This window comes from Eleutherodactylus coqui, unplaced genomic scaffold, assembly GCF_035609145.1.
Source record: "Eleutherodactylus coqui strain aEleCoq1 unplaced genomic scaffold, aEleCoq1.hap1 HAP1_SCAFFOLD_109, whole genome shotgun sequence".
Taxonomy (NCBI): Eukaryota; Metazoa; Chordata; class Amphibia; order Anura; family Eleutherodactylidae; genus Eleutherodactylus; species Eleutherodactylus coqui.
Window position 1 is genome coordinate 196,638 of NW_027102028.1, and position 72,089 is coordinate 268,726.

General features: G+C 45.5%; 1 long non-coding RNA gene across 2 annotated transcripts; it reads right to left on the reverse strand.

Annotated features, from left to right (window-relative positions):
* Window positions 1–8,615: 8,615 nt before the first annotated feature.
* Window positions 8,616–47,895, reverse strand: LOC136594893 (uncharacterized). 2 transcript variants are annotated; one of them, XR_010788623.1, is made up of 3 exons: window positions 47,760–47,895; window positions 8,831–8,913; window positions 8,616–8,729 (listed from the first exon to the last, which is right to left on the reverse strand). It is a non-coding gene; the product is annotated as an uncharacterized lncRNA (long non-coding RNA). The 2 variants fall into 2 exon arrangements; XR_010788625.1 differs by lacking the exon at window positions 47,760–47,895 and adding an exon at window positions 10,525–10,808.
* Between the last annotated feature and the right edge of the window lie 24,194 nt (window positions 47,896–72,089).

The following is a 72,089-nucleotide window of genomic DNA, read 5'->3' on the forward strand; positions in this document are numbered from 1 at the left end:
TATGGAGAAAAACCTGCAAGATATGCAATATCTACAGAACAAAGTAGACGACCTAGAAAATAGGTCAAGAAGGAACAACGTGCGGATTGTGGGCCTCCCAGAAAAAGCGGAAGGAAGAAACCCAGCAGAATTCATGGAAACATGGCTGACTGAACTATTCGGAAGAAACATCCTCACCGCGATGTTCGCAATTGAAAGAGCCCATCGTGTCCCCACACGGCCCCTCCCCCCAGGGGCTCCCCCAAGACCAATGATTATGAAAATATTACACTACAGAGATCGTGACATCATACTCCAAAAAGCCCGCGAGAAGGGCGAAATCCAATTTAATGGCGCAAAAGTCTCCTTCTTCCCGGATTTTCTATGGAGATTCAAAAGAAACGCGCAACATTTATAGAAATAAAACGCCGACTGCGAAATCTACAAGTGCCATACGCGATGTTATACCCCGCCAAATTGAGGGTGGCGGCACTGGGCGCAACACACTTCTTCGAAAGCCCAAAGGAAGCCGGCACCTGGATAGATCACAACGAAATGGAAATCCGAAGGGGACAAACACAGCGCAAATCACCGCGAAGAGATAATACTTAAAGAAATGTTTAATTTAAGGGACCCCAACATTTTTGAGAGGAGCTTCTGGGAAGACAGGACACATCGTTCGGAAGAATGAAGGACTGGTACCCCGATCCGAGTGGAAGACAACGGATCAGTGAGTTATATGTTGGGGATGTTCGTTGTTTGGTCTCTCTCTCGTATGTTGGGGAAATGTTAAATAATATACAGGTAGAAGAGGTAATGATAGGCGGTAGAAACATAGGACAGGGGGGGGTAAGGGGAAAGAATGCTAGCATAAATGTACAGATGATAAGAATACTGGAAATAACAGAAATATGTAAGGTAAAAGAAGATACATGCAAATGCTGGAGGCGGAGACGGAGAATGGGTAAAACTGTATGCATATATGTGGGGAGGGATACGGGCGTAATGTTGATACAGAGATATGGATCCTCCCAGTGCGGCTCACTCACAGACATAATAAAGAACAGCAAACACCAGAAAATAAAAACCCTGAGGAAGGTAAAGAGCAAGAACAATGAGTAGGAAAGTCAGGATTGTTTCGTGGAATGTGCGGGGCATGAGTGACCAGACGAAACGCTCGGCAATATTACAGGTAATTAAGGAGCAGAGTCCGGCTATTATATGCCTGCAGGAAACGCACTTGTCTAAAGAAACCATAGATACACTCAAAGTGGGGGGAATGGGACAAAACTTCCACTCTACACATACAAGATACTCCAGGGGGGTCAGCATAGTAGTGCACAAAAACATACCGTTTAAATGCCTCGCGCGAAAAATAGACCCAGAGGGCCGATTCATATGCCTACACTGTAGGATATACAATTACACATGTATCCTGGCCTCGGTATACATCCCGCCCCCATATAACAACACAGTAATGCGGCAAATAGTAGGATTTACAAATGACATACCAGATGCCCCAATCCTAATAATAGGCGACTTTAACTCGGTAATTAACCCCGCACAGGATAGACTAAGGACAGAAAATATAAATGAGGAAAGGAACCTAACATCACTGGGCCGATTGTTAAACGAAATATCACTAATAGACATATGGCGAACACGACACCCCACAAATAAACAATATTCATGTTATTCGTCCACACATCAATCCCTATCCAGGATAGACCTAGCAATAGGGAACACTAGGCTATACAGTGACATAACCGCAATAGAATACCTGCCGAGGGTTGTTTCTGATCACTCCATGCTACGCTTAGATCTACAACATAGCAACGCCGCCAACTACACCCAGAGACGGTGGAAATTAAACCCGCACTGGCTAAATCTATTAAATAAAGAAAATGGGAAAATAGCCCTAACGGAATATTTTGAACTAAATAAAGGCACTACAAGTGTGACGGTCAGCTGGGAGGCCATGAAAGCATACATGAGGGGGGTCTATATACAGCAGATCACACAGGCAAAAAAGGGACACAGAGAGAGAGGGCAGAAACTACAGGTAAAAATGAAGGAAACGGAAGAAAATCACATAAAAGAGAATACCATAACAACACTTAACATATGGAAAGAAGCCCAGGAGGCACTTCATAAATATACACTAGAAGCAGCAGCCACCAAAAATGGGTTCAGGAAGCAGGCATACTATGAGGAAGGAGAAAGAACAGGGCACATGCTGGCAGTCATAGCCCGAGCACAAACTAGCCCCACATACATTATTGAATTGAAAAACGTACAAGGCGAAATTGTTAGGGACACAGCATCCATAAGAGAGACTGCGCGGGAATATTACTCCTCCTTATACTCCTCAAAGCTGGATAAACCAACAGAACAAATTGAGGAATATCTGGAGGGGATAGCAACACGGAGGCTGACGGAAGAACAGAGAGAATTCTTAGATGCACCAATAGACTTAGAGGAACTACAAGAGGCAGTGAAAGATATGCAAAACAACAAGGCCCCAGGGGAGGACGGCTTCCCCATAGAATTCTATAAACAATACGCAGATATTCTATTGCCACACCTGTTAGAGACAATGGAGGAGGCAGAACAGAAAGGAGAACTACCAAAAACAATGAGAAAGGCCAAAATAACAATTATATTAAAACCAGAAAAGGACCCCCTGTTGATGGACTCATATAGGCCAATATCGCTGCTGAACGCAGACGTTAAAATAATAGCTAAAGTCCTAGCTAATAGACTATCTAGAGTGGCCCCCGCCCTGGTGCACCCGGATCAGAGCGGGTTTATACCAGCAAGATCAACAGCAACAAACATCCGCAGAGTATTCCTAAACTTACAAATACCAGTAGACAACACCGGAGATAGAATCCTATGTTCATTAGACGCAGCTAAGGCGTTTGATAGCGTCGAATGGCAATACTTATGGAAAGTCTTAGAAAAAATGGGATGCGGCACAACATTTGTGAGACGGGTAAAACTCCTATACACTGGAGTGGAGGCGGATGTACTCGTTAACGGGGGGTCCTCAGAGACATTTCCATTATACAGAGGGACAAGACAGGGGTGCCCATTGTCACCTCTCTTGTTCGCACTAGCAATAGAGCCCCTAGCGTGCAAAATAAGAACACACCAGGGAATAACGGGGTTTCAAAGAGAAAACACAGAGGAGAAAATTGCCCTGTACGCAGATGATATGCTGCTGTTCCTGGGGGATAGTGGAGAGTCCCTAGAAACAACTATGCAAACAATAAAAGAATTTGGGTCTTTCTCGGGACTATCCATCAACTGGAATAAATCGGAAATACTCCCAATAGATAACCCCGAGATGCAAATCACTAACAGAGAAATAACCCTGAAATGTACACCAACAATTAAATACCTGGGAGTTAAAATCACCAGAAAAGTCAGCGAATACGCAAAAATAAATTTAGAACCACTCATGGAAAAGTGGAAACAAAAGTTACACATATGGCGCAAACTGCCTATGACAATTATAGGAAGAGCGAATTTAATAAAAATGATATGGATGCCGCAACTGCTATATCTAATACACAATGCCCCCCACGGGATAACACAAAAATTCTTTTATAAAGTCAGGGGACTATTCAGGGAACTTATATGGGGGGGGGGGAGACGCCTAGGATTAAACTGGAATTGCTATATAATTCCAAAGAAAAAGGCGGACTGGCCCTACCCAATCCGTTTGCGTATCTCATGGCCTCCCAGCTACAACACCTTAGGGCAGACCTGGGCAAAGCACGGCCCGCGGGCCACATCCGGCCCGCTGAATAGCTCGGACCGGCCCGCAAAGAGTGTCCTGGTGACTCACCAATGAGTCCGGTGTCAGCAACGGGAAGCAGCGAAACTATGCACTCCGAAGCCTTGTCCATTTTGTTCACTTCTGTGCTGTGCTAATAGTTATTCAGGCCTTACTTATTCAAGCACCTCTACCAATGACGTAGGCTTGAATAACTTTATTAAACAGCACATAAGTTAACAAAATGGACAAGGCTTCGGAGTTTGTAGTTTCACTGCTTCCCGATGCTGAGTAAGTGATGCCACTGTAACTTCTGAGTGCCAGGATGCTCGTTGCGGACCTTGGGGAGTGCCAGGACAATCGTTCCACGCTCGTCATTGGTAAGTGTCAGGACTTTTCCCTTTGCATTGTAATTAGAATAATAATACTAATAATATTCACTTTTTAATCTCTCTTCTTGGGGCAGCTCTCTGTGCCCTCTCCTAGGAGCATACTACTGTGTATTAAAAAAATCTATTTTCCGAGGTTAGCTGTTAACCCTTAAATATGGCGGCTAACATTGGAAAAAGAAAAATTGATGCAGAATGCCGAGTTTTTAACAAAGAATGGACTTCTAAATATCTATTTACTGAAACCAAAGGTAAAGCTGTGTGTTTAGTTTGTGGAGAGCAGATAGCTGTATTTAAAGATTACAATTTGCATCGCCATTATGAGACTAAACACGGAGAGAAATACAAGAACTTGACGGAGGCAGAGCGGGCACGGGTATCTGAAGATTTGCTAGATATTACAGCGCCATTCATTTTCAATGGCGGCCGTATTCTGGCCGCAAATCGGGCGGCTGGAATACGGCCCCATTAAGGCAATGTGCATGGAGCCTTCGTATGTTGGTCTGGCCCTCTAAAACCATTCCAATTTCTCATGTGGCCCCATGGGAAAATTAATTGCCCACCCCTGCCTTAGGGGGTGGGAGACGGAAGAGGTACAGGAAGCCAGTTTCGGGATCCTTAAAGACTTCTTTGATGGGTCACATTTGTTTGAAACTCTGGAATGTGGAACATTTAAAAGAGATGGCCAGAACGCCCCCACACTATTACTTATACACAAAGTATGGTGGAAGGCCAGAGATATGCTTGGTATAACAGGCTGTACACAACACACCCCCATATGGAACAATCCACATCTACCAGAGATTAACAAGCTACAAGGCTTCCAGGGATGGAAAAACAGGGGAGTCAGAAGGATGGGACAGATACTGGAGGGGGGAGAGCTGAAAACACTTGAACAGCTAAGACAGAACTACGACATTTCTAATAGGGACTTTTACAAATATTTACAGCTTAGGCATGCTATACAAGCAGAGAAGAGCACGGCAGAGATAACAGTGTCAACAAATGCAGTGGCGGACATAATAGGGAAGGCTACCACCACAGCCGGGAAAATATCTATATTATATTCCTATATACAGGATACGGTTAATGCACACAACCCGATACTAACAAAAGCAAAATGGGAAGCAGACATAGGTCCCATTGAGGAGTCGCACTGGGAGGAGATCCTGCAAATGACACCCAAACTATCTTTAAGTGAAGCGCACAGAATATCACAAATATTCCTAATACATAGAGTTTACCGTACTCCGGCCTTTCTGCATAACATAGGTATAAGAACCTCCCCAATATGTGTAAGGTGCAGGGCCCACACGGCGGACCTAATCCACATGCTATGGAGATGCCCGAAACTGCACAGATACTGGGCGGAAGTACGGGATGCAATAAACGCAGCATTCGGCATAGACATGGATTTCACACCATACGTGTGTATCCTAGGATATACGCATGACCTCGTGTTAGATGATAATGAAAAACTGGCGGTATCCAGACTATTATATATAGCTAGAAAGACAATAGCTCAACACTGGCTAGATGTAGAGCCGCCTACGCTAGGGGAATTCAAAAATAAGGTCAATCAAATTTTACCATGGGAAAAAAGTATATATACTAAACGCAAGACCAGCCAAAAATACTATGATATATGGCTGAGATGGATACACGCCCAGAGCCAGACGAGGAATGATGGAACCAATATATGAGAAGTGGGGGGGTGAGCCGTGTGGGTTGGCACCAACGGGTTGGGGATCTGACCGGGGAGAGGAGAAGAGGTAAATAAGACACAGTAAAACAGGCATATGCCATATATAACGTTTATTGAACAAAATAGAGCTGCTCACAAGACTAGTATACTGGAAAAACAAACTAGAAAGAATTGGGAGGACAGGATAAGATAATATAAAGGGGAGAAGGAGAGACCAGACAACGGGCAATGATATACTGCTACCCCTTGTAAGTAGCAAAAACAATCACCGAACCAATAGGATGACAAGAAAAAGAAGACAAAAGAAGATAAGCGGCACGGAGAATGAAGAACAAACAACGAAGAATGAAGAACAAACGACGACACTAGAAACTGCTAATACCACCTAAGATAGACTGAGGAGATACAGACCCCTGTCATTTAAAGGACTAAATGTCGAGAGAGAGACTTTAGGGGCGGGGGTGGGAGGGGGGGGGACAGGGGAAACAGTTATAAGTACAAAAATGCTACAAAGACATGTAAAAGATGAAAAGTTGAATAAAAATATTTTCAATCAAAAAAAAAAAAACATATTCTTTTACTTATCAATGCTGTACAAACAACAACAGTACAAGTTTTAACTCTCAGGATGGCTAAATAGCTAAGAGATATACACACCCCGCTGGAACGCACCGTTTGGAGTTCATGACGCTCCAGGGACGCCACTCAATGTTCAGTGGAATGCACGCTGGAACGCAGCATCATTCCATGGCGCCGTGTGACGTGAACTAAGAGCTCCCACTCGGGATAATGTTCCATATGTCTGATATCAATAGTTACATCACAACTACATGCAGCGACAGCACCCACGCGAGCGAGCTCGGGGAGACACCTCGTTTATATAAGGCTAGCAGTAACGGACGCCAGCGTCACCATGTTATGATGCGTGGCATCATCAATGTGGGACGTACCGCGAGAACAGCGCCAGTACACCACTCCCCTATGAAGGAAATACCAACTAGTATAACAGTAAGTCCTGTTACCCTCTTTAGTATGCTTGATAAAGGGGCACATACCGCCCTGAACCACGTTGCATCGTCTGTTTTATTACCTGTACCCAGTGATTTGTCTACCTACCTGTATTTATTGCTATTTGGTCAATTAAAATCCCCCTTTCTGGATGACAATTGTTTTGGATAAACTTACCTGGCCTGCAGTCCATTTGGGGAGGTCTCAAGGACATGAGAGCTCCCATCTAAGTAAGTTTTCCATTTATCGGACCGTTTTTACGTTATCCTTATGAGCTCCGGACAACCAAACTAAACTAAATTATAGAGCTTACAGGGCAGGTTCTGAGGAGTCCGGGGGTGTCGTTTTTAAACTCACCCGGCTTGTTTCTGCGCCATCATATGTGGAAGTGGCACAAGTAGACTCATGTCTGCAGACTGTGCAAGGAAATACATATTGCTCTCTATGGAAGTGGACACACAGCTGTAGAGATGAGTCCGCTGGTGCCGACTTCCATGGGGAACAGCAGGGGAACAGGGAGCTAGGTAATTATATCATTCTTGGGCCCCTCGGAACCTACCCTACGAGTAGTAGAACTTAGTTTATGGTGCTTTTAGGTGGTGACAGATTCCCTTTAAAATGTTCCCATACATATTATGTGAAGGTCAATTTTAGCAGGACCAGACTACTATTTCATGTGTACGGGGATGTCCCAACTCTACCCTGACAAGGGTAAGTGCGATCAGGCATGATGGATCTCAACATAGCACTTCCTACGTGTGTGTCAGAAGGAATAGCTGTCACCCAGGCAACCATTTGGTCAACTACTGTCTAAGGTGTGAGACCAGCGATAGCCTTCATCATAAACACATGCAATACGTAATTGAATTGCAGACATGAAAAATATGCAAACTTTCCACAAGAAATAAAAGAACTCACCAAGCCATAGAAATCCGGGGATCCAGATAGTTCAGCTTGGAGGACGAGGCCATCTGTTTCTTGTCTTCTCTGTCAGTCTCCTGTACCTCCAAGTTCAGCAGCTGCTCTTCCATTCTCACGACAACTTTCTTCTTGCTTTCCAGAAGTCTAAGATGAAAGGAAGTCATCAGGTGCCGCATCCATAGAAAGATTTCTCCAAGTGACTGTTAGGGTAAAGCCGTACATTACGGATCTGACACTGATTTTCCGCAGTGGCAAAATCTGCACTAAGTAGTGCCAAGATTTTGTGAAGTCCCATCTACATTGCTTGTACTGTGACACACCGCAGATTTACCGCACACAATTCAGCAGCAGTAAATGCGTATTCTACATCTGACCTTACGCTGAGGGTGGTTTGCCAACAGCTTTTTGGAATAACTCAACTGCAGTTCTTTGAGGCCAACCCAGTAATGGATTCCAGTAGAAAGGAGGAATCTAAGTCCTTCGTTTAAAGGAATTGTATCAAGACCTAAAGTTATCCCGCGTCTCCTGGATAGGGAATAACCTTATAACTGCAGTGGTGGTCCAACCGCTTGGACTCCCACCCAGCCCGAAAATAGAGTTTCTGAAAATCCCTACATGAATGGAGAGGAGATTGCGCATGTGCAGCACCATTCTATTCATTCAATGACAATGCTGAAATTGTATAAACGCCGAGCAATCTCCAGTGCTGTCATTTAAATGAATTGGTAGTAGACATGCAAGATCTCTGCTGTGGTGGGACCATAAGGACCCCAGTTCTTGAGATCAGTGGAGGTCCCAGTGGTTGGATCCCCACAGTCAAAGTTTTCACCTGCACCAGTTTTGATGAATTTTCCTCCCAGCATCACATGTCGTCATTACAGCTCGTATGAACTGATCATAATGGTAGCTGATATACGGAATCCTAAGGATTAATACACAGGGGGATCTGGAAGGAAAAATTCCATTAGAAATAGCTGCACGCTCATTTACATGGTGCACACCACAATCGTAACCCTATTATGATGACAATTAGGGCATCCTACATACTACACCAGCTTCTCCAGGTCATTTCCCGCAGCTTCTTTCAGCGCCTTCTTTGTTTATGAAATTTGTTCTTTTCTGGCCTCAATCTGTAGAAATAGAAGAGAAGACAAAGGGGTTGTCCAGTTGTAAACCACTGATGACCTGTCCTTAAGATAGACAATCAATAGTAGATTAGTGGCGTCTGCTGCCCGGACCCCCACCAATCTGCTGTTTGCTGGGACGATATGCTTGTACACTAGCTAATCTCTACAAGAAGCAGACAGCTCTGTTTCCACAGCAGTGGCCCGGCCTCATATTGCAGGCTAAGTTCCCATTGAAATGAATAGCCTTAAATACCAAACCTCCCCACTGCAGTGGGAACAGAGCTGTCTGCTTCCTGCAGAAGTCATATGAGAGCAGGTGAGCATCGGCCGCTGAATAGCTGATCAGTTGGAGCCCCATCAATCTACTACTGGTGGCCTAGCTCAAGGATAGGACAGCAATAGTTTACACATGGACAACCCCTTTAAGTAAATTGCACTACGTTATTGGTATAAATGATTGGAAACCAGAGGCTGAAACCCGTGCAAACGCAACATTTCCTACAGTTGAGGCTTTGCTACAGTTAAATTCAGTCTATACAATCCTCTGCAATCCAAGTCTGGGCCCCAAGATGATACATTGTAGCAAACTGTCAGCACAGAAGATAGATTGATACTGACATTTAGGACACAGAGGATTGAGTAGACTGGATACACAGCTGTGGAAAGTATTACGTTTGTACATGCTTTTAGTCTTTGGATGTAAAGAAGAAAGATGAAACAATACCTCTGCAGCGCCACCTATTGGATGGCAGCATTCTTTTAAATGAATGCTTGACCCGTAATATATAGTTATATAAAGGGTTAAGCATTGATTTGAAGGAATGCTGCCATCCAATAGGTGACGCTGCAGAGGTATTGTTCCATCTTCCTTATGTACATATTGCCCAGAGGAGCATGGATGGCCTTATGCATCTCCTCACTCACCTTTTTGGTGCTCTCTACCTAAGGAGTGATGTTACCCCTTCCGAACTGGATGTAAAGAAGAATGTTCCCCTTTACTGACAGCAAAACGATGATCTGACACAATGAGTTAGTAAACAAATTGTAGAACTTTCGTTACACAATGGTGGATCAGCCATCTGCAGCCGGCGGCTCTCCCGCTGTTCTGTAACCGCAGGGTGATGGGAGTTACATATCACAGACCACTTTATGTAGTAGTACAAGTATATTGTTAGGGTTTTATATAAATTAAGCTTCAATGATATAAAACCCTAACAATGTACTTGTACTACTACATAAAGTGGACTGTGATATGTAACTCCCATCACACTGCGGTTAAAGAACAGCAGGAGAGCCGCCGGCTGCAGATGGCTGATCCACCATGTTATTGGTGACTGCGAGTGACATTATATTTCCTGCCCACCTCTGATCTCTTTCCTTTGGGTTTCTTCGCATTTTTGATGTTTTGTAGCATGCGACATTGCGAGTCAAGAACCTTGCGGGCTTCGCGAAATGCCCGCAACTTGTGATGTTTTGCAGCCCATGTTTTCCTAAGGAGCCTTCCTCTCTGTTGCATCGTATGAAAATGTGCGGTGTGATGAACCTTTTACAGTAGGAAATCCTATTGGAAGAGCCCTAAACTAAGCCCTAGCTGCAGAAAACAAAAACACTTACATCACCTAAGAAGCGCTGTCAGCTCCACTGCATCTTCTCCCCGATCCCCGACACTTGTCTTCAGGCAAGTCTTCTGGCTGGGGATTGGAAATTCCCCGCCTCCAGGAAACGCTGGCTCTGATTGGCTGAGCACCACACAGCAAATTATCTTCCTATGTATAATATGACCAAACGGACTGGGACAGAAGACCTCTTGGGAGCGGTGGGTTTGCGTGGAAGATGACCACTTTGCTGTCTCTGTACGTTGGTCTGCAGGGATTCTGTAGACTTGTTGCATCAATGATGATCTCTGATGAAAACAAGTGTAAGATTGACTCCAACAACCATCAGAATAAAGGATTCAAGGAGGCAGTCATCACAAAAAAGCAGAGATTCGGGACAATGTGCCAGCACGCTGCTGTCAGGAGCTGCACACCAACTGTGGACAATATAAGGACCATTATCTGCTTTGCAACCAGTGATTACGACTGCGGAGAAGATAAATACATTGAAGGAGCAGAGCTGAATTCACTGAACACACCAACGTGTTGTGCGATTAAGGCTAGGGCCACGTGGCGGCACGGGTGGCAAGTTGCTGCGAGCCGCAGATCGACAAAAGTTCCAGTCTTGGTGTCTATTGTTTTGCGAGCTGCAGGTGGCAAGAATTTGTGACATGTGCTGCAACCGCATTGGCACTAATGAGAGACTGAAGTGGAAGGGTTACACAAAGATCTTTGGTCATGTGACCCATGCTGCCGTGTAACCATAGCCTTAATATTGATAACTCGCTTGGCTCTACTACATCTCTACACAATAATCATGTTTTGAAACCTTGGAGACCATGACGACTTATTCCCTAAGAGGAAAATCCCTTAGTAGGCAGCCATATGTGTTTTCACGACCCCCAATACTATATCTGTATGCAGCCCACCGTGTGTGTATAAAGCCTAGGGCTCCAGTGGCCATCTATATCGTTAACTGCTGAGCATGCAGCAAGACGTGACAGCTCTCACCTCCCAAGTAAAGAACTTTTACACGGCTTGTCCCACAATTGGGGAGTGTAAGAAGTACAACCATCAGCCAACAAACAAGTCAACGCTCATTTGTCCGCTGATCCTTGACTTTCAACAAGCATAAAATTGCTGACTGGTCATCTGTATGTCTCCCTGTGTGAGTGGGTTTGGTACACAAAATGGCCCTGGAATAAAACTATAAAGTGGGCCCATATTGTAGCTGGGGCCAAATTAGCAGCAAGTGGGATGAACACAAGTAGGCAGGCGTCAGCAAACCGCCAGCTGCAGCACTGCTGACTGTAGGAGGGGAGAAATCTATGCGGCGTGGATAGCTCACTGCAGCAGATCTTCTACGAAGCACAGAACATGTTAGAGCTGCAGGTATATATTAAGGTGCCGCCTATTTCTACCCTTTAGGCCTCCACCACATCAATGATCATCATCGGCTGGCTTCTCTTAACCCCTTATTGTTTTCATGTCCTGGGTGTTTGGGCTTCATTCTGCAGGGCCGTGAAAACACACTGGCCCTGTAGAGCAAAGCCCCGGGGTTGGGATTGTGACAGCTCCCGCCTCTAAGCTACCGGAGGTACTGAATAAAACCACTACAAGGATTAATATAACTAATAACAATATATGACAGCCAAAAAATACCTACAGACTGTGACCACATAATACCCCTAAAGTGTTACTGAAAAAAAGTATACAAGGACCAATGTTACACCCATACTGTGGCCATAGAGAGGTAGATACCAGTTCACAGCACCAGTATAATGGATCTCGACAGGCTGTGTAAGTGATTATAGTATATTAGCTCCATTAATCACTGGTGATGTCCCCTTTAATTGGGGTGTTTCACTTTTCCTTTTCTTCTCCATCCCGCTCAGACCACAATCATGATTTCTCCTTCACACATATTTGTCTCTGCAGAATTTGACAGACAACTTTAACTCTAATTTTACCTTTCCATATCTCTACACAATGCCACCATTCATGTTGCTCCAGACAGTAATAATGCCATATCTGCCACTTAGTAATTTAAGCTCCTTTTTGTGCTCATTGTAATCCCCACATAGTAGTGCCAATATTAATGCTCCCCACACAGAATTTGTTCCCCCTGTTATGCCACCACTCAGTAATAATGCCCCTCCTGGTGTCCGTTTAGTAATAATGACTCTCCCGGCCCCCTTTCAAAGGGTTTGTCTGCCCATTTTTTCACTGATGGCCTATGCTCTGTATAGATCAGTAGCAGTTGATGGACGGGGTCTGCCGCTAGGGAACCCCGTCCATCAGCCCTCTGCTCAGTATAGCAGGCCGGATGCTGTAATAAGAGCACAGGGAGGTAGTACTGGCAGAAGAGAAGCAGGAAGTGAAGCCTCAGTGTGGCTCTCACATTGATTTCAATAAATAAAGCCAGCGTTCGCACTTTCTTCCCCATCATCTTATGACAACATTTGGCCCGCTGCACTGGACAACAGGCGGGATGAATAGCTGATGGACAGCAGTAGACCCTATCTATCTACTATGGATGACTTGTCCAGAGCAAACTTCAATAGTAAAAAAATGGGCAAATAATCCCTATAAGTAATAATGCCCCTGGCCCGTATTTATTAATAATACTCCTCCTGGTGTTGTTATAGTAATAATGTCGTTTGTGTCCCTTTTGTGGTAATAAGAATGCCTATTAGCCCCCTTGCAGTGCTGCCCGTTATATACATTAAAAAAAACAACACAATTACTTACCTGCGTCCCCCTCCTCCGGCCTCTGCTGTCTGCATCTGTCTGCAAATCTCACAGTTTGGCCGCACCGAAAAACTGCAAGATTTCTGTGGGAGAGCCGCAGCTCCAATGCCTGCGGCATTTTGCCCTGGCTGCTGGCATTCCGCTGCGGCTTTTTCTCCCCATAGAGAGGAGTGAGGCTGCAGTGGGGGAAAAAAAAAAAAGAATTGAGATGCTGCGGCTGTCAATTTTGCCCCGCATCTCCAGTTCGGCCCGGTTTTGCCGCAACGGATTGGCTGCCCCATGTGGACGAGATTTTTGCACAATCTCGTACAGATGGCTGGCTAATCCTGGGATTAGGTGCCGCAGGCGGACTTGTCGCACAGAATTTCCGCATGGAATTTCTATGGCAAATCCGTCTCTTGTGAACCCAGTCTTACAGCACAATTACCTCCAGGGATCACAGGTGATGTCATATCTGATTAGTGTTGTTCACTTTTGGTTTTCATCTGTAGTCGGCCCAGAACAATTTGACAATTTCTTCCAGCCATCATTTGTTTCTGCAGAATTTGCAACAGACCTCTTTAGCTCCACGCTTCCCCAGCACATGCGCAACATATGCGCAAACCCCAAATTCTGCTGCCCCCTTTTAACAGTGCCAACCAGCGGCTAACCCTAATAAATAATCTCACACACTGTTCACCAGCCTCTCCTACCACAGACCACTGCATGTACCACGCTTTCTCACAGACTGCTGAAACCCCTTAGGGTTCTGTCCCCTCCACATCACACAGCACTCTCATGGTACCCCACTTATCACATAATGCAGAAAGGAACAGAACAAAAAAGGGTCTCGGCGCTCCAGCAGGAAAGACCCGATGTAATCCTCCGAATCAGCAGTAATGGTCCTTATTCCATAATAACACAGCACAACGTGTTTCGTTGCAAGAACCGCGACTTTCTCAAGTACAATGAACTTACACTTCTTTCATCTATTTAAACAACATTTAGAAACTCATATATCCATAAATATTGTTTGTGGCAAATAATAAGGATCTTGAAGGAATCTATGTGACATCTATCCTCCATGTGTTTGAGGGCGATTTAGGATGGACTATTGAAACTTCTGGCTCATCCTTACCCAAGGAAGCCTATTCTCTGAAAGGCTCTGTATATGATACATGGAGGCATACATTGGATTGGATATTTCTTAAGGTTTATAGAGAGAATCATTTGACCCCTAGAGGCTTGAGAGTGCCTATAGGGTCAGATTTCCCAGGGATGAAGAATTCTCTGGTGAATGGAGTCTAATGTTGGGCACTTTTTCATCATTAATGTTAGATAAGTCGATTGCAAAAAGAACAGACTTGTCTATTTCTGGTTTTAAATCAGTCCTAGATTTTGGGATGCACAGCAGTAGAGAAGAAATACTGTATGCTATTAACCATATGTATAGAACTGAAAAGAATAAATGTATGTGTAAGATGAAAAAACTAATCCGTGATTTGAGAGATTTCAATACCAAATCTGGACTCTCTAAGGATTTTACAAAGAAAAAAGTACAAAGTAGCCGACCTCAGAGGTCACATAGATCCAGAGATATGATTATTGAAGATCCTAATGAAAGGAGAACTTCTGCATTCTTTCCCCTGCATTTGGTTAGGGTAAACTCGGGTATATACTAATTATAATCACTCCAATAGGAATCCATACTGGAAAAGGAAAGACAAAAGGTATGATCATGTAGGAAGGACTGAGAATAATAGAGAGAATGAAAGAGAAGTAGATTATGGTAAAGATAAAAATCTAAATTTTTCCATAGAGAACAAGGTAGTAGATTTAGATTAAGACAAATAGATAAATTACCCAAAGGTAACAATAGGACAAATAGAGATAATATGACACAAACGGGGTGGAGTAACTTTAGAATATCAGAAGAACCTATAGCTAAACGTAACTTATCACAAACTGTGGACAATTCTTTATGCAATCCAGAGGTTAATTTCCATTCTATGGTTACCATTGACACCATTGTGTGTAGTACTATTATTAATGAGAGCCCTATCCCTATGCCTGAAACTATAAGAAGTCCTTTAAGAACCCCCCAAAGACAAAATAGTGATTATATATATTCTACTCTGGAACTTATATCTTACCCGATAGAAAGAGCTCTTCTAAAGGGCGGCCGATATGGGAGTCTCTAAATTTTGTATAAATAGATGAAAGAAGTGTAAGTTCATTGTACTTGAGAAAGTCGCGGTTCTTGTGACGAAACGCTTTGTACTGTGTTATTATGGAATAAAGACCATTACTGCTGATTCGGAGGATTACATCGGGTCTTTCCTGCTGGAGCGCCGAGCTCCTTTTTTGTTCTGTTCCTTTCTGCATTATCCCACAGGTTGACCTTCTCGAGGAGGAGGGACGACTGGCCAGGCGGCTCTCCTGTTTTTTCAGGATATAAGGAAAGGATTTGTGGATCTTTTTGTGCATTTTTCATATGCTATAAAGGACGTGGAGGGGTCAGTGGGGGACCTAGTGTATGGTCATCACACTGACACCGGGTAAGTCCTGTTCCCTTTTCTATACATTTGGTGTGGAGATTGTTGGAGCGCTGTCCCTCATATATGGTTTCCTTCCACTTATCACATAGGATGCCCCTTCATGGCCTTCCCCCTCGTGACAAAGAACGCCACTTATGGTTTTCCTCCCTCTCATAACACATGATGGCCCTTATGGTTCTGCACTCCCCTATTTGTCTCACAGAATGCCCCTCACGGTTCGTTCTCACATAGCAGAAATAATGCAAATTTTAAACAGGGAAAAATCTGTGTTAAAAACCACATCACAAGTGGCGTGGCCAAACCACCATACTGCGTAGACGCACAGAGAGCGAGCTCCGCAGGAAACGGCACAAACCAGAGAATTTAGCACGCTTCCCTACACAATTACAGTTAACTTGTCCCTTACAAGCTCTCTCAGCAGAACCATCACCAGCCGGAAGCAGGCACTGCCGGCCGGAGGGAGCAAGAGGAGAGCTGGTGCAGTAACAGCTGCGGGAACCAGGCGGTGGAGTCTGATCCTGCTAACAACATGGAGACTTCTGTCTAACTGCCAGCGCAGACCGCAAACAGCGCCCCATGCTAAACAAAGAGCATCAGATACACTCCGGGGCTGAATACCTCCACACATCGCAGTCGAGCGTTCTCACCTAGGGAGAAAGAAAATACAACCATAATGAGTAAAAATCCTATCAAAGACAAGAGAACAGAAGTCGGAGGCACCAATATCAGGATCGAGGGTCCACCTGAGTCTCATGCTCCAGACGGGTGCTCATGCTCCTTTCCTTAAATGATACACAAGCAATATTACTGGAGACAAAGACCCATTAAACTACCAAGGATCGACTATCCAGCTGTATCAAGACTTAGTCCCTTTTACATTAGCTAAAAGAAGGCAAATGAGACCGCTTCTGAAAGCCCTCAGGGCCAAAAATCTACAACATGCATGGATGTTCCCATTTGGGCTAACATTTCACAAAGATGGCAAAAGCATCATCATACACACCCCGGCCGATCTGGAAAGGGCTTGGCCTATCCCGGGCCTAACACCGATCCACATTGCCTCCTGGATGTCGCTGAGAGAAAAGGAAGCCTGCCCAAAAACAGTAATGGAGACGCCTTGGAAGGAGATATCTTGCTCCAAATCTCCCAAAAAATAGGAGATCAGCCTGTCTTGTATTCGTCACCACATGCCACTTGAAGCTCCTCAACCTTCCACCCATACTGGCGACGGGGCATCATTACCATCTTTACTGCAGGACCTGATCTTTAACAAGACTTCCCAAGGATAGCAACGTTGCTGTCAACTTTTATTGTCATGGGGGAATAAAGAACATTTTCTACTTTGCTAAACTTGGATGCTGCCGCCTCTTCTTGCTCTTTGGAATACGTCTTGGGAATAAGTTCAGATCCCTAGCGGCTCTTGCAATCAGTAAGTCCTACCACTGATGTGGACAAAAGTGACGCTGTTGATACTCTGTTACTATTGATTATATATAACAGTCCTCATCATAATATTTCTTGTTTACGTTTTATATTTGAATGACCACTGCTATGTCATACTGGAGTTTATCTTATGTACTTTGCTGTCTGCTTTGATCTCAACTAATTGAAGGGATGTTGCCTGGATCTGGCCTCCCCCTTATACGCATTATAGGTCAATGGATCAATCTGCTAGTACTATTCTAGTAGTTATGTTCATAGTTTGTTTATGGTTGGCAGACACACGACCCTTGCGCGTATGATTGCCATAGATGGTTTAAGCGTGCGGAGGTGGGGCTGAATACCACCCCCCCTGCACTCCCCAGCCCTTGCTGGTATGCCCTGCCCCTGTGGCCGAGATGCACCTAGTCTCTCTTCCCTCAATATCAATCGTTAAACTTCTAAGTACACTTGACCTGCTTAATACAATAGATTAGAATAAATGCAGCATTACTAACAATAAAATACAATAAAAGTGTCTTAAGTTAGGGTAGTGGCTGGTTGCATCAAGCTGGTGCGCACCACCATGGTTCCAACTTTAACCCATCGTTCTGACTGTGTTACTGTGAGTAAACGTTGCAGTCCGTCAGACTTTTAAAATTGTCTCGAGTTTATAACGGTTTTACCCTTCTTCCCCGTTTAACCCCCAACTAAACCCCTGATTTCCTGAAGAGAGGTAAGCAGGCTGGGCTGTCCCGGCCCGACATACTCATCCGACTCATCCTACGCCGGCGCTAGTCTTCACCTGAAAACTAAAATGATAAATGGACTTACCGTCACAGCCATAAACACTAAAGGTCTAAATACCCCACAAAAACGAAGCCGAGTAATATGCCTCCTAAAGAAGCTAAAAACGTCTATTGTGTTTCTCCAGGAAACCCTCTGGAATGCAACGGCCCTTTGTTAGGTGGTATTTTAGCAACCACCCTACCAGCGCAGCTAAAGGGGGTGGCTGTAGCGCTGCACTCCTCCGTCCCATCTGTATTAGATGGCCATCTGTCTGATAAAGGGGATAAAGGCTTTTCTTAAAAGGCAAAATTTTAACAGAAACTGTCACATTGGTAAACCTAGATGTCCCGAACAAAAATCAGGTGGCCCGGCTTACAGACGCCCTGAAGAAACTTTCACTCTTTGCAGAAGGCAAAATAGTAGCAGGTTCAGACCTTAATCTCACCCTAAACCTCATATTGGACTCTTCCTTGGAGAAGTCTCAGAACTTACAAGAAGCATGTAGAAAACTCCATAAAATGCTGCAGAACCTACAGCTCTCTGATGGTTGGAGACAGAGGCGTAACTTAAAGCTCCTGGGCCCCAATGCAAAATGTGTAGCAGGGCCCCTAATTATAATGTTTTATTAATAGTACTGGGCTACCTATATGGAGAACAGAGGCCTTATGGGCCCCCTAAGGCTCCTGGGCTCGGGTGCAACCGCATCCCCTGCACCCACTATAGTTACGCCCCTGGTTGGAGAACATCAAACCCTTTAGATAGGGACTTCTCTTTATATTCCCCCCCGTACACGATACATACCACAGAATAGACTACATTCTTATTTCCTCCTCATTGATTTAGCAAATTAAAAAATCTACTATGGGAAACTTAACGGTCCCTGACCATGTCCGGTTACAGTCCACAAGGCCTGGAGCTGGAGGCTGAACAAGTCTCTTCTAGACAATCAAAAAGCAATTAAAAACATAACCAACCAACTAAAAAACTTTTAAGGAAAACACACAGACTCCAGATAAACACCCATTAGTGTGGGGAACGCACAATGCATGTATCAGGGGCATATTCATAGCTATAGGAGCCGCACAGAAAAAACAAAAAAACAAGCAGAAAGAAGTCATTCTGACTGAAATCTCTCATTTAGAACAGCTGTCGAAACAAAAAAAGGTGAAATTAACTGAATTAAGAGAAAAGCTTAAAGATATTTTAAACAGTAGATTTACAAAATCTCTTCTGTACTACAAACACCAACTTCATGTACGCGGTAACAAAGGAGGTCGGCTTATGTCCTCCTTAATAAAGGAAGCTAGAGGAAAAACACATATCCCAGAAAATAAATGACCCGATGGGAAAGACCCACAAGGAAACAACAATGATAGCTCAAATCTTCAAAGCTGAACAACTTGACCTCACCAGACACTTGGAAGAAATGAAAGACAAAAAACTGGAGTATGTTGGCTTTGCTTGATCTCCCTTTGAGTCACGATGAGGCGGCCTCTCTGGCCTCTCCAATCTCCCTGGAAAAGTCAACATCCATACTAAATAGCTTCCCACTACACAAGAGTCCGGGACCGGAGGGACTTCCCTTAGCACATTACTAAAAATTCCAGGAAACAATCCTTCCATATCTGGCTCTGTCACTTAATGCTTTGCTGCAATGTGCGCAGCTACCCAGACAGGGGTCAGAAACGCTATCTTTTCTCCTTAGGGAGAGCACCCAGACAGAGAGTGAGGAGACTCAAAAGGCCATTCATGCTCCTCTGGGTAATATGCAAATAAGGGAGATGGAATAATACCTCCACAGATTCCTACCGTACACTGATGAAGGGCAGACACCCTGAAACAGCTCTATGTACATCGAGTCTGGCTTTGTTTTGAATTCCCAGTCATTGTTACAAGGCTTGTATAAAGAGTCTAACTTTGGCTTGAAGGAATGCTGGCTACCCAGACAAACACAGGAAGCCTTCATCACCCTCATACACAAAGAAGGGAAAGATTCGCTCCTATGTGGAAGTTATAGACCCATTTCCCTCTTAAATTTAGGCATCAAAATATGAGCGAAACTCCTCTCAAGGCGGATTAACATCTTCATACCCAAATGGATTAACGATGAACAATTGGGTTTCCTCACTGGTAGAAAGGAAAAAAGATAACTCTGCACAGCTCCTTCATGTAATAAGATACGCACAAAACAACAAAATCCCACTAATCTTACTGAAATTGATGCTGAAAAAGCGTTCAATAGAGTAGATTGGAACTTCATGCGGTCAGTCCTGGAAAAATTCAGATTCCCACCATCTCTAATTAAAGCCATTTTTACATTATACTCCAACCCCTACGCTAAAATGAACGACTCCTTTTCACCTCCCTTCTCCATCACTAAAGGAACACGTCAACGATGCCCTCTTTCCCCGACCCGATTCATCCTCTCATTAGAAATTCTTCTCCAACTACTACGGCGGAGTAGGGGTATTGAGGGAATTAGTCTAAATCACCTTTCGCTTAACTCTGAGGCCTTTGTGGATGACACTTTATTCTAACTAACTCAGAACAAGGCCTTCTGAATCTCAATAGCATTCTACAAACCTATGGCTCTGTGTCACATTTCAAAGTAAATATCTCAAAGTCAACTGCGCTCAACATAACTCTACCCCCAGATACTGCAAAAAAAAACGTCAAACATCAACTTAATACACCTGGGGTGAAACTTGCATTGACTACTTGGGGATCAAGATTGCTAAAAATCTAGCACACCTTTATGACAAAAATTTTCCACCCCTCCTCAAAGAAATAGCCTCACTTTTACAAATTTATAATCTACCGATGCTCTTCTGGTTTGAGAAGATCCTTCTACAAACCTACATGGTCCCCAAAATTCTTCATAAATTACAAATGCTCCCGATATATCTCCCAGAATCCCAAGTCAAGCTTTTCTAGGTTCACATGGAAGCATAAAAGACCGTGTATAGCTCACCGTCTCCTGACAGAGTGGGAGAATAAACTTACCCGATGTGTCCCAATATTATAAGTCAATCCAGCCAATCACATTGATGGAATTAACTATTTCTTCGCAAAATTGAATCGTAAGTCATTTAGCTCAAGCCTCTTATGGAACATCCCTGCTCAGGGACCTATGGCTCTCATCACAAAAAAAAAATTCAGAAAGTCATCCTTTGATCTCCTTTGGGAGGAGCATGCGAGGTCTGGGATGCCCTTCGAGGGGAGTTTGCCCCACATCCGTCACCTGCTGCCCCTCTGATCTTAATACTGGACTACTTAGGATTAAAACTGGACGATCATTCAAAACAACTGAGGCATAGCAGAGTATTAGAAGAATTTGAAAAAAAAAATTATGCAAGTCCCCTAAAGGGACAAAAAAAATTGTAAAAAAAAAAAAATAATAATAAAAACACCACAACCCCACCTTTCTCCCTTTACTTTGTAAAAAATAAAGAATTAAAAATAAAATTACACATATGGTATTCTTGCATTCGAATGACCCAAACTGGGTGGGTGCTGTGTCCCCCAATGAACAAGACGAAAAAGAGATTTCACGCTAAGTTATTACAAAAATCTCGTTTTCTCGTCTGTATCATTGGGGGACACAGCAAAGACCTTGGGACCTTTTAGTACCCAAGGTGGGGGGGGGGGGATATAAGAAGGCGCAGGTGTAAAGCAGCGTATCAGCGCTTAAACTGCTACTAGCGTTAATGGATGCCTAGGCATCCAGCATGCTCAGAGAAGGAGCATGAAGGGGCCTGAGTAAGGGTCCCATCCATTCTCCGGGAGGAAAAAAAGACTCCTGTTAAGGAGCTTACGACGAGGCACCCGCCGCCCGAGTAATATGAGCCGTAACACGGCCTGCGAGTGTAACTTTCCTGGCACTGTAACCCTGTACTGCCACGAAGCAGAGCCATTGCAAGTACTCCACCTTGGAAAAGCAGGAATCCACTTGGAGTTGCCAGGATTACCAGCAGTGAGCCAGCGCGACTGAAGAATGCTACCTGAAAGAGTTACTCTTGCGTAGTCAGACCGAGCCCCCTTGCCACCGGAGCATTCCTTGGGACGCAGCACTACAGAGAAAGGTGCCCACCGAATACTTCACTGAAGTGGATCCCAATACCATCGGCAGTGAGAGAATATACAGGTTGATAACGACAGTCTCCTGATGACAACCTTCGGTACAAATAGACATCCAAAACAGAGCTGTGGAGCCATCAGCTCCAAAACTTCAGGCAGTTGGGTGCCTTCCAACAGTCGATCTAGTTGTCGATATACCCCAGGTTGTCAATATCACCTTCACAGTCCTGCCACGAGGAAGCAAGCGGGTCGATTCCAGATGCCAATAAAGAAGTCACTCGTTGCAATTTACAACGGCTTTCCATGTTGACCAAGGCTGGAAGGCTTGCGGCGTGAAGGTCCCGGTTCAATTATCTTGAAGAAGTCGTATACGCAGCGGACTGCCCCCAGAATGTGGGAGGATCCAGGACTGATCTCTGGCCCCAGGACGCATAGCTGAAGCGCAGCATGACCCTGATGCTGGGTAACCCAACAACCCCCGTTCGTGATGGCGACTGATAGCTGAAAAGCGAAAAGAGACCTGCCTGAAGAGATCCTTCAGCTCCGTGATCCTGAGACAATATCCACAGCATTCACTTTCAGCATGAAACCATAGACTTTCGAAAACGTCTATCCTTTGGAATGGTTTCATTGCAACCGCCTGACTCCACTAGGCACCAAAGGATTAGCTGCCTAGCAGCAAGGCTACAAGGGTACACTGGTATGGGACTCTCGCTGGTCCCTTTTAGGAAACAGCAGCAGTAGAGAGGGACGAACCCTAAGAATTTACAGACAGTACCGACATAGACTGTTTCACAGTCTCCTGCAAGCAATACTGCAGGGAGAACAATGCAGGAGGATCGCAGCGTGCTTCTGGATCTGTCCGCCTGAACTCCACTGACCGTGGTAACTTAACTATACGATTCGTCTCACAAGGGAATAGGATGAACTAGTTTTGCTGAGGATCAGCTCCCTAAACCTGATCCGCAATTAGAGACTGCTCTGGTTCCAAGTACTCCTTACGGCCACCATCTCTCCGTCGGCAATATAGGAAAAAACCTGACCTGTTCTGCACCCATCAGGGTCAGCAAGAGACTCTGTCTCAACCGGTATCTTGCCTGTAGTCCAGACGACAAGCTACCCACGTCCGTACGGACACGGCTGATAGAACTAGCAGTCCAGGTTCCTAGAAACACAAGATGTCTTGTAGTTCCAAGACTGCCCGAGAGGGAGCGGACTCACAGTGGGTCGGCATGGAAAAGAGCTGACTGGAGGGGCGCCCCATAGACATACCTATAACCCCCATCTCCCTTTCGGAGTTGGGACCCAGAAACACCACTAGATGCCAACAAGTCTGGACTGTGTGGAAAAACAAGATGCTCTCTGGCTGCACGTCACTCTCGTCTGTGGGGGGAGCAATATAGTAATAATAATAATCTTTATTTGTATTGCGCCAACATATTCCGCAGCACTTACATAGACAGGGGGAATACAAAGAGACAAAAGTACAAAAGTTACAGAACCATGGTTGCATAGTAATCAGTTGATGGAGACAGTAGGGGTGAGGGTCCTGCTCCAACGAGCTTACATACTACTAGTAAAGGGGGGATACAGAAGGTAAAGGGCTGGACATGTGCACAGTATGGCGGGGTGGAGAGTGAGGGATGCTATACACAGACAATGGTCAGACATTTAGCCGTGTGACGGCAGAATCGTTATGACTGCAGGAGCGGTTTATGACGCCTAGCAGGGATTGCAGTCAGTAGGTCAGGGAGCATGTTATCAGGTGGCGTACAGAGGAGTTTGTTTAGGGAATGCGGTATGCCTCCCTGAACAGGTACGTTTTTAGAGCATACTTGAAGTTTTTCGAGTCCTGGATTGCCCGGATAGCCTTTGATAGTGCGTTCCAGAGGACTGGTGCTGCTTTGGAGAAGTCTTGGAGGCGGGAGTGAGAAGTTCGAATTAGAGGGATGCACAGTCTAGTTTCGTTAGCAGAGCGGAAAGCCCAGGCTGGTTGATGGATTAAGATGAGGGAGGCAATATAGGGGGAAGCTGTGCTGTGGAGGGCTTTGTGGATGAAGGTAGTAAGGTTAAATTGAAATCTGTATTTAACGGGCAGCCAGTGCAGTGACCGGCACAGGGCAGAGGCATCTCAGTAGCGGCTGGACAAGAATATGAGCCTGGCTGCTGCATTCAGGATGGATTGGAGGGGCTAGAGTCTGGTGCAAGGGAGGCCGATCAGCAACGAGTTGCAATAATCAAGCCGAGAGTGGATGAGGGCAACAATAAGCGCTTTTAGCGTGTCCACAGTGAGAAAAGAGCGGATTCTTGTGATGTTCCTGAGGTGCAGTTGACATGTTCGGGCGAGAGATTGGATTTAGGGGGTAAATGAGAGATCGGCGTCGAATATGACCCCAAGGCAGCGGGCATGCTGTCTGGGAATTATGGTGGCGCCACACACTGAGATAGAGATGTCAGGATGAGGTCGGTTAGTGGAGGGTGGAAACACCAGTAAGTCAGTTTTAGAGAGGTTTAGTTTTAGGAAGAGAGAGGATATGGTGTTAGAGACAGCAGACAGACAGTTGGTGATGTTTTGGAGGAAAGGTGCAGAGATAGCTGGGTGTCGTCAGCATACAGGTGGTATTGGAGGCCAAATCTCCTGATGGTTTGTCCAATAGGGGCTGTGTAGATAGAGAAAAGGAGGGGGCCGAGGACCCAGCCTTGTCCTTTAGGCCGATGGAGCGAAGCATACTGAGTAGGAGTTTGTAGTCGACAGTGTCAAATGCTGCGGAGAGGTTGAGGAGGATCAGTAGGGAGTAATCGCCCCCGATTTGGCTGTCAGTAGGTATACTGCTTCAGCCTGCGGCTCTCCTGTAATCGGAGGTCGCCCTAAAGTTGCCTGCAGGGAGCTACAGGTGGTCATCTCAGGGGGGCTAGCCGTTAGGTAAATGCCCGTTGCACGAGCTTACCCGCTGCAGAGCAGAGATGAGGAGCGATGAGTCCAGAGACTCCCTGTGGAAGAGATCGCATACTGTCGTCCGTAAGACGAGATCTTCTCTGTTGGATGTACATCTCGTATGTAGCGAGAGCGCACTTGGTATGTGACTCTGGCCGTCCCCATGTTATCCTGGATACTGACACTGTGGTATGCCTGGCTGCAGGAAACTGCAGGAAGGTCAACAGGGGAGGAGGTGCTGGGCGCATATGGAGTGGTCAGCATAGCCATGAACAACCGCAGCATACAGGCGAAACGGGCCGTACAGTAGCAATACACACCAGTCGGCGTGAGAGCTGCCTCTGGTCACAGCGCTCAGCCAATCAGAGGCAGCCCATTCAGCTGAATACTACTGAAAGGAGTTCAGAAGAGCCGGCTGGATGCGGCTGAGCCAAGGCAGCTGCAAAAAGGTAAGTATAGATTTTTTAACTATTTTTTAGGTCTGTTTTCAGGGAAGGGCTTATATTTGAAGCCCTTTCCCCAAAATTAATACAGCGCTTGCCGGCAGTCCATTGCCATACAGCCGGCTCCATTGAATTCAATGGGAGAGCATCGTTCTCCTCTGTCACAGCTGTGGCAGAGGATAGCAGGCAGCGCTCTTTTTGAGCGTAAAAAAGCCCGTGTGACCAAGTCCTTTGGGCGGATAAACATTGCTAGCAGCATTTTTTTCTGCCATGCCGCTGGTTTCCGTCACATGAATTTTTGAGCGCATCCGTTATGCGCACAAAAAAATCGTGTGAAAAACGCCCGTGTGACTGAGCCCTCAATGTACAAAAATAACAAAACATAAAAAAACTGTATAAACTTGTTATCACCGGAATCGTGCTGACTCAGAGAATAATGTTATCACATGATTTATTCTGCACGCTGATCGCCGTAAAACTGAAAACCAAAAATCAAATGGCAGAATTTCCTTTTTTGTTCCCAATCCCCCCACAAATTTTTTTTACAAACGTTATGCAATACATTATATATATACCCAAAAATCATGCCATAAAAGAGTTCCCTCCCTTATCACACAGTATGACCCTAATAGTTCTCCCCCCCTTACTTATCACACAGGATGCCTCTTTATCATTCTCCAGTCCACTCCTTACTTGGAATGTAACTGTTGCTACCACCCACCTCTCATCCCACTTTATGGCGCTCCGCCTTCCCTCATGCTACCCTGCTACTGCAGTGTCTGGAGCTGGCAAGGCATCCTCTCTTTTGCTATGGCTGAGTTATGCGAGCGCTGTGCCATGATTGAACCTAACAAGTCATTGCAGAGCGCAGACTAATGAGGAACACAATGAAAGTAAATTCTTTGACTGACTGCACTATGACCAGATCCTTGGCGCGGCGCGGGTACCTTCAGCTGCTTGGTGATAAGACAGTGCTTCATCATCGGCCCGGCTCAGTCTCCCATCTTTGATGTTCTGAGTGGAGGAAATCAAAAAAGGCAGGAGACTGAGTTGTGATGAGAAGTGGGCGCTATCTATCAACAAGCAGGAGAAGCCGCCCATACTGAGGACCTGATCATAACGTTAAACTATGTGGTCATTGAGTATTAGTATGCGACACCTACTACTACACCACTGTATGACTATATACCGGCTGTACATATATAATTATATACAGAAAATACCTAGGTTACACCAGCATGGTCCATATCGCCTCCCGCATACTGCAACCCCGGGCTGTTATCTGTATGGAAGTTGTGACATCTTCAAGTTCTGGGCCTTACTGTCTCACGCTGTAGCTAAGCGCCCGACTTCTCTACTAGTTCCTCCTGCACTGAAAATGCACTGCTGAAGGATGATTCGGGTGCTTAGCAGTAATAGACTGGAGTTGGGTGGTCGAATGCTGGGGGGGGGGGGGGAGGGCGGGGGGCTTTCCCCTCGGTGCTGCGCTACAGTGGCAAGGAACATAAAAGGCTTGAAAAAGACATGTAGTCGAAACGTTGCCGGATGATAATAACCTAGCACAGTGGTGGCGAACCTATGGCACGCGTGCCAGAGGCGGCACGTAGAGCCCTCCCTGCTGGCACGCGCCGCCATCGGCCGATCACCACCTTAGTGAATGCCTGCAGGGGCCGCGGCTCCCCTGCTGACATTCACTCAGCGCTGCTTTCTGTGCTGATCCCGGCGCACACTGTGAGTCAGTGTGCAGCTAGGATCCTTCTCCCCCGTCCCCCGACGTCTCCTACTTTGGTTCCGCAAGAGCAGGGGGAGAAGGCATCCAACAGCAGCACACTGCCTTCGGTATGCACCTGGGATCAGGCAGGAGAGGAGCGGCGCTCCCGCGAGGAGGAGGGGTACGTATGTGGGGGAAGGGGTGGGCATTCTGACAGCTGGGAGAATCGCTGGGGGGAGGGGAGGGGGGGCATTCTGACAGCTGGGAGAATCGCTGGGGGGAGGGGAGGGGGGGCATTCTGACTGCTGGGAAAATCGCTGGGGGGGGGAGGGGGGGCATTCTGACAGCTGGGAGAATCGCTGGGGGGGGAGGGGGAGCATTCTGACTGCTGGGAAAATCGCTGGGGGGGGGGCGTTCTGACAGCTGGGAGAATCGCTGGGGGGGGGGGAGCATTCTGACTGCTGGGAAAATCGCTGGGGGGGAAAGGGGGGGCATTCTGACAGCTGGGAGAATCGCTGGGGGGGGGAGGGGGAGCATTCTGACTGCTGGGAAAATCGCTGGGGGGGGGGCATTCTGACTGCTGGGAAAATCGCTGGGAGGGGCATTGTGACTGCTGGGAAAATCGCTGGGGGGGGGAGGGGGGGCATTGTGACTGCTGGGAAAATCGCTGGGAGGGGCATTCTGTCTGTTGGGAAAATCGCTGGGGGGGAAGACTTTAGGACTGCTGGGGGAACTGTTGGGGGGTGAGGCATTAGTACTGCTGGGGGAACCGCTGGGGGGAAGGCATTATGACTGCTGAGGGGGGCGCATTATCATTTCTGGGGGAACCGCTTGAGGGGAGGGGGGCATTATTGCTGGCAGACAGCTGGGGGTGGCATTGTGACTGCTGGTGGACCACTGGGGGGGGGGGGTAATATGACTGCTGTGGGAACCGCTGGGGGGGAAGCGGGCATTATTACTGCTGGGGGACCGCGGGGGTATGTCACTATTACCACTGGGGGGGGGGGGGTGTCACTATTATCGCTAGGAGGGCCACTATTACCACTGGGGTATGTTTACATGTGGCAGAAACTGGCAGGGCTGTTTCAAAATAGACAGGGTGCAGATTTTGACTGCTTTTTGGATGCAGAAATGCTGCAGAATTTTCCACATCCAAAAAGCAGTCAGAATCTGCACCCTGTCTATTTTTAAGCAGCCCTGTCCTTTTTAGAATGACGGGGGTAAAATCATGTTGTGATAAGCCCCGCCCCCTGACATGTTGGCACTTTGCGATACATAAGTTGGTTTTGGGTTGCAGTTTGGGCACTCGGTCTCTGAAAGGTTCGCCATCACTGACCTAGCACATTGTACATGAGACGAGCGACCGACAGCCATCACAGTGAGGACAGTAATAGGAGCAATCATCGCTTAGTGAATGGTGGCCGAGTGGGAGGGGACCACTCCGACCCATCTGCCTCCATCTACAGTATACAGGCGGTTGTTCATAGATGAAAGACTGCCTGTTCACATGGCCAATGCAGCGGCAGACCAACAATGATTTCTTGGCCTGCATGAAAGATACGATCAGTGATTTATGGCTGATTGGTCTTTCACTCCACAATTATACTGCAAACTGCTTGATCTAATGAGCAGTTAGCAGGATTATGATGCCATGTAAAAGGGCCTTTAGTTGACTGAAGATAACAGACATTAAGGCTGGTTTCACACAGGCGACAAAATCATGCGGGATATGTGTGGTACAAGACGCAGAAATATGAACTCCATTCATTTGAATGGGGGAATACACATGAGCGATGTTTTCCTGCATAGCACCGCGATGAGATGCTATGAGAGAAACACATCGCAGCATGTTCTATCTTCCTGCTATATCTCCCTCTGCTTGCAATGGGGGTGATGGCAGCAGCGCCGGCCCCATTGAGATCAATAGGACAATTCTGAAGTGGCAGGGAATCCCTTCATCCTTGTGGGGAAATCCCTTTAAGCACGTTGGGGGTGAAGGGATTACCCGCGAGGATGAAGGAATCCCCTGCTGCTACTGTGACAGAGGATTGCAGAGTTCTCTCTCCCATTGCTTTATAATGGGGCAGGCGCTGCTGCCGCACCTAGGATGCAGTTTCGGAGCAGCCACGCTGCGGACTTACTTCAGATGTGTAAAATTTAGCCATTAGTAATTTTGCTATATATGTACACTGTGTCCTTTGTCAGTTACCCCTTAGGAAGCCCTCCCAATGTGAGCTGGTGATATACGAGGGGTTTCTCTACCTCTATCCCCCTTCTTTGACTACTTCTATTGCAGACATTGCTTCTCCGTAGATTCTATAGACTTTTTGCTGATATGTCCTCTGGCATTGTGCACTGCTGCTAGTTTTGTGGTTCTCTCTCCCCCTCTTGATGATATATGATGTTATACATAAAATATATAGTATGTTAGGCTGAATGAAGACCATGTCCCTCTAGTTCAGTCTGTTTCATCCCCCCCCTCCCTTTTGGTCAAAAAAGGCAAAAAAAAAAACCAGCCATTTAGCTCACTTAGAGGAAAAAATGTCCTTCCTGACTCCATGAATTATCGTGTCCGTAAGTGGACATATATAAAGATATACTGGAGGGGTTTGTGGCTTCTTCTGCATCTGGTTACTGATGATATACTGATACAATTGCAGCTATCATACATCCAGATTGCGGATGTGGACACCCAGAACGTGTGTGCGCCAACTACAAGAAGATCTATTGAGGCACCTTGTAAAGAGACATTATCATTAATCACCATATCTATACAAGAGTCCCGGCCTGGATTTCAGGTATCCCCATGTCATATGGGGGAAATGGCGACATAACAGGAAATCTGCCAAACAAGGACACCACCGCAAAGCGGATTATTACAGGTGTTCATCTCTATGAGAAGCTTAATATGGTGGACGGATTGAAGTTTTTGTACAATGAAATGATGTTGTAGAAAATAATAGTAAATGGCAGAAAGAAAGACAACCTGTATGTATGTGAATGTCGCCCCCAAATATCACCCCCCACCAAGTCCTAGACGGCTTCAGCACACGGATATGACGAGCTCCCATTTTACTAATAAAGATTGTCATTAGTTTGAGGAAAACAGTGATAATATTCCTGTAAATGTCCTTCCTCCCATCTCAGGACCGGCGGACATACGCTTTCAAACTTATCATGGTTGGCTGTGATTGGTCAGTTACTGATCACATGACTGCTGCCATGGTTACAGTCAGGGCAATTGTGTTGTCACGGCAGTGGGCAGTTGAGAGTGTTGGAGACTGGCGATGGAGAAGGAGGCGATGTCTGCTGGACCAGGGCAGAGCGATTTTATGGAGCAAATTCGGAGGGAGAAAGGAGAGAAAAGACCAAGACGTGTCTTGGACTCAGAGATGGCTTCAACCAAAGGCCAAAGGAGGAAGAAGAGGAAGACAACATCAAGGGCCATGAAGTCCATCGTTCCACCGACTGATTCGGTGAAGAAAGGCCTCAGAGGGAAGCAGAAACCCAAGAAGAGGCATCTGGATTCTTCAGAGGAAGAAAAGGATCCACCTGTAAAGATACAGAAAGAAGACCCGGGAGGCTCAGGTACCGCTGGAGGTCTGGGAAGCGTTCACATGTGGCAGATATTGGTGCAGATGCGCTACAAAATATGTGTCCAAATCCATGTAAACGGTACAGATTGTGAGGCGGATTTTGGCATGAGGTTTGACACAGATTTTGGTGTGGTTTTCGGCACCAAATCTGCTGGTTGTGAACGCACCCTCAGGGTCCCACACACTGTACCCGCCATGTCTGAGGATTTATATGTTGTCTGCCAGGGAGAAAGAGGGGAAAGTGATACAAATGTTACATTGTATTATACTGTATTTATGTACATTGTATTATACTGTATTTATGTACACTGTATTATACTGTATTTATGTACATTGTATTATACTGTATTTATGTACACTGTATTATACTGTATTTATGTACATTGTATTATACTATATTTATGTACATTGTATTATACTGTATTTATGTACATTGTATTATACTGTATTTATGTACACTGTATTATACTGTATTTATGTACATTGTATTATACTGTATTTATGTACATTGTATTATACTGTATTAATGTACATTGTATTATACTGTATTTATGTACATTGTATTATACTGTATTTATGTACACTGTATTATGGAAAATACCAGATATTACTGTGATTTATTAATCTGCTTCTGAAATGTACAGTTTTTGGTCAGTTGTCTTCTTCCAGTTCATGTTTAGATGACGTGTTTTTATGGTGTGTTCACACGTTGCGGATTAGCTGCGGATTTTCTTGCAGATCTGCCGCAGAATTCACCCATGCGATTTGAAGGCAATTAAAAGGATGAAATCTGCTGCAGATCCACACAGAAATCTGTGACAAAATCTTCACCAAATCAGCGACTTGTGAACGCAGCCTTACTGTGGGTATAAGGAAATGTGTATATCCATCCGTTGCTCCCCAACAGAGGTGATCACAGCGCCATCGCCGCCCGCCCACTGTGCTACTGGATACAACATGACAGCCACAGAGATTAGTGGAGTTTACAGACAAGTGATGACCCCGCTGTAAGTGCGTCAGAGGTCTGTGAATACCTCCACTAAGGAGCAATAGCAGAATACAGGCGGCCATTCGCCAAAACAACTACATGAACTCAAAAGACTGTAAAAATGAGAAAATGCGTCATTACTATAAATACAACATTTGTAAGGCTTTTCTTATTTTAGTATTCTCCTACAGATAGGAGTATTACTACTACTGTTACTTTTAAAGGGGTTGTTTAGTTGCAAAATATTGATGGGCCTATCTGCAGAAAAGGCTACGAATTACAGATTAATGGGCTCCACCACCTGGGATCTCCACCAATCAGCTGTTTTTTTGAGCCGATGTGCACATGCATTTAGCAAATTTCTGCAAAAAGCAGACAGCTACGTTCCCACTGCAGTGGCTGGACTTAGTATTACAGGCAAAGCTGCTATTTAATTTAATGGCAACTTAGCCACTGAAGTGGTAACGGAGCTGTCTGCTACCTCCAGAATTCAGCTCCGTGTATGAGTGAACTGACACAGAAGACAGCTGACCGGTAGAGATTTTGGGCAGCGGATCCCTGCTGATCTGCTATCCTGCAAATGGGTCTATCAATAGTTTGCAACTGGACAATTCCTTTAAGCACTGCGTCCAGGATTCATATCTACCGCCATGTGTTCATATAGATTGTGAGCCCCCACGGGGACAAAGTCCAATGTAAATGATAACTGTGTACAGCGCTGTGGAGTATGTATGTGCTATACAAATGAGTGAAATAAATACAACCATTTACTCCGGTGTGTTTTATCTAAAGTGCCCTTAATTTATGGACGTTAGTAATGTATGTTAAACAACAGCCTCCTCTGTCTGCTGGTCTGCCACAAAGGAAATCTATGTCTATAAGCTACATGATTGGTAATATATGGCATCAAACACAGGAGAGACTACAAGAACTACATTAACCCCTTGGCTTCTACCCATCACCCATTGCTTCGTTCTCCACCATACCGTCCCTTTTACCATTAATCTGTTTTTTGCTGTTAGTCAGGCAAACCCTCATTAAGACGATAGCTATCACTCCCAACTTCCCCATACATGTACACACTCGGCAGAGAGTGGAGGAGTTTCCATTGGGGAGAAGAAGAACTTTGGGCCCTTTTATGTGGAACGATTATTGTTCAGATTGTCGCTGGATCGGGGTAACCTGAAGATAATCGTTCGCTGTAATTGCTGCCGGCGACTGAACGACAAGCGATAATTCATTCGTTTATTGTTCGGTATTTGTAGGTATAAAAACTAACTGCAATCGGCCCGTGGAAACAGGCAGCTGCTCATCTATGAATGACTGTCTGTTTACTGTCAGTGGAGGGGGATGGAAGCGATCGCCGGCCCGCTCCGCCTTCAGTCACTAAGCCATCATCACTCCTGTGTAAAAGCAAAGGAACAATTATTGCTGGGACGAGTATAAGAACGCTTCATCCCCTGAAAATTATCCCATGTAGAAGTACCATAGGCTGCTGCCAAACACCACTGGCAAGGCTTATCTCCAATGGGAACATACAACAACGGAAACAAGATTACTGTATAAATACAGTACCAGAACCAAGCTCATTGTATAGATGTCATAACAGAACTAATCTTACTCCATAAATACAAGACCAGAAGCAAGCTTATTATATAGACATTACCAGCACCAAACCTACTATATAGACACAGTACCAGAACCGAGCTTACTACATAGATACAATAACAGAAGTAAGCTTACTAAATAAATACCATACAAGAACCAAGATTATTACCTAGACCAGGGTTTCCCAAAGTGTGCTCCGCAGAGCCCCAAGAGCTTCTTAGCAGCTCCGATGGAGGGTCTAGGTCCCCGCTATACTCACCCCTGGAGCAGTGTCTGGGTAGACTATACAGAGTAAATCAGCATGCAGGACCTGAAGTCGGCGTAGCAACACGTATCAATGAGCCGTCTCCGGTCATGTGATCCGTGTTGCTATGCCGACCACAGGTCCTGCATGCTGATTTCCTTAGTACAGGCTGTCGAGACACCGCTACAGGGGTAATTAGAGCTGGGATCAATGGCGGATTACAATAGGGGCGACCCGAGACTCCAAGGGAAGGGGGCCCATGGCTGTCCCAATCACTCCTATTGTAATCTACACTGCTAAACATATCCCTGCATCTAAAGAGCATAGCGGAAATGAGGAACCCTATTACTACTAGGGCCGCAATAGGGGACCCTATAACAATTCGGATGGCAATTGGGGACTCTATTACTACTGTGGTGACAATGTGGGGTGCTATCACTACTGGGGCCGCAATGGGGGAGCCTATTACTACTGGGATGGCAATGGGGAAACCTATCACTACGGGGGCCAAAACATAGGTCATTATTACTACTGGGGCCAATATAAGGGACGGTATTACTATTGGAGCCAATATAGGGGACACTATTACTACTGGGGCCAAAAAAGGGGATGATATTACTACTGGGATGGCAATGGGGCAACGTATCACTACGGGGGCCAAAATATAGATCACTATTACTACTGGGGCCAATATAAGAGACGCTATTACTATTGGAGCCAATATAGGGGACACTATTACTACTGGGGCCAAAAAAGGGGATGATATTACTACTGGGGTGGCAATGGGAGTCATTATTACTACTGGGGCCAATATAGGAGATGTTATTACTACTGGGGCTGCAACAGGTGGGCACTATTACTACTGAGACTGCATTGTGGGAGCCTATCACTATGGGGGCCGCAGTGGGGGTCACTATTACTACTGGGGTCAATATAGGAGACACTATTAGTACTAGGGCCAATATAGGGGACACTATTACTACTGGGTCCGCATTGAGGGTGCCTATTACTACTGGGGCCACAATGGGGGTCACTATTACCACTGTGGCCAATATAAGGGATGCTATTACAACTGGGGCCAGTATAGGGATTGCTATTATTACTGGGTCCACTAATATAGGGGATCACTATTACAATTGGTTCCGCAATGGGGCAGCCTATTAGTACTGGGGCCGCAATAGGGGACATTATTACTACTGGGTCTGCATTAGGGGATACTATTACTACTGTGGCCAATATGGGGGAAGCTATTACTACTGGGTCAATATAGGGCATGCTGCTACCAGTACTACTGGGACCACCAATATAAGGAGTCACTATTACTACACGGGGCGGATTTGCTGCAGAATTTACAGTAGCAGCAAAGTGGATGACATTTTAAAAATCTCATCCACACACTGTGGAAAAAATGAGCACAAAACCCGTGTGGATATTGACATGCGGTGGGGGAGTTAATTCTGCAGCATATTAATTTTAAATATAATGTATATCAATAGCCCTTCCAGCACTCCAGCGTTCCTCCCTAGTTGTTTTTTTAAACCGCCTTTTATAATGTACTTTTTCTAATGATGGAGGTAAAAATCATATGTTGTAATAAGCCCCGCCCCCAACCCCTCCCCAGACCACACCTTGGGGCTCCACGAGAAATTTTTCATTCAAAAAGGGCTCCATGGCTAAAAAAGTTTGGGAACCACTGACCTAGACATTGCCAGCACCAAACTTACTATATAGCCACAGTCCCAGAACCAGGCTTACATTTGCCTCCTTCAGAAAAAATATTATCCACCACCATAAGCAGGCTTTTATAGTAACTAAAGTCACATGACCAGCGTGCAAGGAACAGATGAAATGCCTAGTTTTAAACCCATTAATATGACGGCCCAGCAGATGTACGCACACCAGAGAACAGCTGACGCACTTTGGACATCCTGAAGCTACGATTAAGGGATAATGCCCACGCCCGAATTTCTGCCGCGTTTTATGCGGCGGAAATCCGCGGTATTACCCCAGAGCTATTAGGTTCTATTGAACCTAATAGCTCAATGTTCACGATGCGGAATTCCACCGCGGAATTTCGCAGTGTGAAAGAAAACGTGGCATGCTCTATTTGCCGTCACGCTAGCACAGCGGAAGTATTGCGTGAATCTGCGACCCTAACCCCCATCACGTCATCCAGCCGATCATCGCTGATCTTTATTGCTACATAAATGATGAGCGATGAAGCTCATGACCCCATACAGTATCCCCAGTAGTAATAGAGCCGCCCCATATACTTACCTTCTCCTGGTCTTAAGAAAGCCACTGCTCCTCTTCTCAGTGCCCGCAGCAGCACCTCCTCCCCTCTCCTCTTCTCCTGCGGAACTAAGGAGAAGAGGTCAGGGGAGATGGGGACATAAGATCCTGGAAGCACACACTACAGTCAGTGGAATCCAGCAGCAGCACAGCAAAGTAATTACCAGCTGGGAAGCTGCGGCAACCCGGCTGGTAATCACTGTAATGGTGACCAGACGTCCCGCAAAATTGAAAAAGGCTGTCCCGCTGGGGTCCCGGGAAAAAGTGGGATACAGGGTCCCAGAGTGGGATTGTACTGCCTATATCGCGTTGTCTGGACAGCTTACCTAAACTGTGAAAATGCTGTGTTATTCACGGACTGAAGCTGAATACGCTGTGTGAATGACCCCTGACATTTGTAACTGTAATCTGTTTATAAACGGGAAGGAAAGTCTCTAAGAAGTTCTAGAACAATAAGCAGCTGTGATGTTATTGGCCGCCGGTCTGTAGGACGTTTACACCGGGATATGCTTTACAGCGGAGAACCTTTGGAGGTTAAAATGTGTTTTAGGGTTCAGTCACACATCATGGAAATGGTGCAGAGTTTCTGTAGTGGGAAATCTGCACCAAAATTTGCATTAAAAACCACATCAAATTCTGCAGTTTTTTTATGCAGATCTGATGCAGATTTCACCTTTTCAATCGAAGGGGTGAAGTCGGCTTTAGATCCGCACTGATGATACGCGGTTTAATGTGGATTTTGGTGATGGGGTTTTCATGGAAGTGCAATCCAGACAAAGTGCCGCTCCCTTCAGGTGCCTACAAGCATGTGTCCCGGCAGCGGTCACACCTCATATATCCCTCTATGGCAGAACATAATGTGCACAACACCGCTGTGTGTTATATTCCTGCATCATCTACTATGTACATAGAATTATTATGCACTGGCTGCTCGTTAAATACAGAATACAATTTAAACTCGCTACCCTCATCCACAAAGCCCTCCACAGCGCAGCGCCCCCCTATATTGCCTCTCTCATCTCAATCCATCACCCAGCTCGGGCTCTCCCCTCTGCTAACGACCAGACTGAGCGCCCCCTTAAAGGGGTTGTCCCGCGAAACAAAGTGGGTCTATACACTTCTGTATGGCCATATTAATGCACTTTGTAATGTACATTGTGCATTAATTATGAGCCATACAGAAGTTATCAGAAATTTTTCACTTACCTGTTCCGTTGCTAGCGTCCTCGTTTCCATGGAGCCGTCTAATTTTCAGCGTCTAATCGCCAGATTAGACGCGCTTGCGCAGTCCGGGTCTTCTTCTTTTCTCAATGGGGCCGGAGATCGGCTCCTGGTAGCTCCGCCCCGTCACGTGCCGATTCCAGCCAATCAGGAGGCTGGAATCGGCAATGGACCGCACAGAAGCCCTGCGGTCCACCGAGGGAGAAGATCCCGGCGGCCATCTTCAGCAGGTAAGTAAGAAGTCACCGGAGCGCGGGGATTCAGGTAAGCGCTGTGCGGTGTTCTTGTTTAACCCCTGCATCGGGGTTGTCTCGCGCCGAATGGGGGGGCTGTTGAAAAAAAAAAAAAAACGTTTCGGCGCGGGACAACCCCTTTAATTTGAACTTCTCATTCCCGCTGTCCTCTGGAACGCACTACCAAAGGCTACCCGGGCAATCCAGGACTCGCAGAATTTCAGGCGTGCTCTAAAAACGCACCTCTTCAGGGAGGCATACCGCATACCCTTTCTATGATATATCACATACTTTAGGGTTTCCCACAGATTAACATCGAGGGGTGTTACATCACCGGAATGGGGAAGGAATTCAACAGCACCTCTCCATCCTACCCAGCATCCTGGCAGAGCGCCATGGAGATTGTCTCTCACAGCTCGGTGGTAGTGCGGTGGTGCGCCATCTTGCTGGACATAAAACTGCACAAAAAATTAGGCCCCTCTCTATCTTTGTTGCACCAAAGGTCCCCATAGAATTCCACAGGTGATGTGCAAAGACTCTAGACGATGCGTGAAACACAGTGCAAAACGTAACAAAAAGAACACATTTGGATCTCATTAGGCTAAATAGCTGGTTAATCCATGGAAGAGGGTGTAAGGAACGCATGTAAACTGGCACCACGTGCGCAATAAGTACAGTACTGTGCGCAGACACGCGTGTAAATCAACCTCAACAATCTTCTTCATGCAAAAATATGTTGTACTGGGGTGTTCGTTTTTGTACATACGGTCGTGTGAAGCCGCCCTTAAGGTAACAGTTGTTGCTTCTATATATATTCAAAACTATCTACACCACATATACATTACACATGTGCATTATTCCGGTCAGTGTGAATAATGTGCAGCGCATGGTACATCATCACTTCTACTATTCTGCTCCCTGTTAGGAGGACCCAGTGGTGTTCGGCCAACAAGATCAGGAAGCACCACCTCTAAGACCATCCGAAAGAGACTACGATTCCACCATGTGCTCGGCCGGGGAGCCTACGGGGAAGTCGTGCTGGCAGAAGACACCGTTACGTGCCAGCAGTTTGCTGTAAAGGTCATCAAGAAGAGAGCCCTGCTAGCGGAAGTGGAGCTGGCGGATGTGATGGTGGAGCACCGCGTGTTGCAGCTGACGTCTGGGAGTCCCTTCCTCGTCCATGCAGAATTTGCATTTCAGACCAAGGTATAGTTATTATCACACATCTCCAAACTCCACCGCTATGTGCCCCGTAGATGTGGACATTGTAGTATATCTTCCTATTAACCAACCTCTTACATATCTCTTCTACATTACAGACACACGTTCTGCTTGGATTGGAGTACCTGAGCTGCGGGGACCTGGACCAACTCCTGCAGGTGAAGGGACGGCTTGATGTCAACAGCACCAGATTCTACGCTGCGGAGATGGTGTGCGGCATCCAGCACCTCCACACCATGGGGATCATCCACAGAGATCTGAAGCCCGAGAACATCCTGGTGGCTGAGACGGGCCACGTGAAGATCACCGATTTCGGTCTGGCCTTAGAGAACATGTATGGAGACCGAACGGCCAACGATTATGCTGGAACCGAAGACTATGTTGCTCCTGAGGTGAGAGGAATAGACTCTTCCTACCATTTTTTTTACATAAATGTAATCATGTTCTTGGGTTGTGGATCGTGGAGACAGCAGATGATGTAGAACGTATTTACCAGCTTACTAACTGTTTTCTGTTTATGGCAGATGGACGCCAGAGAGGAATATAACGCCGCCGTCGATTGGTTTTCATTTGGAGTCATCATGAATCAGATGATTACCGGTGAGCGTAAGTATCATCACAAACTCTTCAATGAGTCCACCTCCGGAGCGAAGAACATCATCTTACAGGTGAGCAGGTCACTTTTATTTATTCTTTTTGCTAATGGTGTTGGAATAATTTGTGATGCTTTTATTGTCTTTTCTAGTCAGATTCGTGTAATTATAGTCAGTAATCACAACTACATTTCTTATTTCAGCTCCTTAAGAAAAACCCAGCAAAGCGTCTCGGAGTCAACGGAGACATCCGAAAGCACCGCTTCTTCCAGCAAATCGACTGGATCTCTGTGGAATCCCTGAGGGTGCCCCCACCGCACATCCCTGAGGTAAGTAAATCAACAGAAATTGAACATCTAGAGCCATTCCATCTGGACGCCGTGGAAGCAGCAGAGGCCAAGGACTTCCATCCGTCATCTAAAGAACAGGCCATGTTCAGAGGGTTTTCATTCTCCACCTTGAAGACCCTCTTAGACACCGGCTCTACCACCACCAGAGCGAGCGGCCCTCCTGAGCCCCCGTGAGAACATCAAGAGGAAGGACGCCGAGGGACCCCTTAGGAGTGTGCCAGCAGTACCACCCAGCTGGCGGTAAGTACAGGCGCCACAACATCTGCGCCCTGTAGAATCATAGGCATGTGCATTATACTAAACACCTTAAAAAAATTGCTTTTGTTTTTTTACCAGTAGATGGATTTCCCCCAACCAATGACAGCAGCAGCTGATGGTGCTGCCACGGGTGAGGGGGAAACACATTGGTGTGCGATGGCCGGCTATTAAGGGGTGGAAGGAGGCCGGATTTTTTTTTTTTCTTAGTGACATCGTAGCACATGTCTATGATTATTTCACATTTACTGGTAATTGCATTTCCTCCCGTCCATCACAGTATTGTAATGAGCGATGGGGAAATGAGGTGAGTGATGGCCGGCTATTAAGGGGTGGAGGAGGCCGGATTTTTTTTTTTTTTAAGTGATCCAATGATCACAAGTTCAAGTCTCCTGAGCGGCCTAAAAAAAAGATTTAAAAATAAGTGAAAAAGTATTTTTTAATAAAAATATATATATATATTTACTAAAAAAAATTATAAAAAGCAGTCAAAAAGTCGTTCATACTCCAAAATAGTAGAAATAGAAACCGTTGGTCAATGACAATAAACAAGCCTCCACACAGCTGCAGCAATAGAAAAATAAAAAAACTCAAAATTATTTTTAAAAAACTATTTCATTTTTTAAATGTCGCCCAACAAAAAGCTATTTAAATTTAGTATCACAATCATACCGACCCACAGAATAAAGTCATCATCTCATTTTTGATGCAATGTGTACATTGTAAAAAACAGACAAAAATAGTGTAATTGCTTTTTTTCCATTTAACTTCACTTAAAAATCTGCAGGAAGTTTTTCAATACATTTTATGGTCCACTAATTGAAAAATAAAAATCGTCCTGTAAAAAACAAGCCATCAGAAATCTACACTGATGGAAAAATGGATTTCAACTTAGACCCCAAGCATCAGTTAGATCATAAGTTACCAAAAGTATCAATATTGTAATGTGTTTTCCTCTCCCTGCCACAGTGAGAACTTGAAGGGGTTAGCCCAATAGGCCCAAAGAGAGGTTAGTGTAGTGTAGGTCCCATCTACAAGAGGTCGCCTTGTCGTGGCAGATGGGCTCACATGTTTTGATCAAAATGTGTGCTAAGAACCTCACGAGTTTATGTGTCAGTAGATATAACAATAATGTCATTTAAATTCAGATATTAATTACTTGCAGTAGTGCTGCAGCTGCTTGTATTGTCGCAGCCACGGCATATATGAACCTGCGCGTCCAATTTGTTGGTAGGAAGTGCAGAGTAAATCTGTTTTTTGATATATTTAAAGCGGTGGCTGCCTCCATATTTCTCATGCACCCTCTCCACCCATGTGTCCCACATCCTCATTAGAGAAAGTAACTGAACCCCACTTTCCTGAATGCATTTGGTCTATGCAGCATTTAATGTCTGTACAGTATATTTTTGGTTCATATTGGGTACTGGGTAAAGATTGGTGTAATTATTAGTCAGAAAAGCTTAAGTGGTTCGGGTTGTTTGCTCTTTTCTAACATGCTTAAGTTGGACAATCCCTTTAATGTCTTCCTATTAAGCCTTGCCACATGCAGGACTTTGAAAGGAAGAAATCCATAGCAATCCTGGGAGACCTTCACAAGGCCCAAAGCTATCCTGGTTACCGAACAGTACCCCATGATCTCATCACAGGGGCCATTCAGGATACAGAAGGAGCCTCCTCCCTATTTAGTAACAATGCCCCTCGTGACCCTCTTACAGTTATAATGCCCATTAGACCCCCTTGCAGTGCTATCTGTTATATGCATTTGGAAAAAAAAAAAGCACATACTGACGTGCGTCTCTTCTCCCATCTCTCGGCCTCTGCTGTCTGCGTCACACAAGACTCATTCCAACTTCTAAAAAAAAAAAATATACTCACCTTGTCCTGGCAGACGGAGTTCAGCGCGGTCGGCCTGCAGTGGGTGTGAGTGAGAGCTGCCCCTGATTGGCTCAGCGCTGAGCCAATCAGAGGCAGCTCTCACTCACACCCACTCACACCCACTGCAGGCCGGCCGCGCTGAACTCCGTCTGCCGGGACAAGGTGAGTATATATTTTTTTTTTATTTTTACACATTTCTGGATGAATTGCAGGGAAGGGCTTATATATTTAAGCCCTTTCCGACAATTCATCCCGCGATCGCCCGCAGCGCATTGCTTTCAATGGAGCCGGCTGTATTGCCGGCTCCGTTGAATTCAATGCGCTGGACAGCTCCGGCCCGTTTCTATTGAAACGCGGCTAGGAGCAGTTTTTTTGGGTGATTTTTCGGCCCCGGTCACGTGATTTGCGGATGTGCATCCGTCATGCGATCCGCAAATCGCGGTAAAAAACTCCCGTGTGACTAAGGCCTAACAGAGATATTCGGCATGTGTAAAACAAAAGTATACAAATGCCGATCAACCTGCTTCGGGATCAGAACTTGTTACATCTGGTCAAAAATTTGGCCGAAGTAAAAGGACTCCAACCATCTAGGATTGGCAAAACCAGTTGGTTGGACGGTACTAAGCAACCAATGTACAAAATAATTCCCTAGTGGGGAACTTATTAACACTAGACATGTAATTCTGTATCCACCTGGATATTATAAGGGTAAATGTAGTTGTGGTCGGCACTCTGCTGTCGCACAGAGAAACCAAGCATAAGGAACATAAGTGTCAGCACTGACGCCTGGTGGGAACTTGATTATTCGAGCATATGGTAATTTCTCAAGGTTTAAAAAAAACAAACAAAAAAAAACAAACAAGATTTTTGTAAGAACTTATCATAAAATCTCTTTTTTGTCTTTTTCTTTGGGGGATACAGCATGACCTTGGGTATAGCTTCTGCCACTAGGAGGCGACTCTAAGCATAAAAAGTGTTAACTCCTCCCACGAGCTATAACCCCCTCCAAGCATCATGCTAGCTCAGCTTGTATGCAAGCAGTAGGAGCGGCCAGTAGGATATGATAATAGATAATAAATAACAATAATCAATCTAACACCAAGTGCGACCGAACTGAGAACACTCCAACCAAGAGAAGCATACGTTACTGTTCTAATACCAGACTGGGTGGGTGCTGTGTCCCCCAATGAACAAGACGAGAAAGAGATTTTATCAGAAGTTCTTACAAAAATCTTGTTTTCTCATCTGTATCATTGGGGGACACAGCAAAGACTTTGGGATGTTCTAGAGCAGTACCCAAGGGGATGGGAAAATAAAAGAAGCCGCAGGTGTCAAGAAGCATAACCAGCTTCTTCACCGCGACCAGCGTTAACTGAAGCCTAAGCATCTAGCAAGCTCAGAGACTGAGCATAAAGGAGCCGGAGTAGCGGTCCCAACCCCCCACCGTGAGAAAGCTCTCAATGCAGAGTTTCAGACGAGGCACCTGCTGTCCGAGTAACATGTGCCGGAACACGGCTAGAATGTGCCTGACATGGTGATCCTGTACCGCCGCGGAGCGGAGTCAGTGTGAGGCGCCCACGAAGGGCACGACTTGAACTGACAAGAGGGCCAGACGAAAGCCAAGGCGACTCTGACACTGCGTCAGGGCTGCCTGCAGGGAGCTGCAGGAGGGGCAACGGGAGCTACCGACAGGTAATGCTCAACCCAGTCTGGAGCAGACGAGGGAAACTATGTGTCCATCCATAAGGAAGTTACCACAGGTCTCAACAAGGCCGGAGTTATGCCGGCAAATAGTTTGAACGTTCTTGTTCAGAAGACGAGATAATCTCTGCTGGATGTAATCTTGTACTGTAGACAGCGTACTTAGTAAGTGGCGCTCGCCGGCCGCTGTCCGCATGTCATCCTGAGCTCGGACACTGCGGTACGTCTGCCTGCAGGCAACTGCAGGAGCGACAACAGGGAAGCTACTGACAGGCAAGGCTCACCCTGGTGTGGAGCAGACACGAGGAGCGATGTGTCCCAAGACTCCCTGTGCCAGTACTCTGTCCGTATGGAAGGTACCACAGGTCTCAGCAAGCCTGGAGTTAAGCTGACAACCAGTTCTAGCACTGTTGTCCTTGACACAAGATATTCTCCGTCTGGATGTAAATCTCGTATTTTAGCGAGAGCGTACTTGGACCGTGGCTCTGGCCCTCCCTGTCCATGTGTTATACTGGAATCCAACATCTGCGGTGCGGCTAGCTGCAGGGAACTGCAGGTATGGGAGGAACTACAGGCGACAGCAAGCCCAGAATCATGCTGAGGTTGGATTGGGCAGGGAGGAAACGTGACTATGGCGTAGTAGTAGGGGGCCATAGTGTTTGGGGTGGGGGAGGAGAAGCTACCTCAGAGCATTGCCCAACACTGGCGACTTTGGAACACACACAGGCTGCCTCCTGGTCTCCGCCATTGACAGCAAAAAAGACCGCAGGCGGCATTATACAGGAGACACGCGCGACCGAATATCAAGCTGCGCAGCAAAACCTATAGATAAGTCGCATGGTGGCAAAACACATCAGGCACACAGTATGGAATGCCAAACGGTAGCAAAATAACGCACGTCGCGCCACACAGCGGCATACCTCACAGGCTGCTTGGCGCTACGCCTACATGCCGCTTAATAAATAGGGCACATTGCAGCGGCAATATAAACAAAATGGACCGCAGCCATAGAAACATGTCAGCCCACGGCTATAGAACCTGGCGGCTGACTGTCAAATGAAATTTCCGTCTCGTGCAACCCAGGGTGCGAGGTGGCGGTAAAGGAAAGCGATTAAGGCATGCTGGAACGGCGGCGAAAAATTAAAAATGACCGCTGATGGAACACAGACCACGCAGTAGCGGCAAAACGGCTACTGCACAGAAGGCCCAACTAGGAGCCCCTTTTTTATTTATTTATTTATTTTAATTTAGTAACCGGCCACCCCTTACACCAGAGTGGGGGCGCCACTCATGAGGCCCACAGACCTGCCACGACAGCTAACCAGCCTGCCGCGGCTGCAGAAGTTTCAGTAGGCCCATAAAACTGAGCTAGCTTATGCCTGCAGGAGGGATGTAGCTAGTGGGAGGAGTTAATACTTTTTATGCTTAGTGTCCCCTCCTACTGGCAGAAGCTATGCCCAAGGTCTTTGCTGTATCCCCCAATGATACAGATGAGAAAGAAAGGTTTGGGATATTTGGGTTGGACTGCCTGGCGACAAATGGTTTCAATAAACTACTGGAAAAAAATTTGAGTATTGTTTTTTGCATTTATATTGACTTTTTACTGAATTCTAAATTGTCCATTTTTTAAAATGTATTTTTATTAGCCATGCGTCATTTTGTGATCCTTCTATATCAGTCTATTAATTAGGTTTTTTGGTTAGGTTATAAATCCCAATAATATATACCTATCTAATAATATATGTAATTAGTTATGTGTAGTTTTTATATTCAATGGTTCTGTATGTTACAACTATTCATATTTAACCCCTTAATGACGCGGCCTTTGTTTCCCCCTATTTTCGTTTTATCATCCCTTTTAAAAAATATTAACTCCTTTTTGAATCCATTGACATAGCTGTATGAGGGCTTGTTTTTTACGGGGTGAGGTGCATTTTTTTATTGGTACTATTTAATGTACCAAATAATGAACTGAAAAACGTAAAAAAAAATCCTTGGGTGTGTCCTGTTTCTACGGCGCAAAAACTGCAACAAAATGAGACGATACCTTTATTCTATGGCTCAGTATGATTACTATGATACCAAACTTGTATGGTTTTTTTTGCTGTACTACTTGTATTTTTATTCAAAGACATTTCATTTTTTGATATTATTTTCTTCTGAGTGCGATAACTTTTTTATTTTTCCGTCGACATAGTTGTGCGAGGGCTCATTTTTTGCTACTTCCTGTAGTTTACGTTGGTACCACTTGGGAACAGATACGACCTTTTAGTCGCTTTTTATTGCATTTTTTCTTGGAGACAGGGTGTCCAAAAAAGTACATTTCTCGCTTACTTTCTTTTTTTTCTTTTTCTTGGACGACGTTAACCATGCGGGGGTAAATAATGCGTTACTTTGATAAATCACACTTTTACGAACACAGCGATACCAAATATGTAGTTTTATTTAATTATTTAGATTCTTTTATTGAAAATATGGCAGAAGGTGTTTTTTTAAAAACTTATATTACTTGTTTTTAAAAAATTAGTAAAACTTTGTTATTTTTGCTTTTTTTATAGTCCCCACAGAGAACCACAACATGTGATGTTTCCATCGCTCCTGCAGTATGATGTAATGTAATAGCATTACATCATACTGCGATTGGGCAGGCAGTCTATCAAGCCCCCCCATGGGGATAGCTTGACAGGCATACTGCCAAGACAGTTACGGGGCCTTTCAGAAGGCCCCGGGCTGCCATGACACCCGCACGGCTCCCTGCGATCATTCGGCGGATTTAAATGCCTTTGTCAGAATTGACAGTGGCATTTAAATGGGCAACAGCCGGGATCGGCCACCTGGCCGATTGCAACTCTTGCCGCCGAGTGTCGGGTGTAATAAGCAGCCTGCATCTGAGATGTATTAAAAGAGATAGCCGTGCGATCTCTCTTCATACATACCCCGACCCCGCAGAACGTAACTGTACATCCTATAGCGGGAAAAGGTTAATGTTTCCCAAATCCTCAGCATTTTAACAATGTTATAGTTATTGGACCAGGAATGGACCATACCGGTATTAAACATATTGTTTTACTTATCAATGCTGTACAAACAACAACAGTACAAGTTTTAACTCTCAGGATGGCTAAATAGCTAAGAGATATACACACCCCGCTGGAACGCACCGTTTAGAGTTTATGACGCTCCAGGGACGCCACTCAATGTTCAGTGGAATGCACGCTGGAACGCAGCATCATTCCATGGCGCCGTGTGACGTGAACTAAGAGCGCCCACTCGGGATAATGTTCCATATGTCTGATATCAATAGTTACATCACAACTACATGCAGCGACAGCACCCAGGCGAGCAAGCTCGGGGAGACACCTCGTTCATATAAGGCTAGCAGTAACGGATGCCAGCGTCACCATGTTATGATGCGTGGCATCATCAATGTGGGACGTACCGCGAGAACAGCGCCAGTACACCACTCCCCTATGAAGGAAATACCAACTAGTATAAAAGTAAGTCCTGTTACCCTCTTTAGTATGCTTGATAAAGGGGCACATACCGCCCTGAACCACGTTGCATCGTCTGTTTTATTACCTGTACCCAGTGATTTGTCTACCTACCTGTATTTATTGCTATTTGGTCAATTAAAATCCCCCTTTCTGGATGACAATTGTTTTGGATAAACTTACCTGGCCTGCAGTCCATTTGGGGAGGTCTCAAGGACATGAGAGCTCCCATCTAAGTAAGTTTTCCATTTATCGGACCGTTTTTACGTTATCCTTATGAGCGCCGGACAACCAAACTAAACTAAATTATAGAGCTTACAGGGCAGGTTCTGAGGAGTCCGGGGGTGTCGTTTTTAAACTCACCCGGCTTGTTTCTGCGCCATCATATGTGGAAGTGGCACAAGTAGACTCATGTCTGCAGACTGTGCAAGGAAATACATATTGCTCTCTATGGAAGTGGACACACAGCTGTAGAGATGAGTCCGCTGGTGCCGACTTCCATGGGGAACAGCAGGGGAACAGGGAGCTAGGTAATTATATCATTCTTGGGCCCCTCGGAACCTACCCTACGAGTAGTAGAACTTAGTTTATGGTGCTTTTAGGTGGTGACAGATTCCCTTTAAAATGTTCCCATACATATTATGTGAAGGTCAATTTTAGCAGGACCAGACTACTATTTCATGTGTACGGGGATGTCCCAACTCTACCCTGACAAGGGTAAGTGCGATCAGGCATGATGGATCTCAACATAGCACTTCCTACGTGTGTGTCAGAAGGAATAGCTGTCACCCAGGTAACCATTTGGTCAACTACTGTCTAAGGTGTGAGACCAGCGATAGCCTTCATCATAAACACATGCAATACGTAATTGAATTGCAGACATGAAAAATATGCAAACTTTCCACAAGAAATAAAAGAACTCACCAAGCCATAGAAATCCGGGGATCCAGATAGTTCAGCTTGGAGGACGAGGCCATCTGTTTCTTGTCTTCTCTGTCAGTCTCCTGTACCTCCAAGTTCAGCAGCTGCTCTTCCATTCTCACGACAACTTTCTTCTTGCTTTCCAGAAGTCTAAGATGAAAGGAAGTCATCAGGTGCCGCATCCATAGAAAGATTTCTCCAAGTGACTGTTAGGGTAAAGCCGTACATTACGGATCTGACACTGATTTTCCGCAGTGGCAAAATCTGCACTAAGTAGTGCCAAGATTTTGTGAAGTCCCATCTACATTGCTTGTACTGTGACACACCGCAGATTTACCGCACACAATTCAGCAGCAGTAAATGCGTATTCTACATCTGACCTTACGCTGAGGGTGGTTTGCCAACAGCTTTTTGGAATAACTCAACTGCAGTTCTTTGAGGCCAACCCAGTAATGGATTCCAGTAGAAAGGAGGAATCTAAGTCCTTCGTTTAAAGGAATTGTATCAAGACCTAAAGTTATCCCGCGTCTCCTGGATAGGGAATAACCTTATAACTGCAGTGGTGGTCCAACCGCTTGGACTCCCACCCAGCCCGAAAATAGAGTTTCTGAAAATCCCTACATGAATGGAGAGGAGATTGCGCATGTGCAGTACCATTCTATTCATTCAATGACAATGCTGAAATTGTATAAACGCCGAGCAATCTCCAGTGCTGTCATTTAAATGAATTGGTAGTAGACATGCAAGATCTCTGCTGTGGTGGGACCATAAGGACCCCAGTTCTTGAGATCAGTGGAGGACCCAGTGGTTGGATCCCCACAGTCAAAGTTTTCACCTGCACCAGTTTTGATGAATTTTCCTCCCAGCATCACATGTCGTCATTACAGCTCGTATGAACTGATCATAATGGTAGCTGATATACGGAATCCTAAGGATTAATACACAGGGGGATCTGGAAGGAAAAATTCCATTAGAAATAGCTGCACGCTCATTTACATGGTGCACACCACAATCGTAACCCTATTATGATGACAATTAGGGCATCCTACATACTACACCAGCTTCTCCAGGTCATTTCCCTCAGCTTCTTTCAGCGCCTTCTTTGTTTATGAAATTTGTTCTTTTCTGGCCTCAATCTGTAGAAATAGAAGAGAAGACAAAGGGGTTGTCCAGTTGTAAACCACTGATGACCTGTCCTTAAGATAGACAATCAATAGTAGATTAGTGGGGTCTGCTGCCCGGACCCCCACCAATCTGCTGTTTGCTGGGACGATATGCTTGTACACTAGCTAATCTCTACAAGAAGCAGACAGCTCTGTTTCCACAGCAGTGGCCCGGCCTCATATTGCAGGCTAAGTTCCCATTGAAATGAATAGCCTTAAATACCAAACCTCCCCACTGCAGTGGGAACAGAGCTGTCTGCTTCCTGCAGAAGTCATATGAGAGCAGGTGAGCATCGGCCGCTGAATAGCTGATCAGTTGGAGCCCCATCAATCTACTACTGGTGGCCTAGCTCAAGGATAGGACAGCAATAGTTTACACATGGACAACCCCTTTAAGTAAATTGCACTACGTTATTGGTATAAATGATTGGAAACCAGAGGCTGAAACCCGTGCAAACGCAACATTTCCTACAGTTGAGGCTTTGCTACAGTTAAATTCAGTCTATACAATCCTCTGCAATCCAAGTCTGGACCCCAAGATGATACATTGTAGCAAACTGTCAGCACAGAAGATAGATTGATACTGACATTTAGGACACAGAGGATTGAGTAGACTGGATACACAGCTGTGGAAAGTATTACGTTTGTACATGCTTTTAGTCTTTGGATGTAAAGAAGAAAGATGAAACAATACCTCTGCAGCGCCACCTATTGGATGGCAGCATTCTTTTAAATGAATGCTTGACCCGTAATATATAGTTATATAAAGGGTTAAGCATTGATTTGAAGGAATGCTGCCATCCAATAGGTGACGCTGCAGAGGTATTGTTCCATCTTCCTTATGTACATATTGCCCAGAGGAGCATGGATGGCCTTATGCATCTCCTCACTCACCTTTTTGGTGCTCTCTACCTAAGGAGTGATGTTACCCCTTCCGAACTGGATGTAAAGAAGAATGTTCCCCTTTACTGACAGCAAAACGATGATCTGACACAATGAGTTAGTAAACAAATTGTAGAACTTTCGTTACACAATGGTGGATCAGCCATCTGCAGCCGGCGGCTCTCCCGCTGTTCTGTAACCGCAGTGTGATGGGAGTTACATATCACAGACCACTTTATGTAGTAGTACAAGTATATTGTTAGGGTTTTATATAAATTAAGCTTCAATGATATAAAACCCTAACAATGTACTTGTACTACTACATAAAGTGGACTGTGATATGTAACTCCCATCACACTGCGGTTAAAGAACAGCAGGAGAGCCGCCGGCTGCAGATGGCTGATCCACCATGTTATTGGTGACTGCGAGTGACATTATATTTCCTGCCCACCTCTGATCTCTTTCCTTTGGGTTTCTTCGCATTTTTGATGTTTTGTAGCATGCGACATTGCGAGTCAAGAACCTTGCGGGCTTCGCGAAATGCCCGCAACTTGTGATGTTTTGCAGCCCATGTTTTCCTAAGGAGCCTTCCTCTCTGTTGCATCGTATGAAAATGTGCGGTGTGATGAACCTTTTACAGTAGGAAATCCTATTGGAAGAGCCCTAAACTAAGCCCTAGCTGCAGAAAACAAAAACACTTACATCACCTAAGAAGCGCTGTCAGCTCCACTGCATCTTCTCCCCGATCCCCGACACTTGTCTACAGGCAAGTCTTCTGGCTGGGGATTGGAAATTCCCCGCCTCCAGGAAACGCTGGCTCTGATTGGCTGAGCACCACACAGCAAATTATCTTCCTATGTATAATATGACCAAACGGACTGGGACAGAAGACCTCTTGGGAGCGGTGGGTTTGCGTGGAAGATGACCACTTTGCTGTCTCTGTACGTTGGTCTGCAGGGATTCTGTAGACTTGTTGCATCAATGATGATCTCTGATGAAAACAAGTGTAAGATTGACTCCAACAACCATCAGAATAAAGGATTCAAGGAGGCAGTCATCACAAAAAAGCAGAGATTCGGGACAATGTGCCAGCACGCTGCTGTCAGGAGCTGCACACCAACTGTGGACAATATAAGGACCATTATCTGCTTTGCAACCAGTGATTACGACTGCGGAGAAGACAAATACATTGAAGGAGCAGAGCTGAATTCACTGAACACACCAACGTGTTGTGCGATTAAGGCTAGGGCCACGTGGCGGCACGGGTGGCAAGTTGCTGCGAGCCGCAGATCGACAAAAGTTCCAGTCTTGGTGTCTATTGTTTTGCGAGCTGCAGGTGGCAAGAATTTGTGACATGTGCTGCAACCGCATTGGCACTAATGAGAGACTGAAGTGGAAGGGTTACACAAAGATCTTTGGTCATGTGACCCATGCTGCCGTGTAACCATAGCCTTAATATTGATAACTCGCTTGGCTCTACTACATCTCTACACAATAATCATGTTTTGAAGCCTTGGAGACCATGACGACTTATTCCCTAAGAGGAAAATCCCTTAGTAGGCAGCCATATGTGTTTTCACGACCCCCAATACTATATCTGTATGCAGCCCACCGTGTGTGTATAAAGCCTAGGGCTCCAGTGGCCATCTATATCGTTAACTGCTGAGCATGCAGCAAGACGTGACAGCTCTCACCTCCCAAGTAAAGAACTTTTACACGGCTTGTCCCACAATTGGGGAGTGTAAGAAGTACAACCATCAGCCAACAAACAAGTCAACGCTCATTTGTCCGCTGATCCTTGACTTTCAACAAGCATAAAATTGCTGACTGGTCATCTGTATGTCTCCCTGTGTGAGTGGGTTTGGTACACAAAATGGCCCTGGAATAAAACTATAAAGTGGGCCCATATTGTAGCTGGGGCCAAATTAGCAGCAAGTGGGATGAACACAAGTAGGCAGGCGTCAGCAAACCGCCAGCTGCAGCACTGCTGACTGTAGGAGGGGAGAAATCTATGCGGCGTGGATAGCTCACTGCAGCAGATCTTCTACGAAGCACAGAACATGTTAGAGCTGCAGGTATATATTAAGGTGCAGCCTATTGCTACCCTTTAGGCCTCCACCACATCAATGATCATCATCGGCTGGCTTCTCTTAACCCCTTATTGTTTTCATGTCCTGGGTGTTTGGGCTTCATTCTGCAGGGCCGTGAAAACACACTGGCCCTGTAGAGCAAAGCCCCGGGGTTGGGATTGTGACAGCTCCCGCCTCTAAGCTACCGGAGGTACTGAATAAAACCACTACAAGGATTAATATAACTAATAACAATATATGACAGCCAAAAAATACCTACAGACTGTGACCACATAATACCCCTAAAGTGTTACTGAAAAAAAGTATACAAGGACCAATGTTACACCCATACTGTGGCCATAGAGAGGTAGATACCAGTTCACAGCACCAGTATAATGGATCTCGACAGGCTGTGTAAGTGATTATAGTATATTAGCTCCATTAATCACTGGTGATGTCCCCTTTAATTGGGGTGTTTCACTTTTCCTTTTCTTCTCCATCCCGCTCAGACCACAATCATGATTTCTCCTTCACACATATTTGTCTCTGCAGAATTTGACAGACAACTTTAACTCTAATTTTACCTTTCCATATCTCTACACAATGCCACCATTCATGTTGCTCCAGACAGTAATAATGCCATATCTGCCACTTAGTAATTTAAGCTCCTTTTTGTGCTCATTGTAATCCCCACATAGTAGTGCCAATATTAATGCTCCCCACACAGAATTTGTTCCCCCTGTTATGCCACCACTCAGTAATAATGCCCCTCCTGGTGTCCGTTTAGTAATAATGACTCTCCCGGCCCCCTTTCAAAGGGTTTGTCTGCCCATTTTTTCACTGATGGCCTATGCTCTGTATAGATCAGTAGCAGTTGATGGACGGGGTCTGCCGCTAGGGAACCCCGTCCATCAGCCCTCTGCTCAGTATAGCAGGCCGGATGCTGTAATAAGAGCACAGGGAGGTAGTACTGGCAGAAGAGAAGCAGGAAGTGAAGCCTCAGTGTGGCTCTCACATTGATTTCAATAAATAAAGCCAGCGTTCGCACTTTCTTCCCCATCATCTTATGACAACATTTGGCCCGCTGCACTGGACAACAGGCGGGATGAATAGCTGATGGACAGCAGTAGACCCTATCTATCTACTATGGATGACTTGTCCAGAGCAAACTTCAACAGTAAAAAAATGGGCAAATAATCCCTATAAGTAATAATGCCCCTGGCCCGTATTTATTAATAATACTCCTCCTGGTGTTGTTATAGTAATAATGTCGTTTGTGTCCCTTTTGTGGTAATAAGAATGCCTATTAGCCCCCTTGCAGTGCTGCCCGTTATATACATTAAAAAAAACAACACAATTACTTACCTGCGTCCCCCTCCTCCGGCCTCTGCTGTCTGCATCTGTCTGCAAATCTCACAGTTTGGCCGCACCGAAAAACTGCAAGATTTCTGTGGGAGAGCCGCAGCTCCAATGCCTGCGGCATTTTGCCCTGGCTGCTGGCATTCCGCTGCGGCTTTTTCTCCCCATAGAGAGGAGTGAGGCTGCAGTGGGGGAAAAAAAAAAAAGAATTGAGATGCTGCGGCTGTCAATTTTGCCCCGCATCTCCAGTTCGGCCCGGTTTTGCCGCAACGGATTGGCTGCCCCATGTGGACGAGATTTTTGCACAATCTCGTACAGATGGCTGGCTAATCCTGGGATTAGGTGTCGCAGGCGGACTTGTCGCACAGAATTTCCGCATGGAATTTCTATGGCAAATCCGTCTCTTGTGAACCCAGTCTTACAGCACAATTACCTCCAGGGATCACAGGTGATGTCATATCTGATTAGTGTTGTTCACTTTTGGTTTTCATCTGTAGTCGGCCCAGAACAATTTGACAATTTCTTCCAGCCATCATTTGTTTCTGCAGAATTTGCAACAGACCTCTTTAGCTCCACGCTTCCCCAGCACATGCGCAACATATGCGCAAACCCCAAATTCTGCTGCCCCCTTTTAACAGTGCCAACCAGCGGCTAACCCTAATAAATAATCTCACACACTGTTCACCAGCCTCTCCTACCACAGACCACTGCATGTACCACGCTTTCTTACAGACTGCTGAAACCCCTTAGGGTTCTGTCCCCTCCACATCACACAGCACTCTCATGGTACCCCACTTACCACATAATGCAGAAAGGAACAGAACAAAAAAGGGTCTCGGCGCTCCAGCAGGAAAGACCCGATGTAATCCTCCGAATCAGCAGTAATGGTCCTTATTCCATAATAACACAGCACAACGTGTTTCGTTGCAAGAACGTTGTTTTTAGTATAAAAGTAAGTCCTGTTACCCTCTTTAGTATGCTTGATAAAGGGGCACATACCGCCCTGAACCACGTTGCATCGTCTGTTTTATTACCTGTACCCAGTGATTTGTCTACCTACCTGTATTTATTGCTATTTGGTCAATTAAAATCCCCCTTTCTGGATGACAATTGTTTTGGATAAACTTACCTGGCCTGCAGTCCATTTGGGGAGGTCTCAAGGACATGAGAGCTCCCATCTAAGTAAGTTTTCCATTTATCGGACCGTTTTTACGTTATCCTTATGAGCGCCGGACAACCAAACTAAACTAAATTATAGAGCTTACAGGGCAGGTTCTGAGGAGTCCGGGGGTGTCGTTTTTAAACTCACCCGGCTTGTTTCTGCGCCATCATATGTGGAAGTGGCACAAGTAGACTCATGTCTGCAGACTGTGTAAGGAAATACATATTGCTCTCTATGGAAGTGGACACACAGCTGTAGAGATGAGTCCGCTGGTGCCGACTTCCATGGGGAACAGCAGGGGAACAGGGAGCTAGGTAATTATATCATTCTTGGGCCCCTCGGAACCTACCCTACGAGTAGTAGAACTTAGTTTATGGTGCTTTTAGGTGGTGACAGATTCCCTTTAAAATGTTCCCATACATATTATGTGAAGGTCAATTTTAGCAGGACCAGACTACTATTTCATGTGTACGGGGATGTCCCAACTCTACCCTGACAAGGGTAAGTGCGATCCGGCATGATGGATCTCAACATAGCACTTCCTACGTGTGTGTCAGAAGGAATAGCTGTCACCCAGGCAACCATTTGGTCAACTACTGTCTAAGGTGTGAGACCAGCGATAGCCTTCATCATAAACACATGCAATACGTAATTGAATTGCAGACATGAAAAATATGCAAACTTTCCACAAGAAATAAAAGAACTCACCAAGCCATAGAAATCCGGGGATCCAGATAGTTCAGCTTGGAGGACGAGGCCATCTGTTTCTTGTCTTCTCTGTCAGTCTCCTGTACCTCCAAGTTCAGCAGCTGCTCTTCCATTCTCACGACAACTTTCTTCTTGCTTTCCAGAAGTCTAAGATGAAAGGAAGTCATCAGGTGCCGCATCCATAGAAAGATTTCTCCAAGTGACTGTTAGGGTAAAGCCGTACATTACGGATCTGACACTGATTTTCCGCAGTGGCAAAATCTGCACTAAGTAGTGCCAAGATTTTGTGAAGTCCCATCTACATTGCTTGTACTGTGACACACCGCAGATTTACCGCACACAATTCAGCAGCAGTAAATGCGTATTCTACATCTGACCTTACGCTGAGGGTGGTTTGCCAACAGCTTTTTGGAATAACTCAACTGCAGTTCTTTGAGGCCAACCCAGTAATGGATTCCAGTAGAAAGGAGGAATCTAAGTCCTTCGTTTAAAGGAATTGTATCAAGACCTAAAGTTATCCCGCGTCTCCTGGATAGGGAATAACCTTATAACTGCAGTGGTGGTCCAACCGCTTGGACTCCCACCCAGCCCGAAAATAGAGTTTCTGAAAATCCCTACATGAATGGAGAGGAGATTGCGCATGTGCAGTACCATTCTATTCATTCAATGACAATGCTGAAATTGTATAAACGCTGAGCAATCTCCAGTGCTGTCATTTAAATGAATTGGTAGTAGACATGCAAGATCTCTGCTGTGGTGGGACCATAAGGACCCCAGTTCTTGAGATCAGTGGAGGTCCCAGTGGTTGGATCCCCACAGTCAAAGTTTTCACCTGCACCAGTTTTGATGAATTTTCCTCCCAGCATCACATGTCGTCATTACAGCTCGTATGAACTGATCATAATGGTAGCTGATATACGGAATCCTAAGGATTAATACACAGGGGGATCTGGAAGGAAAAATTCCATTAGAAATAGCTGCACGCTCATTTACATGGTGCACACCACAATCGTAACCCTATTATGATGACAATTAGGGCATCCTACATACTACACCAGCTTCTCCAGGTCATTTCCCTCAGCTTCTTTCAGCGCCTTCTTTGTTTATGAAATTTGTTCTTTTCTGGCCTCAATCTGTAGAAATAGAAGAGAAGACAAAGGGGTTGTCCAGTTGTAAACCACTGATGACCTGTCCTTAAGATAGACAATCAATAGTAGATTAGTGGGGTCTGCTGCCCGGACCCCCACCAATCTGCTGTTTGCTGGGACGATATGCTTGTACACTAGCTAATCTCTACAAGAAGCAGACAGCTCTGTTTCCACAGCAGTGGCCCGGCCTCATATTGCAGGCTAAGTTCCCATTGAAATGAATAGCCTTAAATACCAAACCTCCCCACTGCAGTGGGAACAGAGCTGTCTGCTTCCTGCAGAAGTCATATGAGAGCAGGTGAGCATCGGCCGCTGAATAGCTGATCAGTTGGAGCCCCATCAATCTACTACTGGTGGCCTAGCTCAAGGATAGGACAGCAATAGTTTACACATGGACAACCCCTTTAAGTAAATTGCACTACGTTATTGGTATAAATGATTGGAAACCAGAGGCTGAAACCCGTGCAAACGCAACATTTCCTACAGTTGAGGCTTTGCTACAGTTAAATTCAGTCTATACAATCCTCTGCAATCCAAGTCTGGACCCCAAGATGATACATTGTAGCAAACTGTCAGCACAGAAGATAGATTGATACTGACATTTAGGACACAGAGGATTGAGTAGACTGGATACACAGCTGTGGAAAGTATTACGTTTGTACATGCTTTTAGTCTTTGGATGTAAAGAAGAAAGATGAAACAATACCTCTGCAGCGCCACCTATTGGATGGCAGCATTCTTTTAAATGAATGCTTGACCCGTAATATATAGTTATATAAAGGGTTAAGCATTGATTTGAAGGAATGCTGCCATCCAATAGGTGACGCTGCAGAGGTATTGTTCCATCTTCCTTATGTACATATTGCCCAGAGGAGCATGGATGGCCTTATGCATCTCCTCACTCACCTTTTTGGTGCTCTCTACCTAAGGAGTGATGTTACCCCTTCCGAACTGGATGTAAAGAAGAATGTTCCCCTTTACTGACAGCAAAACGATGATCTGACACAATGAGTTAGTAAACAAATTGTAGAACTTTCGTTACACAATGGTGGATCAGCCATCTGCAGCCGGCGGCTCTCCCGCTGTTCTGTAACCGCAGTGTGATGGGAGTTACATATCACAGACCACTTTATGTAGTAGTACAAGTATATTGTTAGGGTTTTATATAAATTAAGCTTCAATGATATAAAACCCTAACAATGTACTTGTACTACTACATAAAGTGGACTGTGATATGTAACTCCCATCACACTGCGGTTAAAGAACAGCAGGAGAGCCGCCGGCTGCAGATGGCTGATCCACCATGTTATTGGTGACTGCGAGTGACATTATATTTCCTGCCCACCTCTGATCTCTTTCCTTTGGGTTTCTTCGCATTTTTGATGTTTTGTAGCATGCGACATTGCGAGTCAAGAACCTTGCGGGCTTCGCGAAATGCCCGCAACTTGTGATGTTTTGCAGCCCATGTTTTCCTAAGGAGCCTTCCTCTCTGTTGCATCGTATGAAAATGTGCGGTGTGATGAACCTTTTACAGTAGGAAATCCTATTGGAAGAGCCCTAAACTAAGCCCTAGCTGCAGAAAACAAAAACACTTACATCACCTAAGAAGCGCTGTCAGCTCCACTGCATCTTCTCCCCGATCCCCGACACTTGTCTTCAGGCAAGTCTTCTGGCTGGGGATTGGAAATTCCCCGCCTCCAGGAAACGCTGGCTCTGATTGGCTGAGCACCACACAGCAAATTATCTTCCTATGTATAATATGACCAAACGGACTGGGACAGAAGACCTCTTGGGAGCGGTGGGTTTGCGTGGAAGATGACCACTTTGCTGTCTCTGTACGTTGGTCTGCAGGGATTCTGTAGACTTGTTGCATCAATGATGATCTCTGATGAAAACAAGTGTAAGATTGACTCCAACAACCATCAGAATAAAGGATTCAAGGAGGCAGTCATCACAAAAAAGCAGAGATTCGGGACAATGTGCCAGCACGCTGCTGTCAGGAGCTGCACACCAACTGTGGACAATATAAGGACCATTATCTGCTTTGCAACCAGTGATTACGACTGCGGAGAAGACAAATACATTGAAGGAGCAGAGCTGAATTCACTGAACACACCAACGTGTTGTGCGATTAAGGCTAGGGCCACGTGGCGGCACGGGTGGCAAGTTGCTGCGAGCCGCAGATCGACAAAAGTTCCAGTCTTGGTGTCTATTGTTTTGCGAGCTGCAGGTGGCAAGAATTTGTGACATGTGCTGCAACCGCATTGGCACTAATGAGAGACTGAAGTGGAAGGGTTACACAAAGATCTTTGGTCATGTGACCCATGCTGCCGTGTAACCATAGCCTTAATATTGATAACTCGCTTGGCTCTACTACATCTCTACACAATAATCATGTTTTGAAACCTTGGAGACCATGACGACTTATTCCCTAAGAGGAAAATCCCTTAGTAGGCAGCCATATGTGTTTTCACGACCCCCAATACTATATCTGTATGCAGCCCACCGTGTGTATAAAGCCTAGGGCTCCAGTGGCCATCTATATCGTTAACTGCTGAGCATGCAGCAAGACGTGACAGCTCTCACCTCCCAAGTAAAGAACTTTTACACGGCTTGTCCCACAATTGGGGAGTGTAAGAAGTACAACCATCAGCCAACAAACAAGTCAACGCTCATTTGTCCGCTGATCCTTGACTTTCAACAAGCATAAAATTGCTGACTGGTCATCTGTATGTCTCCCTGTGTGAGTGGGTTTGGTACACAAAATGGCCCTGGAATAAAACTATAAAGTGGGCCCATATTGTAGCTGGGGCCAAATTAGCAGCAAGTGGGATGAACACAAGTAGGCAGGCGTCAGCAAACCGCCAGCTGCAGCACTGCTGACTGTAGGAGGGGAGAAATCTATGCGGCGTGGATAGCTCACTGCAGCAGATCTTCTACGAAGCACAGAACATGTTAGAGCTGCAGGTATATATTAAGGTGCCGCCTATTTCTACCCTTTAGGCCTCCACCACATCAATGATCATCATCGGCTGGCTTCTCTTAACCCCTTATTGTTTTCATGTCCTGGGTGTTTGGGCTTCATTCTGCAGGGCCGTGAAAACACACTGGCCCTGTAGAGCAAAGCCCCGGGGTTGGGATTGTGACAGCTCCCGCCTCTAAGCTACCGGAGGTACTGAATAAAACCACTACAAGGATTAATATAACTAATAACAATATATGACAGCCAAAAAATACCTACAGACTGTGACCACATAATACCCCTAAAGTGTTACTGAAAAAAAGTATACAAGGACCAATGTTACACCCATACTGTGGCCATAGAGAGGTAGATACCAGTTCACAGCACCAGTATAATGGATCTCGACAGGCTGTGTAAGTGATTATAGTATATTAGCTCCATTAATCACTGGTGATGTCCCCTTTAATTGGGGTGTTTCACTTTTCTTTTTCTTCTCCATCCCGCTCAGACCACAATCATGATTTCTCCTTCACACATATTTGTCTCTGCAGAATTTGACAGACAACTTTAACTCTAATTTTACCTTTCCATATCTCTACACAATGCCACCATTCATGTTGCTCCAGACAGTAATAATGCCATATCTGCCACTTAGTAATTTAAGCTCCTTTTTGTGCTCATTGTAATCCCCACATAGTAGTGCCAATATTAATGCTCCCCACACAGAATTTGTTCCCCCTGTTATGCCACCACTCAGTAATAATGCCCCTCCTGGTGTCCGTTTAGTAATAATGACTCTCCCGGCCCCCTTTCAAAGGGTTTGTCTGCCCATTTTTTCACTGATGGCCTATGCTCTGTATAGATCAGTAGCAGTTGATGGACGGGGTCTGCCGCTAGGGAACCCCGTCCATCAGCCCTCTGCTCAGTATAGCAGGCCGGATGCTGTAATAAGAGCACAGGGAGGTAGTACTGGCAGAAGAGAAGCAGGAAGTGAAGCCTCAGTGTGGCTCTCACATTGATTTCAATAAATAAAGCCAGCGTTCGCACTTTCTTCCCCATCATCTTATGACAACATTTGGCCCGCTGCACTGGACAACAGGCGGGATGAATAGCTGATGGACAGCAGTAGACCCTATCTATCTACTATGGATGACTTGTCCAGAGCAAACTTCAACAGTAAAAAAATGGGCAAATAATCCCTATAAGTAATAATGCCCCTGGCCCGTATTTATTAATAATACTCCTCCTGGTGTTGTTATAGTAATAATGTCGTTTGTGTCCCTTTTGTGGTAATAAGAATGCCTATTAGCCCCCTTGCAGTGCTGCCCGTTATATACATTAAAAAAAACAACACAATTACTTACCTGCGTCCCCCTCCTCCGGCCTCTGCTGTCTGCATCTGTCTGCAAATCTCACAGTTTGGCCGCACCGAAAAACTGCAAGATTTCTGTGGGAGAGCCGCAGCTCCAATGCCTGCGGCATTTTGCCCTGGCTGCTGGCATTCCGCTGCGGCTTTTTCTCCCCATAGAGAGGAGTGAGGCTGCAGTGGGGGAAAAAAAAGAATTGAGATGCTGCGGCTGTCAATTTTGCCCCGCATCTCCAGTTCGGCCCGGTTTTGCCGCAACGGATTGGCTGCCCCATGTGGACGAGATTTTTGCACAATCTCGTACAGATGGCTGGCTAATCCTGGGATTAGGTGCCGCAGGCGGACTTGTCGCACAGAATTTCCGCATGGAATTTCTATGGCAAATCCGTCTCTTGTGAACCCAGTCTTACAGCACAATTACCTCCAGGGATCACAGGTGATGTCATATCTGATTAGTGTTGTTCACTTTTGGTTTTCATCTGTAGTCGGCCCAGAACAATTTGACAATTTCTTCAAGCCATCATTTGTTTCTGCAGAATTTGCAACAGACCTCTTTAGCTCCACGCTTCCCCAGCACATGCGCAACATATGCGCAAACCCCAAATTCTGCTGCCCCCTTTTAACAGTGCCAACCAGCGGCTAACCCTAATAAATAATCTCACACACTGTTCACCAGCCTCTCCTACCACAGACCACTGCATGTACCACGCTTTCTCACAGACTGCTTAAACCCCTTAGGGTTCTGTCCCCTCCACATCACACAGCACTCTCATGGTACCCCACTTATCACATAATGCAGAAAGGAACAGAACAAAAAAGGGTCTCGGCGCTCCAGCAGGAAAGACCCGATGTAATCCTCCGAATCAGCAGTAATGGTCCTTATTCCATAATAACACAGCACAACGTGTTTCGTTGCAAGAACCGCGACTTTCTCAAGTACAATGAACTTACACTTCTTTCATCTATTTAAACAACATTTAGAAACTCATATATCCATAAATATTGTTTGTGGCAAATCATAAGGATCTTGAAGGAATCTATGTGACATCTATCCTCCATGTGTTTGAGGGCGATTTAGGATGGACTATTGAAACTTCTGGCTCATCCTTACCCAAGGAAGCCTATTCTCTGAAAGGCTCTGTATATGATACATGGAGGCATACATTGGATTGGATATTTCTTAAGGTTTATAGAGAGAATCATTTGACCCCTAGAGGCTTGAGAGTGCCTATAGGGTCAGATTTCCCAGGGATGAAGAATTCTCTGGTGAATGGAGTCTAATGTTGGGCACTTTTTCATCATTAATGTTAGATAAGTCGATTGCAAAAAGAACAGACTTGTCTATTTCTGGTTTTAAATCAGTCCTAGATTTTGGGATGCACAGCAGTAGAGAAGAAATACTGTATGCTATTAACCATATGTATAGAACTGAAAAGAATATATGTACCGTATATACCGGCGTATAAGACGACTTTTGAACCCCGAAAAATCTGCTCTGCAGTCGGGGGTCGTCTTATGCGCTGGTAATACAAAAAAAAAAAAGTGTAAAAAAAAAAAATTTTATTACTCACCTCCCACGGCGTTCTGTCGCGCTCCGGCAGGATGTCGCTCGCTCCGGCAGGCTGTCGCTCGCTCCTCGTCCCCGCCGCAGCATAGCTTTCTGAATGTGGGGCTTGAAATCCCCGCTTCCAGAAAGCTAATACACACGCCGGCAGCCATGACATCATTGAATGGCTGTGATTGGCTAAAGCACACGTGGCTTCAGCCAATCACACTATTCAATGACATCATTGAATGGCTGTGATTGGCTGAAGGCGCACGTGTTAGCAATCACACCCATTCAATGATGTCATTGAATAGTGTGATTGGCTGAAGCCACGTGTGCTTTAGCCAATCACAGCCATTCAATGATGTCATGGCTGCCGGCGTGTGTATTAGCTTTCTGGAAGCGGGGATTTCAAGCCCCACATTCAGAAAGCTATGCTGCGGCGGGGACGAGGAGCGAGCGACAGCCTGCCGGAGCGAGCGACATCCTGCCGGAGCGCGACAGAACGCCGTGGGAGGTGAGTAATAAATTTTTTTTTTTTTTCTCCACTGAATACCGGCGTATAAGGTGACAGTTGGGGGGTCGTCTTATACGCCCCGTCGCCTTATACGCCGGTATATACGGTATGTGTAAGATGAAAAAACTAATCCGTGATTTGAGAGATTTCAATACCAAATCTGGACTCTCTAAGGATTTTACAAAGAAAAAAGTACAAAGTAGCCGACCTCAGAGGTCACATAGATCTAGAGATATGATTATTGAAGATCCTAATGAAAGGAGAACTTCTGCATTCTTTCCCCTGCATTTGGTTAGGATAAACTCGGGTATATACTAATTATAATCACTCCAATAGGAATCCATACTGGAAAAGGAAAGACAAAAGGTATGATCATGTAGGAAGGACTGAGAATAATAGAGAGAATGAAAGAGAAGTAGATTATGGTAAAGATAAAAATCTAAATTTTTCCATAGAGAACAAGGTAGTAGATTTAGATTAAGACAAATAGATAAATTACCCAAAGGTAACAATAGGACAAATAGAGATAATATGACACAAACGGGGTGGAGTAACTTTAGAATATCAGAAGAACCTATAGCTAAACGTAACTTATCACAAACTGTGGACAATTCTTTATGCAATCCAGAGGTTAATTTCCATTCTATGGTTACCATTGACACCATTGTGTGTAGTACTATTATTAATGAGAGCCCTATCCCTATGCCTGAAACTATAAGAAGTCCTTTAAGAACCCCCCAAAGACAAAATAGTGATTATATATATTCTACTCTGGAACTTATATCTTACCCGATAGAAAGAGCTCTTCTAAAGGGCGGACGATATGGGAGTCTCTAAATTTTGCATAAATAGATGAAAGAAGTATAAGTTCATTGTACTTGAGAAAGTCGCGGTTCTTGTGACGAAACGCTTTGTACTGTGTTATTATGGAATAAAGACCATTACTGCTGATTCGGAGGATTACATCGGGTCTTTCCTGCTGGAGCGCCGAGCTCCTTTTTTGTTCTGTTCCTTTCTGCATTATCCCACAGGTTGACCTTCTCGAGGAGGAGGGACGACTGGCCAGGCGGCTCTCCTGTTTTTTCAGGATATAAGGAAAGGATTTGTGGATCTTTTTGTGCATTTTTCATATGCTATAAAGGACGTGGAGGGGTCAGTGGGGGACCTAGTGTATGGTCATCACACTGACACCGGGTAAGTCCTGTTCCCTTTTCTATACATTTGGTGTGGAGATTGTTGGAGCGCTGTCCCTCATATATGGTTTCCTTCCACTTATCACATAGGATGCCCCTTCATGGCCTTCCCCCTCGTGACAAAGAACGCCACTTATGGTTTTCCTCCCTCTCATAACACATGATGGCCCTTATGGTTCTGCACTCCCCTATTTGTCTCACAGAATGCCCCTCACGGTTCGTTCTCACATAGCAGAAATAATGCAAATTTTAAACAGGGAAAAATCTGCGTAATTTCTGTGTTAAAAACCACATCACAAGTGGCGTGGCCAAACCACCATACTGCGTAGACGCACAGAGAGCGAGCTCCGCAGGAAACGGCACAACCAGAGAATTTAGCACGCTTCCCTACACAATTACAGTTAACTTGTCCCTTACAAGCTCTCTCAGCAGAACCATCACCAGCCGGAAGCAGGCACTGCCGGCCGGAGGGAGCAAGAGGAGAGCTGGTGCAGTAACAGCTGCGGGAACCAGGCGGTGGAGTCTGATCCTGCTAACAACATGGAGACTTCTGTCTAACTGCCAGCGCAGACCGCAAACAGCGCCCCATGCTAAACAAAGAGCATCAGATACACTCCGGGGCTGAATACCTCCACACATCGCAGTCGAGCGTTCTCACCTAGGGAGAAAGAAAATACAACCATAATGAGTAAAAATCCTATCAAAGACAAGAGAACAGAAGTCGGAGGCACCAATATCAGGATCGAGGGTCCACTTGAGTCTCATGCTCCAGACGGGTGCTCATGCTCCTTTCCTTAAATGATACACAAGCAATATTACTGGAGACAAAGACCCATTAAACTACCAAGGATCGACTATCCAGCTGTATCAAGACTTAGTCCCTTTTACATTAGCTAAAAGAAGGCAAATGAGACCGCTTCTGAAAGCCCTCAGGGCCAAAAATCTACAACATGCATGGATGTTCCCATTTGGGCTAACATTTCACAAAGATGGCAAAAGCATCATCATACACACCCCGGCCGATCTGGAAAGGGCTTGGCCTATCCCGGGCCTAACACCGATCCACATTGCCTCCTGGATGTCGCTGAGAGAAAAGGAAGCCTGCCCAAAAACAGTAATGGAGACGCCTTGGAAGGAGATATCTTGCTCCAAATCTCCCAAAAAATAGGAGATCAGCCTGTCTTGTATTCGTCACCACATGCCACTTGAAGCTCCTCAACCTTCCACCCATACTGGCGACGGGGCATCATTACCATCTTTACTGCAGGACCTGATCTTTAACAAGACTTCCCAAGGATAGCAACGTTGCTGTCAACTTTTATTGTCATGGGGGAATAAAGAACATTTTCTACTTTGCTAAACTTGGATGCTGCCGCCTCTTCTTGCTCTTTGGAATACGTCTTGGGAATAAGTTCAGATCCCTAGCGGCTCTTGCAATCAGTAAGTCCTACCACTGATGTGGACAAAAGTGACGCTGTTGGTACTCTGTTACTATTGATTATATATAACAGTCCTCATCATAATATTTCTTGTTTACGTTTTATATTTGAATGACCACTGCTATGTCATACTGGAGTTTATCTTATGTACTTTGCTGTCTGCTTTGATCTCAACTAATTGAAGGGATGTTGCCTGGATCTGGCCTCCCCCTTATACGCATTATAGGTCAATGGATCAATCTGCTAGTACTATTCTAGTAGTTATGTTCATAGTTTGTTTATGGTTGGCAGACACACGACCCTTGCGCGTATGATTGCCATAGATGGTTTAAGCGTGCGGAGGTGGGGCTGAATACCACCCCCCCTGCACTCCCCAGCCCTTGCTGGTATGCCCTGCCCCTGTGGCCGAGATGCACCTAGTCTCTCTTCCCTCAATATCAATCGTTAAACTTCTAAGTACACTTGACCTGCTTAATACAATAGATTAGAATAAATACAGCATTACTAACAATAAAATACAATAAAAGTGTCTTAAGTTAGGGTAGTGGCTGGTTGCATCAAGCTGGTGCGCACCACCATGGTTCCAACTTTAACCCATCGTTCTGACTGTGTTACTGTGAGTAAACGTTGCAGTCCGTCAGACTTTTAAAATTGTCTCGAGTTTATAACGGTTTTACCCTTCTTCCCCGTTTAACCCCCAACTAAACCCCTGATTTCCTGAAGAGAGGTAAGCAGGCTGGGCTGTCCCGGCCCGACATACTCATCCGACTCATCCTACGCCGGCGCTAGTCTTCACCTGAAAACTAAAATGATAAATGGACTTACCGTCACAGCCATAAACACTAAAGGTCTAAATACCCCACAAAAACGAAGCCGAGTAATATGCCTCCTAAAGAAGCTAAAAACGTCTATTGTGTTTCTCCAGGAAACCCTCTGGAATGCAACGGCCCTTTGTTAGGTGGTATTTTAGCAACCACCCTACCAGCGCAGCTAAAGGGGGTGGCTGTAGCGCTGCACTCCTCCGTCCCATCTGTATTAGATGGCCATCTGTCTGATAAAGGGGATAAAGGCTTTTCTTAAAAGGCAAAATTTTAACAGAAACTGTCACATTGGTAAACCTAGATGTCCCGAACAAACATCAGGTGGCCCGGCTTACAGACGCCCTGAAGAAACTTTCACTCTTTGCAGAAGGCAAAATAGTAGCAGGTTCAGACCTTAATCTCACCCTAAACCTCATATTGGACTCTTCCTTGGAGAAGTCTCAGAACTTACAAGAAGCATGTAGAAAACTCCATAAAATGCTGCAGAACCTACAGCTCTCTGATGGTTGGAGACAGAGGCGTAACTTAAAGCTCCTGGGCCCCAATGCAAAATGTGTAGCAGGGCCCCTAATTATAATGTTTTATTAATAGTACTGGGCTACCTATATGGAGAACAGAGGCCTTATGGGCCCCCTAAGGCTCCTGGGCTCGGGTGCAACCGCATCCCCTGCACCCACTATAGTTACGCCCCTGGTTGGAGAACATCAAACCCTTTAGATAGGGACTTCTCTTTATATTCCCCCCCGTACACGATACATACCACAGAATAGACTACATTCTTATTTCCTCCTCATTGATTTAGCAAATTAAAAAATCTACTATGGGAAACTTAACGGTCCCTGACCATGTCCGGTTACAGTCCACAAGGCCTGGAGCTGGAGGCTGAACAAGTCTCTTCTAGACAATCAAAAAGCAATTAAAAACATAACCAACCAACTAAAAAACTTTTAAGGAAAACACACAGACTCCAGATAAACACCCATTAGTGTGGGGAACGCACAATGCATGTATCAGGGGCATATTCATAGCTATAGGAGCCGCACAGAAAAAACAAAAAAACAAGCAGAAAGAAGTCATTCTGACTGAAATCTCTCATTTAGAACAGCTGTCGAAACAAAAAAAGGTGAAATTAACTGAATTAAGAGAAAAGCTTAAAGATATTTTAAACAGTAGATTTACAAAATCTCTTCTGTACTACAAACACCAACTTCATGTACGCGGTAACAAAGGAGGTCGGCTTATGTCCTCCTTAATAAAGGAAGCTAGAGGAAAAACACATATCCCAGAAATAAATGACCCGATGGGAAAGACCCACAAGGAAACGACGATGATAGCTCAAATCTTCAAAGCTGAACAACTTGACCTCACCAGACACTTGGAAGAAATGAAAGACAAAAAACTGGAGTGTGTTGGCTTTGCTTGATCTCCCTTTGAGTCACGATGAGGCGGCCTCTCTGGCCTCTCCAATCTCCCTGGAAGAGTCAACATCCATACTAAATAGCTTCCCACTACACAAGAGTCCGGGACCGGAGGGACTTCCCTTAGCACATTACTAAAAATTCCAGGAAACAATCCTTCCATATCTGGCTCTGTCACTTAATGCTTTGCTGCAATGTGCGCAGCTACCCAGACAGGGGTCAGAAACGCTATCTTTTCTCCTTAGGGAGAGCACCCAGACAGAGAGTGAGGAGACTCAAAAGGCCATTCATGCTCCTCTGGGTAATATGCAAATAAGGGAGATGGAATAATACCTCCACAGATTCCTACCGTACACTGATGAAGGGCAGACACCCTGAAACAGCTCTATGTACATCGAGTCTGGCTTTGTTTTGAATTCCCAGTCATTGTTACAAGGCTTGTATAAAGAGTCTAACTTTGGCTTGAAGGAATGCTGGCTACCCAGACAAACACAGGAAGCCTTCATCACCCTCATACACAAAGAAGGGAAAGATTCGCTCCTATGTGGAAGTTATAGACCCATTTCCCTCTTAAATTTAGGCATCAAAATATGAGCGAAACTCCTCTCAAGGCGGATTAACATCTTCATACCCAAATGGATTAACGATGAACAATTGGGTTTCCTCACTGGTAGAAAGGAAAAAAGATAACTCTGCACAGCTCCTTCATGTAATAAGATACGCACAAAACAACAAAATCCCACTAATCTTACTGGAATTGATGCTGAAAAAGCGTTCAATAGAGTAGATTGGAACTTCATGCGGTCAGTCCTGGAAAAATTCAGATTCCCACCATCTCTAATTAAAGCCATTTTTACATTATACTCCAACCCCTACGCTAAAATGAACGACTCCTTTTCACCTCCCTTCTCCATCACTAAAGGAACACGTCAACGATGCCCTCTTTCCCCGACCCGATTCATCCTCTCATTAGAAATTCTTCTCCAACTACTACGGCGGAGTAGGGGTATTGAGGGAATTAGTCTAAATCACCTTTCGCTTAACTCTGAGGCCTTTGTGGATGACACTTTATTCTAACTAACTCAGAACAAGGCCTTCTGAATCTCAATAGCATTCTACAGACCTATGGCTCTGTGTCACATTTCAAAGTAAATATCTCAAAGTCAACTGCGCTCAACATAACTCTACCCCCAGATACTGCAAAAAAAAACGTCAAACATCAACTTAATACACCTGGGGTGAAACTTGCATTGACTACTTGGGGATCAAGATTGCTAAAAATCTAGCACACCTTTATGACAAAAATTTTCCACCCCTCCTCAAAGAAATAGCCTCACTTTTACAAATTTATAATCTACCGGTGCTCTTCTGGTTTGAGAAGATCCTTCTACAAACCTACATGGTCCCCAAAATTCTTCATAAATTACAAATGCTCCCGATATATCTCCCAGAATCCCAAGTCAAGCTTTTCTAGGTTCACATGGAAGCATAAAAGACCGTGTATAGCTCACCGTCTCCTGACAGAGTGGGAGAATAAACTTACCCGATGTGTCCCAATATTATAAGTCAATCCAGCCAATCAGATTGATGGAATTAACTATTTCTTCGCAAAATTGAATCGTAAGTCATTTAGCTCAAGCCTCTTATGGAACATCCCTGCTCAGGGACCTATGGCTCCCATCACAAAAAAAAAATTCAGAAAGTCATCCTTTGATCTCCTTTGGGAGGAGCATGCGAGGTCTGGGATGCCCTTCGAGGGGAGTTTGCCCCACATCCGTCACCTGCTGCCCCTCAGATCTTAATACTGGACTACTTAGGATTAAAACTGGACGATCATTCAAAACAACTGAGGCATAGCAGAGTATTAGAAGAATTTGAAAAAAAAAATTATGCAAGTCCACTAAAGGGACAAAAAAAATTGTAAAAAAAAAAAATAATAATAAAAACACCACAACCCCACCTTTCTCCCTTTACTTTGTAAAAAATAAAGAATTACAAAAAAAATTACACATATGGTATTCTTGCATTCAAATGACCCAAACTGGGTGGGTGCTGTGTCCCCCAATGAACAAGACGAAAAAGAGATTTCACGCTAAGTTATTACAAAAATCTCGTTTTCTCGTCTGTATCATTGGGGGACACAGCAAAGACCTTGGGACCTTTTAGTACCCAAGGTGGGGGGGGGGCGATATAAGAAGGCGCAGGTGTAAAGCAGCGTATCAGCGCTTAAACTGCTACTAGCGTTAATGGATGCCTAGGCATCCAGCATGCTCAGAGAAGGAGCATGAAGGGGCCTGAGTAAGGGTCCCATCCATTCTCCGGGAGGAAAAAAAGACTCCTGTTAAGGAGCTTCCGACGAGGCACCCGCCGCCCGAGTAATATGAGCCGTAACACGGCCTGCGAGTGTAACTTTCCTGGCACTGTAACCCTGTACTGCCACGAAGCAGAGCCATTGCAAGTAGTCCACCTTGGAAAAGCAGGAATCCACTTGGAGTTGCCAGGATTACCAGCAGTGAGCCAGCGCGACTGAAGAATGCTACCTGAAAGAGTTACTCTTGCGTAGTCAGACCGAGCCCCCTTGCCACCAGAGCATTCCTTGGGACGCAGCACTACAGAGAAAGGTGCCCACCGAATACTTCACTGAAGTGGATCCCAATACCATCGGCAGTGAGAGAATATACAGGTTGATAACGACAGTCTCCTGATGACAACCTTCGGTACAAATAGACATCCAAAACAGAGCTGTGGAGCCATCAGCTCCAAAACTTCAGGCAGTTGGGTGCCTTCCAACAGTCGACCTAGTTGTCGATATACCCCAGGTTGTCAATATCACCTTCACAGTCCTGCCACGAGGAAGCAAGTGGGTCGATTCCAGATGCCAATAAAGAAGTCACTCGTTGCAATTTACAACGGCTTTCCGTGTTGACCAAGGCTGGAAGGCTTGCGGCGTGAAGGTCCCGGTTCAATTATCTTGAAGAAGTCGTATACGCAGCGGACTACCCCCAGAATGTGGGAGGATCCAGGACTGATCTCTGGCCCCAGGACGCATAGCTGAAGCGCAGCATGACCCTGATGCTGGGTAACCCAACAACCCCCGTTCGTGATGGCGACTGATAGCTGAAAAGCGAAAAGAGACCTGCCTGAAGAGATCCTTCAGCTCCGTGATCCTGAGACAACATCCACAGCATCCACTTTCAGCATGAAACCATAGACTTTCGAAAACGTCTATCCTTTGGAATGGTTTCATTGCAACCGCCTGACTCCACTAGGCACCAAAGGATTAGCTACCTAGCAGCAAGGCTACAAGGGTACACTGGTATGGGACTCTCGCTGGTCCCTTTTAGGAAACAGCAGCAGTAGAGAGGGACGAACCCTAAGAATTTACAGACAGTACCGACATAGACTGTTTCACAGTCTCCTGCAAGCAATACTGCAGGGAGAACAATGCAGGAGGATCGCAGCGTGCTTCTGGATCTGTCCGCCTGAACTCCACTGACCGTGGTAACTTAACTATACGATTCGTCTCACAAGGGAATAGGATGAACTAGTTTTGCTGAGGATCAGCTCCCTAAACCTGATCCGCAATTAGAGACTGCTCTGGTTCCAAGTACTCCTTACGGCCACCATCTCTCCGTCGGCAATATAGGAAAAAACCTGATCTGTTCTGCACCCATCAGGGTCAGCAAGAGACTCTGTCTCAACCGGTATCTTGCCTGTAGTCCAGACGACAAGCTACCCACGTCCGTACGGACACGGCTGATAGAACTAGCAGTCCAGGTTCCTAGAAACACAAGATGTCTTGTAGTTCCGAGACTGCCCGAGAGGGAGCGGACTCACAGTGGGTCGGCATGGAAAAGAGCTGACTGGAGGGGCGCCCCATAGACATACCTATAACCCCCATCTCCCTTTCGGAGTTGGGACCCAGAAACACCACTAGATGCCAACAAGTCTGGACTGTGTGGAAAAACAAGATGCTCTCTGGCTGCACGTCACTCTCGTCTGTGGGGGGAGCAATATAGTAATAATAATAATCTTTATTTGTATTGCGCCAACATATTCCGCAGCACTTACATAGACAGGGGGAATACAAAGAGACAAAAGTACAAAAGTTACAGAACCATGGTTGCATAGTAATCAGTTGATGGAGACAGTAGGGGTGAGGGTCCTGCTCCAACGAGCTTACATACTACTAGTAAAGGGGGGATACAGAAGGTAAAGGGCTGGACATGTGCACAGTATGGCGGGGTGGAGAGTGAGGGATGCTATACACAGACAATAGTCAGACATTTAGCCGTGTGACGGCAGAATCGTTATGACTGCAGGAGCGGTTTATGACGCCTAGCAGGGATTGCAGTCAGTAGGTCAGGGAGCATGTTATCAGGTGGCGTACAGAGGAGTTTGTTTAGGGAATGCGGTATGCCTCCCTGAACAGGTACGTTTTTAGAGCATACTTGAAGTTTTTCGAGTCCTGGATTGCCCGGGTAGCCTTTGATAGTGCGTTCCAGAGGACTGGTGCTGCTTTGGAGAAGTCTTGGAGGCGGGAGTGAGAAGTTCGAATTAGAGGGATGCACAGTCTAGTT